Genomic DNA, 72,089 nt, shown 5'->3' on the forward strand with positions numbered 1-72,089 from the left:
CTGGTACTACTGGTACTACTGGCAGTACTGGTACTACTGGTACTACTGGTACACCTGGTACTAGTGTTACTACTCGCACTACTGGTCCACTCCCACGGCCTGGTGGATGTGTGGAGAAGGATGCACACAGACTGCAGGCAGTACACCTGGTACTACTAGTATTACTGGTATTAATGGTACTCCTGGTACTACTGGTCCACTCCCATGGCCTGGTGGATTTGTGGAGAAGGATGCACGCAGACTGCAGGCAGTACACCTGGTACAACTGGTATTACTGGTACTAATGGTACACCTGTTACTACTGGTACACCTTTTACTACTGCTACTACTGCTACTACTGGTTTTACTGGTACTAATGGTACTACTGGCACACCTGGTACTCCTGGTACTACTGGTACTACTAATACACTCCCACGGCTTGGTGGATGTGTGGAGGAGGATGCACGCAGATTGCAGGCAGTAAACCTGGTAAGACTGGTACTACTGGTACACCTGGTACTATTGGTACTCCTGGCATTACTGGTACTACTGGTACATCTGGTACTACTGGTACTACTGGTACACCAAGTACTACTGGTACTACTGGTACTACTGGTACTACTGGTACACCTGTTACTACTGGTACACCTGGTACTACTGGTACACCTGGTACACCTAGTACTACAGGTATTACTGGTACTACTGGTAAACATGGTACTATTGGTACTACTGGTACACCTGATACTACTGGTACACCTGGTACACCTGGTACTACTGGTATTACTGGTACTACTGGTACACCTGTTACTACTGGTACTACTGGTACACCTTGTACTACTGCTACTACTGCTACTACTGGTACTACTGGTACACCTGGTACTCCTGGTACTACTGGTACTACTGGTCCACTCCCACGGCCTTGTGGATGTGTGGAGAAGGATGCACGCAGACTGCAGGCAGTACACCTGGTACTACTGGTATTACCAGTACTAATGGTACACCTGGTACTACTGGTACACCTGGTACTATGCTACTACTGGTACTACTGGTCTACTCCCACGGCCTGGTGGATGTGTGGAGGAGGATCCATGCAGACTGCAGGCAGTACACTTGGTACTACTGGTACTACGGTTACACCTGGTACTACTGGTACTACTGGTACTACTGGCACTACTGGTACACCTGGTACTACTGGTACAACTGGTACTACTGGCACTACTGGTACACCTGGTACTACTGGTACTACTGGTACTACTGGCACTACTGGTACACCTGGTACTACTGGTACTACTGGTACACATGGTACTACTGGTACTACAGGTACTACTGGTACTACTGGTAAACATGGTACTATTGGTACTACTGGTACACCTGATACTACTGGTACACGTGGTACACCTGGTACTACTGGTATTACTGGTACTACTGGTACACCTGTTACTACTGGTACTACTGGTACACCTTGTACTACTGCTACTACTGCTACTACTGGTACTACTGGTACACCTGGTACTCCTGGTACTACTGGTACTACTGGTCCACTCCCACGGCCTTGTGGATGTGTGGAGAAGGATGCACGCAGACTGCAGGCAGTACACCTGGTACTACTGGTATTACCGGTACTAATGGTACACCTGGTACTACTGGTACACCTGGTACTATGCTACTACTGGTACTACTGGCACACCTGGTAGTCCTGGTACTACTAATCCACTCCCACGGCTTGGTGGATGTGTGGAGGAATACGCACGCAGATTGCAGGCAGTAAACCTGGTAATACTGGTACTACTGGTACACCTGGTACTACTGGTACTACTGGCACTACTGGTCTACTCCCACGGCCTGGTGGATGTGTGGAGGAGGATCCATGCAGACTGCAGGCAGTACACTTGGTACTACTGAAACTACGGTTACACCTGGTACTACTGGTACTACTGGTACTACTGGCACTACTGGTACACCTGGTACTACTGGTACTACTGGCACTACTGGTACACCTGGTACTACTGGTACTACTGGTACTACTGGTACTACTGGCACTACTGGTACACCTGGTACTACTGGTACTACTGGTACACATGGTACTACTGGTACTACTGGTACACTCCCACGACCTTATGGATGTGTGGAGAAGGATGCACGCAGACTGAATGCAGTACACCTGGTACTTCTTGTATTACTGGTACACCTGGTACTACTGGTACTACTGGTACTACTGGTACACCTGGTACTACTGCTACTACTGGTACTACTGGTACACCTGGTACTACCGGTACGACTGGTACACCTGCTACTACTGGTACTACTGGTACACCTGGTACAACTGGTATTACTGGTACTAATGGTACACCTGTTACTACTGGTACACCTTTTACTACTGCTACTACTTCTACTACTGGTACTACTGGTACACCTGGTACTCCTGGTACTACTGGTCCACTCCCACGGCCTGGTGTATGTGTGGAGAAGGATGCACGCAGACTGCAGGCGGTACACCTGGTACTACTGGTATTACTGCTACTAATGGTACTACTGCTACTACAGTTACTACTGGTACACCTGGTACTCCTGGTACTACTGGTACTACTAATCCACTCCCACGGCTTGGTGGATGTGTGGAGGAGGATGCACGCAGATTGCAGGCAGTAAACCTGGTAAGACTGGTACTACTGGTACACCTGGTACTATTGGTACTCCTGGCACTACTGGTACTACTGGTACATCTGGTACTACTGGTACTACTGGTACACCAAGTACTACTGGTACTACTGGTACTACTGGTACACCTGTTACTACTGGTACACCTGGTACTACTGGTACACCTGGTACACCTAGTACTACAGGTACTACTGGTACTACTGGTAAACATGGTACTATTGGTACTACTGGTACACCTGATACTACTGGTACACCTGGTACACCTGGTACTACTGGTATTACTGGTACTACTGGTACACCTGTTACTACTGGTACTACTGGTACACCTTGTACTACTGCTACTACTGCTACTACTGGTACTACTGGTACACCTGGTACTCCTGGTACTACTGGTACTACTGGTCCACTCCCACGGCCTTGTGGATGTGTGGAGAAGGATGCACGCAGACTGCAGGCAGTACACCTGGTACTACTGGTATTACCGGTACTAATGGTACACCTGGTACTACTGGTACACCTGGTACTATGCTACTACTGGTACTACTGGCACACCTGGTAGTCCTGGTACTACTAATCCACTCCCACGGCTTGGTGGATGTGTGGAGGAATATGCACGCAGATTGCAGGCAGTAAACCTGGTAATACTGGTACTACTGGTACACCTGGTACTACTGGTACTACTGGCACTACTGGTCTACTCCCACGGCCTGGTGGATGTGTGGAGGAGGATCCATGCAGACTGCAGGCAGTACACTTGGTACTACTGGTACTACGGTTACACCTGGTACTACTGGTACTACTGGTACTACTGGCACTACTGGTACACCTGGTACTACTGGTACTACTGGTACTACTGGTACTACTGGCACTACTGGTACACCTGGTACTACTGGTACTACTGGTACACATCGTACTACTGGTACTACTGGTACTACTGGTACTACTGGCAGTACTGGTACTACTGGTACACCTGGTACTACTGGTACTACTCACACTACTGGTCTACTCCCACGGCCTGGTGGATGTGTGGAGGAGGATGCACGCATACTGCAGGCAGTACACCTGGTACTACTGGTACAGCTGGTACTACTGCTACACCTGGTACTACTGGTACTACTGGTACTACTGGCATTACTGGTACACCTGGTACTACTGGTACTACTGGTACTACTGGTAATACTGGTACTACTGGTACTACTGGCACTACTGGTACACCTGGTACTACTGGTACTACTGGTACTACTGGTAATACTGGTACACCTGGTACTACTGGTACACATGGTACTACTGGTACTACTGGTACTACTGGCAGTACTGGTACTACTGGTACTACTGGTACACCTGGTACTAGTGTTACTACTCGCACTACTGGTCTACTCCCACGGCTTGGTGGATGTGTGGAGGAATATGCACGCAGATTGCAGGCAGTAAACCTGGTAATACTGGTACTACTGGTACACCTGGTACTACTGGTACTACTGGCACTACTGGTCTACTCCCACGGCCTGGTGGATGTGTGGAGGAGGATCCATGCAGACTGCAGGCAGTACACTTGGTACTACTGGTACTACGGTTACACCTGGTACTACTGGTACTACTGGTACTACTGGCACTACTGGTACACCTGGTACTACTGGTACTACTGGTACTACTGGTACTACTGGCACTACTGGTACACCTGGTACTACTGGTACTACTGGTACACATCGTACTACTGGTACTACTGGTACTACTGGTACTACTGGCAGTACTGGTACTACTGGTACACCTGGTACTACTGGTACTACTCACACTACTGGTCTACTCCCACGGCCTGGTGGATGTGTGGAGGAGGATGCACGCATACTGCAGGCAGTACACCTGGTACTACTGGTACAGCTGGTACTACTGCTACACCTGGTACTACTGGTACTACTGGTACTACTGGCATTACTGGTACACCTGGTACTACTGGTACTACTGGTACTACTGGTAATACTGGTACTACTGGTACTACTGGCACTACTGGTACACCTGGTACTACTGGTACTACTGGTACTACTGGTAATACTGGTACACCTGGTACTACTGGTACACATGGTACTACTGGTACTACTGGTACTACTGGCAGTACTGGTACTACTGGTACTACTGGTACACCTGGTACTAGTGTTACTACTCGCACTACTGGTCTACTCCCACGGCCTGGTGGATGTGTGGAGGAGGATGCACGCATACTGCAGGCAGTACACCTGGTACTACTGGTACAGCTGGTACTACTGCTACACCTGGTACTACTGGTACTACTGGCATTACTGGTACACCTGGTACTACTGGTACTACTGGTACTACTGGTAATACTGGTACTACTGGTACTACTGGCACTACTGGTACACCTGGTACTACTGGTACTACTGGTAATACTGGTACACCTGGTACTACTGGTACACATGGTACTACTGGTACTACTGGTACTACTGGCAGTACTGGTACTACTGGTACTACTGGTACACCTGGTACTAGTGTTACTACTCGCACTACTGGTCTACTCCCACGGCCTGGTGGATGTGTGGAGGAGGATGCACGTAGACTGCAGGCAGTACACCTGGTACTACTTTTACTACTGGTACACCTGGTACTACTGGTACTACTGGTACTTCTGGTAATACTGGTACACCTGTTACTACTGGTACACATGGTTCTACTGGTACTACTGGTACTAGTGGCAGTACTGGTACTACTGGTACTACTGGTACTACTGGTACACCTGGTACTACTGGTACTACGGCTATTACTGGTACTACTCGTACACCTGGTACTACTGGTACACCTGGTACTACTGGTACACATGGTTCTACTGGTACTACTGGTACTAGTGGCAGTACTGGTACTACTGGTACTACTGGTACTACTGGTACACCTGGTACTACTGGTACTACGGCTATTACTGGTACTACTCGTACACCTGGTACTACTGGTACACCTGGTACTACTGGTACTACTTGTACACCTGATACTACTGGTACACCTGGTACACCTGGTACTACTGGTACTACTGGTACTACTGGTACTACTGGTCTACTCCCACGGCCTGGTGGATGTGTGGCGAAGGATCCATGCAGACTGCAGGCAGTACACCTGGTACTACTGGTACTACTGGTACTACTGGTACACCTGGTACTACTGGTACTACTGGTACTACTGGTACTACTGGTACACCTGGTACTACTGGTACTACTTGTACACCTGACACTACTGGTACTACTGTTACTACTGGTACACCTGGTACTACTGGTACTACTGGTACTAATGGTACTACTGGTACTACTGCAAGACAAGACATGGAAAAACTTATTCATTCATTCATTTTCAGTAGGTACACTGGTACTACTGGTACTACTGGTACACCTGGTACTACTGGTACACATGGTACTACTGGTACTACTGGTACTACTGGTACTACTGGCAGTACTGTTACTACTGGTACTACTGGTACACCTGGTACTACTGGTACTACTCGCACTACTGGTCTACTCCCACGGCCTGGTGGATGTGTGGAGGAGGATCCATGCAGACTGCAGGCAGTACACCTGGTACTACTGGTACAGTTGGTACTACTGGTACACCTGGTACTACTGGTACTACTGGCATTACTGGTACACCTGGTACTACTGGTACTACTGGTACTACTGGTAATACTGGTACTACTGGTACTACTGGCACTACTGGTACACCTGGTACTACTGGTACTACTGGTAATACTGGTACTACTGGTACTACTGGCACTACTGGTAATACTGGTACTACTGGCAGTACTGGTACTACTGGTACTACTGGTACTACTGGTAATACTGGTACTACTGGCAGTACTGGTACTACTGGTACACCTGGTACTATTGGTACTACTGGTACTAATGGTACTATTGGTACTACTGCAAGACAAGACATGGAAAAACTTATTTATGCATTCATTTTCAGTAGGTTGGATTATTGCAATGGCATCTTTACAGGCCTTAACAAGAAATCAATCAGGCAGCTGCAGCTGATTCAGAACGCTGCCGCCAGAGTCCTTACAAACACCAGGAAACTGGACCATATTACACCGGTCATGAAATCACTACACTGGCTTCCAGTGAGTCAAAGGGTAGAGTTTAAAATCTTACTGCTGGTCTACAAAGCACTGAATTGTCTTGGACCAAAATACATGCTGGATCTGTTAGTTCCTATGAAGCTCCCAGACCCCTGAGGTTCATCTGGATCTGTTAGTTCCCTATGAAGCTCCTAGACCCCTTAGGTCTTCTGGATGTGGTTTGTTGTGTGTCCCAAGAACCAGAACCAAGCAAGGTGAGGCAGCGTTCAGTTATTCTGCTCCTCACCGGTGGAACAAACTTCCTGTAGACCTGAGGTCTGCTCCAACTGTCAGTTCCTTTAAATCAGGGTTAAAAACATTGCTGTTTACTCAAGCGTACCCCTAAATTAAACTTACCTGCTGTACTCTACTGCCCTTATTTTTAACAGATTGTGCTTTTTATTATTTTACTTCTTTTCTTATCATCTTATTCAATCTTATTTGTTATTTACTGTCTAATTATGTTGAATTATTTACTGTCTAATTATGTCTTGCCGCTTTTAATGTCAATGTAAAGCACTTTGAATTACCTTGTGTTGAATTGTGCTATATAAATAAATTTGCCTTGCCTTGCCTTGAATAGGCTCCAGCTTCGGGAGCTGCGTGCTGGCCTGCGGTCCCCACCCCTGGTCATCCCGTTGCTGCTTCCACCTGCCTGCTGTGCTGTTGCCGTCCCTGACCCACCAGTCTGGCCCTCGGCAGGAGGGTCCCCCCTTATGAGCCTGGTCCTGGTCCAGGTTTCTACCCCCCCATATGGTCCTGGTCCAGGTCCAGGTTTCTTCCTCCTAAAGGGGAGTTTTTCATTGCCACTGTTTGGTTTACGGTTTTTCTCCCACTAGGGGAGTTTTTACCTGCCATTGTTTATGTAATAATTGCTCGGGGGTCATGTTCTGGGTATGGGTCTCTGGAAAGCGTCTAGAGACAACTTTTGTTGTATTAGACGCTATATAAATAAAATTGAATTGAATTGAATTGAATCTGCTAATGGAGATAATAACGGTAAAGTTGTAGGTGCAGTATGATCATGAAGTCACACTGAAAAGTTCTCAGCTGAATAAATCCTGTTGGATTCAGTCATGAACTTTGTTTTCCCAGTAATGTGGACGGATGAGCAGATCTCAGATGAACAAAGCTTAACTAACGGGTCTAAGTGATCTTGAAGTCTGTTGTTAAGTGAGTCGCTCAACGTTATATAATCTGTGATTAAAGCTGGTAACATGAAGTAGTGGAGAAGGAGGTGATGCGCAGGTCACAGGTCAGGACTCAGGACTGATGTGCTGAAATGAGGATTTAATACTCTTTAAATCCTGCAAATGTTCAATAAGTTGAGCTGTGAGGCGTCACGGATGTGGATTAATTCTGAGAGATCCATGAAAGTGAAACACTGAGATTAAATGTTCAAATATGAGACACAGGATTTATTTTTAATGATGGCACAAAACACAAGTTAGACTGAAAGCATAAACCTTTATTAGTCACGTTACACACAAGTAAAGATGAACACTAACTAGTTATTTACTTCTGATGATTAGGTTTCCACATATACTGACAATAATTAACAGACATTTAGAAATCAGTTAGTGATTTTCTTTAACATTGTGACAAATCAAATAAGAGGAAAATATTCAGGAGTGAAAAGGTTTATTTTAAACACAAGTGATGAATGCTGTTTACAGTCATCATTGGTTACTCTTGAACGTTTTCTTTGATATTTCTCCAAAATACTGTAAAGTCCACTTAATAATGATGTACTTCAGCAAAGTAGTCGTTGTTCTTTGAAAGCAAAAAAAAAAAGAAAAGATAAAAAGAAAGCATATGCAATTATTTCAAAAAGTAAGTACAGTCATGATTGTAATGCTTTACATTCTGGAATGGACAATAATAAAAACAAAAAAAGAAAAAAATCCGACTCTTACCAAGTCTTACAATGCTCTAAATATAATTTAAACAGTTGCAAGTATTTCGCATCTGTGTTTTTTTAAAGTTCACTGATTGTTGTCTCATTGTAAATATATATTTATATTTTTTTTAAATTGAATCAGAAAAGTATTTGACTTATTTCATAATGTGAGATTTGTATTAAAACTAAAATTTCATTTCAGCGTAACAGAGTGAATATCATGTTTACTTTTAAAACCTCTGCTGCTCCCAAAGTGTTAAAAAATAAGAATAAACTCAATCACAAGAAAATGTTTTTAACAAAAAAAGTAAAAATAAAAATAAAATTCGTCATTCAACATTTTAGTAACTAAATAAAATCTTTAATTTGATTTGGTAAATATTGTAAGAATGTAAGAAATGATTTAATGACAAGAAATAGTTGCACAAAAAAGTAAATCGGATGACTTTTTATCGTTATAAGCAAGTGTAGATAAAAGTAAGACACATCCATCAGTTTTTCCATATCAGTATTTCTAAACCTTTTTGATTTCCTATCTATATGTGTTACCAAACTTGAAGTCGTTTATAAAGAAACTTTAAGAACATTAAAAGGACACGACATCCAGAGTGGAAGGTTCACTTTCACCCTCAAAGACTGAGGTTGAATATGATCAGTATCAGCTGAGGTTAAATGATTTTTGTAGGCTTGTTTCTGCCTGTTGTTTTGTAATTTTCTTCCAAGATCCAGGAATGTCAGCTGGCTGTTGTACTTCTTCATCACATATTTCCAGAAGTCTGATGCCTCAAGACTCCGATCAGGAGGGATGTGCCAGTCTGGGTAGATTTTCCTGTAAGTCTTGTAAGGATGCCATTCATTCTTGGTTTCGCTGCAGCGAAAGCGGCTCTTACTGATCACAGCAGATGTGCAAATGTCAGTTACAAGTTTTTCTGAACGGACCAACTTGTAGGTACCCAGACCTTGTGGTCGATGCAGGGAAGCAAAGTGTTCTTCATGTTTGCCTCCTCCTGCTTCACAGGGAACTTTACAGAACGGACACTGTTTCCCACAACCGACCACTCTGGTGAAAAGCTCAGCCTGAGGATTCACACGGAGATGTTCTAGTTATCTCTTAAAGCTTGTGTCTTCAAACTTCTTCTTAAGAGTTTCTTCCATCTTCTCCACAGACTGAGTTAACCAACCAGCAAACTGCTCCCGGTCAGCGTTGTTAAGGATCATGAAGGCACCAAGAGCATCCTGGGAAATGACCAGTTTATCACCGAGTTCTTTGCAGATGTGTTCAACAAATGTCTTCAGGTCAGCACTCTTCTCTGATTTGGCCTTTTTCATGGCATCCTTTATATTTTTGATGCTAGATTTGAGATGTTCTTCCTCAAAGCCAGATGTTTTAGAAGCACCTGAGAAGTGCTTCTTTATTTGTTCAAGTATCCATGTGTATACATAATATTCATAATTGCAAATGCAGCTCCGATAGCTGTCGAAGTCTTCCTTTGACAGCAAATCCATCAGAACTGAACCCTGGAAGGAGGTTCGTGTGCTGAACGCTTTACTTCTCATCATTTCTTCGGTGATATTCAGACCAAGAGAACGGTAGACAAAGTCTTCAACAGCAGGTTTCAGACATTGTTCTGTGAACTCTTCAGCCTTCTTCTGGCAATGGTCTCGTTCGTGGAAAACATCTTTGAAATCTGCACAGAACTTTATCTTGTTGTTATCCAGAAGGATGTTGGGGTCATTTGCTTGTATGAAGTCTTCTTGCATTGTCTTAAACTTTCTGGCTGCATCTGCACAGATGTGCTGCTTTAGAGAAACTTCAAACTCAATGTCAACATCAGCATTGCTCAGCTTTTCATCAATGATGCGAAGGATCTCCTGGATGTAAGTATTGTGGTAGTTGGTTTTTCTTTTCTTTTTTTCTGTTACAGCGTCTTGGCAAGCAGCTATGATGTTGTCAGCCACTTTTTGTCTGGCTTTTACACGATTCCACCAACCCTTGAATTTGTTTGTTAGTGTTTCACCCTTTGCTTCAGGTTTGTATTTGAAAGCTTCCAACCCACACTTTTCGAGGCTTTCTCCACTCAGCAGTTCAGATGCATGACTCCCCTTGTGTGAAACATTTCCTTTCAGATAGTGGCTCACGTCTGTGAAGACATCTGTGGGTTTTAGTCCAGAGAAAGACATCTTCCTCAGTGTTTCACTCCACATCTTATCAAACTCTTTTTCTAACTCTTCGTCTGTCATTTGGACCTTTTTCTTTCGACACTCTGTAATTAATTCACCTACTGCTTTTTCTATTTCTTTTGTATGATTCTCCTTTATTTTGTCGACTTCTTTCTGTCCCCATTTGATATCAGCTGCTGCTGTGAGCTGATTTAAGACAGAATTTTCCAATTCTCGGCGAATGTTTTTTGCACTGTTTTTATATTCCTCTTTGTATCCTTCAACCAGATAGACATGCCCATCTGTCTGCTTGAAGTATTCCTCCAGATTGTCAAGGAGCTTCTTCTCCCATTTAGACAGCTCTGTGGATGCTTCATGTTTTAACTGAGTAAGGAATTCTTCCATATCAGATGTTTGAGACTTTGCAGCAACTGTACCAAAGTTGGAAATCTTCGTTTCTGCGTTGTTAATCCAGCTGTACATTTCTTTCTTGAATTCCCACTCCCATCTGTTGAACTCTGTGCAGAGCTTCATGTATGCGTCAGCTACAAGGCTGTTCCTGAAGCTGAAGATGAAGTTTTCGTGCTTCACAGCATTCCACAGACTGTTCATCCACTCGTTAAACGCCAACAAATCATTAGCAGATACACACTCTCCCAGTTGTTGGATGATGTTCTTCTTGAGCTCGTATAAAGTCTGGCTGTATCCCACATTGACTGGTGCCATTGGTGGGTTTCCATTCCAGAGTCCAGGAACGTAGCAGTTCCCAGTGTCTGGACTGTACTCCATCACATCAGTGAAGCTTTTGTTCTCCTCTCACTTTTCCATTTTGGCTGCTGCTTGGGTCATCTCATTTAACTGTTCCAGGAGCAGGTTTCTGTCTCGTAGGTTCTTCTCATGAGCAGAAACATCAGAAACGTTTTGATGAACAAACTGACATTTTGGTTTTTGGCCCACCTCCTTCATCCGGAGGAACGCATGAACCACTATTTGCAGAATGTCCTTCATTTCAGTTGAATTCTCCATTGAAATATTGATAATGGTGATATCACTCAGCCCCACCACAAGCGTCGCAAGCTCATTGTCATGCTCATAGCTGTGTTCCAGCTGAGCAAGTTCTGGTGACTTTAAGCCCTCGGTGTCAATGATCACCATGAAGTCACAGCCAAATTTCCCTTTGACGTCTCCATTGAGTCTGATGAGCAGCATGAAGGCCCCCCGAGTACATCGACCACTGCTGACTGCAAACTGCACTCCAAACATGGTGTTCAGGAGAGTGGACTTTCCAGTGCCCTGAACTCCAAGAACTGTAACTACCCGTATCTTGTTCTTTGGGGACACCAAGTGATTCAGCTGAGTGAGAACGTCACTCACCCATCTCAGCGGTATGTTGGATGTATCTCCGTCAACAAGTTCAAGAGGAAACCCATCAAGCAGCAACTGTGCACAGAGTTTGGGCAGGTGTTGAAATTGTTGACGTGATGGGTCTGTTTCTGGAAGTGAGAGGGAAGCTTCATAGATCTGACCCATTTCACGGAAGAAATGTTCAGTCCCCAGAGAGCTGTTGGAAAGTTGTCTGTCAATGTCTTTCGCCTCCTGTTTGTTTGCAGAATCTTTGCACTTTTCTTTGTACCTCTCCCTTAGTGCGGAGAGTTTTGAACAAGAGATGTTATCAAGGTTCATTCGCATCCATTTCAGGAAATAACACCTTTTCTATTCCTGGGCTGGATATTGCAGTGATGAAGCACATCATTGCTGTTGACGTATCATAAGAGTTCTGCTTTTTCCGAAGTTCCTTCCCCTGCTCCCGAAGTCGACTTTTGTACATTTCTATGTTCTCAGATCCAAGTTTTTGAAGGCGAAATTCCTCTTTTTCTAAGTGAGTAAGTTCCTTCCATATTTGGCCTTGCAAAGGAAGTTGTTGTTCTTTGTACTGAAGGAGGTCTTGAATTTCTTCTGTAATGGCATCTGCGTTTTTCTTTCCAGCCTGACACTCTGGAGAGTTTTCATAAACCAGGATTCCCAGTTCATGAGCAATGTCAGCCATATTTGCTATTGGCATCTTCATCTGGGGGTTCTCAACTACATCATGGACTGTTTTCCTCAAATGTTTGATAAAATCTGCAATGTTTTGCTGTTTTGTCTTTAAAATGCAGTTGCTTTCAGTCATGTTTAAAGCAGTTGCTACGTTTTCCAGTGTTTCTAAGCTGAAGTTCTTGCTCTCACTGTCTCCCACCAAGAAGATTTGAGCCTTCTGGTTTTGGTTTGTTAGAATTTTGCACTCAGAGTCCAAATGGTCAAAGAACACAAAAACTCCTGCAGATGTCCGACACAGAAAGGAGTATTGTGTTTCAAATGAAGCAATGTCCCCATGAAGATTAGCAACAGCCACTGGTTGATTGAAAAGATCGATGTCTGTGTTCCCACCAGGAAGGTACCAGGTGATTTCTGTCAGTCCGTTTGATATTCTTTTTGAACTGTTACCTCCCTCCATGTTGTGGTGAACAAAGGGAGAATTGCTGAGAAGCTTATTGAGGATCTCTGACTTTGACAAGGAGCAGTTACCCAGTCTCACAAAAGAGATCATTGGAACTTGAGAATCAACTATTCTCTCTTCAATGAAACCCTTGGATTGTGAAAGAGCTGGAGGTCTGTACTTCTTGACAATGTCTCTCATGGCCCACAGCATGAGCGTACACTGTTCTGTATCACAGCTGGGAAGCAGCAGAGGCACAGAGAACTGACACATCGACATTTTTAGTGCCATTTCTTGTTGTACAAAAGCATCTGAACACAGAAAGAGGGCAGTGATTATGTCGAGAGGGTTTAGTGGTTCACCTGTGTTTGGACTGTCAAGTAGATGACGCAAATTTAACTTAGTCCCTGATGAATCATTACATTTTGACTCATAAGCTGATGTGCACTTCAAATTTCTAGCTGTCACATTAACCATCATCAGTTTCTTTAGAAAATACCATGGGAGATCTGATTTACTCTTGACAGGAGCATCAGTGATGGTCTTCTCATCAATCTCCAGGATCTTGCTGAGTGTTAGCTTCTCTCTGTAGAACGGAGTCAACCCCAGATCCTCCAGCAGGCTCTCCAGGTCGGTCTCTGTGGAGATACAGGAAATATTTATAAAATAATTGCCTCGTGCCCTTAAACTGCCGCAGATACAAGAGGAGCTTAGTGTTTAAAATCAAGCAGCTACCTCATAAATATTAAACACAACTGTTGATTATCTGAACCCATGAACCAAGTTCAATGAAGTTCAACAAAGCCAGGAGAGCTGGTTATCAACAAACAGAATGTGGGAACAGGGATGGGGAGGACTGCATTGATTATCATCAACTGGGTTGAATTAATTGATTAATTAATTAATGGTCGTGCTGCAGCTTTAAGGTAGTTCCCAAAGTTTTCAACTTTCAAAGTTTTCTGACAAAGTCAGTTATTAAAATATTTGTCAATGTCAATGTCCATTTTATTTATAAAGCACATTTAAAAAACGACGTGGTTGACCAAAGTGCTGTACAGTATACAATAACATGAAACAATACCACAAGAAAATACAGTACAAAATGTAGAAACAATAAAATCACTAACATGCTAGAATGATCAATGAAATAGTAATAAAAGATAGAAAGTAGAAAATAGGCGGCAAAGAACAGACACATAAAGTGCACAATCACTTCTCACAAAATGTAGGCAACTATTTATCGTACACCAAAAGCCAACGAAAATAAATAGGTTTTCAAAGAAGACTTAAAAACCTCTAGGTTCTGAGCAGACCTAATATTCAGTGGCAAACTATTCCACAGCTTAGGGCCGGCCACCGCAAAAGCTCGGTCACCTTTAGTTTTAAGCCTGGATTTAGGGACGTCCAAAAGCAACTGACTTGACGACCTCAGTGCTCTGGCTGGTGTACAGAGAGTTGCAGTAGTCTAGCCGTGATGTAATGAAAGCGTGAATGACCCTCTCCAAGTCTTTAGGAGATAGGTAGGGCTTTACTTTGGCCAGGAGCCTTAGCTGAAAAAATTCACCTTTTACTACAGACCCAATCTGTCTATCAAATTTAAAATCACTATCAAAAGTAACACCATGGCTTTTAATAAAATAATTCATTTTGGAACCAAGGGGGCCCAGGGCATCAACAGAGTCATTTAAAACAGCCGGATGTCCAAACACAATAACCTCTGTTTTATTTTCATTTAAATTCAAGAAATGTTGTTCCATCCAAACCTTAATGTCTTTAAGGCAAGCTAGTAGAGGCTGCAGAGAGTCCTTACACTTTAATTTTAAAGGAAGGTAGATTTGGACATCATCGGCAAAACAATGAAAAGAAACGTCATGCTTTCGGAGAACAGAGCCCAGAGGGAGCATATATAAAGAAAACAATAATGGACCCAAAATGGAGCCTTGGGGGACCCCACAAGTAAGAGGGGCCACACTGGAGGAGAAATCACCCAAGTGGACAGAAAAAGACCTGTCAGTCAAGTATGACTGAAGCAGCACAGATTTTTCCAGGCGTGGGCAAGGTCCTATGATCAACAGTATCAAAGGTGTAGTCTAAGGTCACCAGGATAGCAGCACAACCAGAATCAACAGTTAAAACTAGATCGTTGAACACTCTTAAAAGAGCAGTTTCAGTGCTATGACGAGTTTTAAAACCAGACTGAAACTTCTCATGAATACCATTATTTTCTAAAAATGAGTTTAACTGAATAAAAATTACTTTCTCCAACACTTTAGACAGAAACAGCAATTTAGAGATGGGCCTGAAGTTAGAAAGAATGGAGGGGTCCAGATTTGGCTTTTTCATTAATGGCTGCATGATAGCATGTTTAAAAGGAGCTGGAAAACACCCTGAGCTAAAACAGGCATGAATCAAAACAAGAATAAAAGAACCAACTGAATTCAGAATCCAATTAAAAATTGTATTACTTGCATATAAATCCCAAAACGGCTCAGCTCTGCAGTATTTGCAAGACCTGATAGTGCCTTATGTTCCTGGCAGAGCTCTCCGCTCTCAGAGTGCAGGTTTACTCGTAGTTCCTAGAGTATCCAAGTGTAGATTTGGAGGGCGGGCGTTCTGCTATCAGGCACCATTACTATGGAACCAACTTCCAATCTGGGTTAAGGAGGCTGACACCACCTCAACCTTTAAAACTAAACGTAAAACCTTTCTGTTGAGTAAAGCCTATAGTTAGTGTTTAGTAATCCTCTAGGTGGTGTTGGTAAATCTCTAGGTAGTGTAAACTCTAGTGTGTTAGAGTCAGTAGTGCCCCCCCATCCCCGGTCATCCCGTTGCTGCTTCCACCTGCCTGCGGTCCCCTCTGGTCATCCCGCTGCTGCTTCAACCTGCCTGCTGTGTGCTGCTGACGCCCCCCCCCCTCTGGTCATCCCGGTGCTGCTTCCACCTGCCTGCTGTGTGCTGCTGACGTCCCCGACTCCCCCAGTCTGGCCTTTGGCAGGAGGGTCCCCCCTTATGAGCCTGGTCCTGCTCAAGGTTTCTTCCCTCCTAAAGGGGAGTTCTTCTTGCCACTGTTTGGCTTAAGGTTTTTCTCCCATTATGGGAGTTTTTACCTGCCATTGTTTATGTAATAATTGCTCGGGGGTTTATGTTCTGGATCTCTGGAAAACGTATAGAGACAACATCTGTTGTATTAGACGCTATATAAATAAAATTGAAAATTGAATTGAATTGAATTAAAGTATTTTATGGTGAAATACGAGTGAAATTCCGTATATACTAGTCTGGGGCTAGTGATACAGGGTGTTGATCCACGGGTCTGGGACCCACTGTGAAAAAGTCTGGGACTTTAAAGCCGCTAATCTGGGGTTAGTGAAAACAGGATCAAACGCCCACGGGTCTGGGACCCATTGTGATGACATACAAGTGAGGGATTTTTAGAGTAATATTACAGAAAAACGTGAGGTGGTTTCTATTGGAATGTTTTTTTGATTTTTTTGTCTAATGTTCTTTTTTGTCTAATGTTTGTTTTTTGTCTAAAGTTTTTTGTTTAAATGTTCATGATTGAAACTGTCTATTGATAATATTGCGGTTTCTAAAAATATGAAGTAAAAGTTTCAATTGCTCACTAAATAAATCAGCGCTAAAACCAAATTATTAAAACAAAACTTATGAGCTGAAAGAAAGTTAAAGATATTAAAGATATTAAAGATAAAAAATACATTTAAGACTAAAAGCAAAACTGATTTGAAACAAAGTTCCAGCAAAAAAGTGCCGCCAGATACATGGTTTATGATGCAACGTTTTCCTGAAAGTTGCGAACCAGTGAAAAAATGGCATAAGAAACATGGTTTTGATGGTAAATTTGACACTTCTAATCTGCTTGAAATGAAAAGAACATTGCAGCATGAAGAGAGGGTAAAAATGGCAAAGCAGGTGATAAAATACGGAAACAGTTGAAGAATATTGAAGTGTGGATTGTACAAGCAAAACAGAGAGAGGCAGATCGTGAAGCAAAGAAAAAAAGAAAAATGTTGAAGAAGGAAAGCTACACTGCAGCCATGATGAAGGTCAGAGCAGATGAGGAGACAAGTGCACGCCCACGCACCGCTCAGCGAGCCAGGAGCCGCCCCACAACCAATCCCAGTGCTGGCTCCGCCTCCACAACCAATCCCAGTGCTGGCTCCACCTCCACAATTCAATTCAATTCAATTCAATTTTTATTTATATAGCGTCTAATACAACAGAGCTGTCTCTAGACGCTTTACAGAGACCCATACCCAGAACATGACCCCCGAGCAGTGATGAAGAATTTTGACAGCTTGGCCCCCTGCAGGGGGAGGTCGCCCCAGTCCTACCTCCTGCAGGGCTTTGAACTGGACTCAAGACCTTTTGAGGAAGCTCCAACTTGCTACTCAACTTCCTACCCCCCGGGCAGATCCCGACACCTGGAAGTTGGTTCAAACAGACAGGAATCAAGAGAGCACCCCATGGGGTGATTTGGAGGTCTGTGTCAGTCATGCCAAATGTCTGATAATGACATTTGGCCCGATTCACATCCGACTGTAAATTACTTTTTGTCTCTTGCCTGATTCGTGTATTCCTGCATTTGTTAAACTCCTTGTTGTATAAGAATCTGATTACAACCTCACTCGAGGTCAGCATTTCTACCAGACCTCTGGCCTGTGTAGACATGCTCACCGCCGGCTCAATAAAACCTCATAAAAACCACAAAGCGGACTTCTGAACTGGTTTGATAAATTCCACAACAGCAGTTATTACATAAACAATGGCAGGTAAAAACTCCCCTAGTGGGAGAAAAACCTTAAGCCAAACAGTGGCAAGGAAAAACTCCCCTTTAGGAGGGAAGAAACCTTGAGCAGGACCAGGCTCATCAGGGGGGACCCTCCTGCCGAGGGCCAGACTGGTGGGTCAGGGACGGCAACAGCACAGCAGGCAGGTGGAAGCAGCAACGGGATGACCGGGGGTGGGGACCGCAGGCCAGCACACAGCTCCCGAAGCTCCGGCCCAATCAGCAAGTCCCAGGTTGGGGTGCAGGGTCAGGAAAAGACTTGTGCTCCGTAATGCAAGCTACAAGCCACCCACGGCCACCTGCAGGACAAAAGAGAGAAAAGGGAGGAGAAGGGGGGGCCAGCAACGGGATGACCAGGGGTGGGGACCGCAGGCCAGCACGCAGCTCCCGAAGCTCCGGCCCAATCAGCAAGTCCCAGGTTGGGGTGCAGGGTCGGGGAAAGACTTGTGCTCCGTAATGCAAGCTACAAGCCACCCACGACCACCTGCAGGTTCCGGTGTCCGGCAAAGGATGCTGCAACATGGACAAAAGAGAGAAAAGGGAGGAGAAGGGGGGGCCAGCACAAGAAACCACAGGAGCGACTCTGACACACTAAAGTTTACACTACCTAGAGATTTACCAACACCAGCTAGAGGTTTACTAAACACTAACTATAGGCTTTACTAAACAGAAATGTTTTAAGTTTAGTTTTAAAGGTGGAGGTGGTGTCAGCCCCCTTAACCCAGATTGGAAGTTGGTTCCATAGTAGTGGCGCCTGATAGCAGAACGCCCGCCCTCCAAATCTACATTTAGATACTCTAGGAACTACAAGTAAACCTGCACTCTGAGAACGGAGAGCTCTGCCAGGAACATAAGGCACTATCAGGTCTTGCAAATAATGCGGAGCTAAGCCGTTTTGGGCTTTATACGCAAGTAATACAATTTTAAATTGGATTCTGAATTTTACGGGTAACCAATGGAGCGACGCTAACACTGGAGAGACGTGGTCTCTCCTGCTAATTCCTGTCAGTACTCGTGCTGCTGCATTTTGGATCAGCTGGAGCCTATTCAGCAAATTACTTGGACATCCTGCTAACAACACATTACAGTAATCTAGTCTAGAAGATACAAACGCATGAACTAGTGTTTCTGCATCACTCTGTGAGAGGATTTTCCTAATCTTTGCAATATTACGGAGATGGAAAAAGGCTATTTTACAAACCTGATTGACATATGGTTTAAACGACAAATCCTGATCGAAAATAACACCAAGATTTCTCACAGTTGCACTGGAAGCCATCGCAACACCATCTAATCCCTTCCTAAGATGCTCTGGACCAAGAATGATAACCTCTGTTTTATCTGAATTTAGAAGCAGGAAATTTCTGGACATCCAGTCCTTGATGTCCCTAAGACATGCCTGAAGTTTAACTAACGGTTCTGTTTCATCCGGCTTCATAGACAAATAGAGCTGCGTATCATCAGCATAACAGTGAAAGTGTATGCCGTGATTCTGGATTATACTTCCCAACGGCTGCATGTATAAACTGAACAAGATTGGCCCTAGCACTGAACCCTGCGGAACACCATAACAGACCCTTGACTGTTCTGAAGAAACCTCATGTACATGAACAAACTGGAACCTGTCAGATAGGTATGATTTAAACCAACATAGAGCTGTCCCTTTAATCCCAACAACATGCTCTAACCTGTGCAGTAAAATGCCATGATCTATAGTGTCAAAAGCAGCACTGAGGTCCAGTAGAACCAGTATGGACACTAATCCCTTATCTGAGGCCATAAGGAGGTCATTCGTGACTCGAACAAGTGCTGTCTCTGTGCTATGATGCATTCTGAACCCTGACTGAAAGACTTCAAACAGATCATTTCTATACAAATAGTCACATAACTGGCTTGAAACTGCCTTTTCCAGAATTTTAGACACAAATGGAAGGTTGGAAATTGGTCTATAATTAGCTAAGGTGTCTGGGTCAAGAGAAGGTTTTTTAAGTAAAGGTTTAATTACTGCGACTTTGAAAACCTGTGGTACATATCCTAAACTTAGGGATAAGTTAATTTGGTCCAGTATTGTCGTACCAATAAGAGAAAAAATATGTTTGAATAGTCGAGTCGGGATGGGGTCTAACATACATGTGGTTGACTTAGCTCTATTAACGAGTGAAGTCAGCTCAGGGAGGTCTATAGGATCAAAACAGTCTAGAGACAAGTCAGACAACATGACGCCTCACCTAGAGTTGTGGTCCACACACCAGAGGGAGCCACAGCTCATGGAAGAAACGAGGCTTTTTCACCAGTACAGACCAGAAATCAGCGAAAGAAAGAAAAAGACAGGCTCTACCCTCTACTCACCGTCTCAAGTGGTTATTAAGACCCACAACCATATCCACCCGCTCAACTTCAACCTGGGCCACCCCCATCCCAGCTCTACCCCTTAGTCCAGGTCGCCAACCCCGACTATGGTCTTGACGATGACCTGGACAAGACCCTGACAGTTTTTCGCTTGTGGACTGAGACCGAATGCAGAGATGCCTGCAATGGCCTCGGAGACCCCACTGCCACCCCCGGCAAATGGATCGAAAATTTCCATCTACTCTTTGATTCATAGGGTCTAAATGGGATCGAGGTAGAAAGAGCTTTCAGAACCAGCTTGGGCCACAACTGGACGAGGGTTAAAGGACATTTTAACCCAAGGGATAACCAGAACGACATTCTACAACCAGGAGATGCCCCTCAGAGGACAGGTGGATGAAGTGATGAGACGAGTCCGCGACGCCTGGACTGCTGCCCCAGATTACGGTAGAATCAATAACACCGCCCAAAGGGACGATGAAGATGTCCATGTGTTCAGAGGAAGAATGGAAGAGATCTTCAAAGCCCACAGTGGACTGGAGGAAAACCAGGATCCTGAAAGTGCTTACCAAAGACAACTACAGCATAGCATCATGGCAGACTTCCTCCCACGAATTTCAGGTTTAATCGCCAAACACTGCCTCACTTATCGCACCCAGAACATGGCACAAATGATGGAATGGGCTGCTCATGCTGAGTCAGTCCACAAGAAGAAAACCACCCCCACCACCCAAATCCACGCCCTGACCCAAGCTCCGGCAGCCCTGACCCATTCAGGGAAACATCAAGAAGAAGAAGAAGTTCTCTACCAAGAAGATAAAAGATCCCCCAGGAAGCACGACCACTCCGGAGAAGAACGCTCAAGAGGACCAAGACATTTTAATGGCAAATGCTACAACTGACACCGACCAGGCCACTACGCTAGAGACTGCCCTGAGCCTCCCAAAGGGAAGCGCCCACCACCACATAACCCGCATCCCGACGACCACCAAGAATGACGCCAAAAGGATCCAGTGGAGGAAGAAGAGGATGATGACAACGAGACCCCTACCCCCGTTGACATCCTCAACTTGACCCAATTGTGCTCTCTCAACTCATCAGATCCAAAGAAGCCATATCACACCCTAAGATTAGGCCCCTCAAGAAACGCCATAAGGTTTCTGTGTGACTCCGGTGCCGACAAATCAGTTCTGAAAGATAAAGCTCCAGGAGTAGAGCCAGGAAAGAAGCTGATCACAGTAGTCGCCACGGGGGGCCACACCTGTCTACTGAAGTGATCCAAACCAATTGATTTCGAAGACGGAGATGTTAGTACAACTGAGTTTGTGCTAAGTAAGCTAGGGAGAGATCTATTGAAATTGAAGATCAGTCTAATCCCGATTGACGATGGGATAGAAGTTAGGAAAGCCACTGATGATCCAGGTGATGAGACCAAAATCCATGTGATCCATGGGACCGGAAAACCAAAAAAGTTCTACTCCCTGGACCCCATACATGGGGGTCCCGGCTCAGTAGTAAGCGCCTTGGAAGACAAAATCAGTGAAGTAAAAGGTGAACATCAAACCGAGTGGCCCCTCCACGTCACCATGAGAGTTGGACCTGGAGACGAGCAGTACGACCACAAGTTTGAACACTTGGGCCCCCAAACGCTCACAGTTAACCACCTGTTCACCACCACCGGTGGAGATGCATGGGTTACAGTCAGTATGCCCACCAAAGCAAGAACCCTATGGTGTTTCTGGTCAAACACCACACCACACATCTCCCTCTCCAGAAAACTAGGAAGACGCTGGAAAGACCTAGGCCCAATAGCATTCACATTTAAGAGCATGCCAGAAAGGAAGTGGACACAAACACCAATAACTGCTGAATATGAGTCCAGAGAATATGGCCTAGTGAAGAGAACAGCCCTCAACTGGACCACCGTGGCACAGACGAAGACCCATTTGACAGAATGACAACATAACCTCATCTGCCACACTGCAGAAGATTTCCCTGGTGTCCCAGCCACCTTGTGGTCAGCATCAAAGACTGATGTAGGACTTATGACTACATCCAAGGAAGTAGTCATCACCCCTAAGACCTCCTATAGACCCAGAGTAAAACAATATCCATTAAAACCAGATGCAGTTGAAAGAATAAGACCAGTAATTGAAGACATGGTGAAAGCAGGTGTTCTAGTTGAAGATCCCACATGTGAGTGTAATACCCCCATCTTTCCGGTCAAGAAGGCTGAAACTGGAACATGGAGACTAGTCCATGACCTCAGACATGTCAACACTGCTGTCCAGTCAAGGGCCCCCTGTGTACCAGATCCATACACGTTGCTGAACGAGCTAAAACCCCAACAAGAGTATTTTACCGTGGTAGACCTCAGCAACGCCTTCTTCTCCATCCCGCTGAACCGACAGGCCCGCCACTGGTTCGGCTTCACGTTTGGAGGCCACAAGTACACATATACCCGTCTTCCCCAATATGCAGACTCGGTTCTCCATTTATTTTCCGCCCAATGGAACCGAGGAATGAAGACATCCACAGGGAAACCAGTGGAACATGCAGCCTTATTGAAAGAACTCCTCAAATCAGTACTGCTCCCCAAAGAAATAGCAGTATGCAAATGCAAGGCTCACGCCAAAGGAATCGACAGAATCACCAAAGGAAACACCAAAGCAGATGAAGCGGCCAAAGCAGCAGCTCAAAAAACCACAACTGACATCATGACAAGCACACAAATGGACACTATTCCAACTCAAATTTTAATTGACATGCAAAACAATGCTCCGCAAAGAGAAAAAGACATTTGGCGAAATGAAGGTGCTACTGTAACTCCAGAAGGCCTCTAAGTAGTGCAAGACAAACCAGTACTCTCAAAAAATCTGTTCCCCCTGGTAATCTGGTAAATTTAGCCATGGGAAGTCTCATGTCTCAACAGGAGGAATGCAGAGTATGGTACATGAAATATTCCATACATCACCAGGTCTAAATACCTACTTTAAAAATGTTTGTAGGAGCTGTCTAACATGTTGCAGACACAACACGCAAGGCAATATGAGTCCTAAAAGAGGTCAGTGTCCCCAAGGGACCTATCCATTTGAAGTGATCCATATGGATTTCATTGAGCTGTCCAGAAGTGGGCAAAAGTATTGCCTAGTGTTAATTGACTCCTTATCCAAGTGAGTTGAAATAGTCCCGGCATAAACAGCTGACGCACTCACAGTAGCTGTAGCCATTTGCAAACACATAATTCCAGAACATGGCATTCCAAGACTAATTTGGAGTGATAATGGTGCACATTTTGTGAACACTGTACTCCAAAACATGGCTAAACATCTAGGTATCAGCCTAAAGAACCACTGTGTCTATCACCCACAAAGTGCAGGCCTAGTGGAACAAACTAATGGCACTGTTAAGCTAAGGCTCAGGAAAACCATGGAAGAAATTGGAAAACCATGGCCTGAATGCCTGCCATTAGTCAAAATGTACATGAGAATCGTCCCAAACCCATCAGGCCTCACGCCCTTTGAGGTAGTGCATGGGCGCCCGTTCCAACTCCCTCTATGGGAAGGGGAACCATGGCAAGAGAAAACCGAAGAGGCAGATCCACTCTCAAAGTGGATGAGTAAATTCTTTGCTGAAAAAGATGTTCAAAGTTCTTGTAAGCTGCCGCTTTCTCCTCTCTCTCCTACACAGGAATTGCTGAAACCAGGTGACCAGATCCTGATTCGAGTGGTGAAACGAAAGACGTGGTCATCACCCCGTTGGGACGGCCCCTTCGTTGTCCAGATCACGACCCCGACATCAGTAAAGATTACTGAACGATCTACGTGGGTTCACCAGTCACACTGCAAACTAGTAAAACACTTTCCAGACCCTGAGTAGGCCGGAAGTCGGACGATATCAAAACCCTTGTCCACCGAAGAACTAACCTGACGCCTACTCACCAGCCACGGGTCGTGCCCCCTTTCACTGCCATCATGAGAGTTCCACTCATCATCATGGCCATTGTGGTCCTCTTGACCACAATCTGGATGAGAGAATGAATGGAGCCCTGAGAGAATAAATTAGTAGCGGCCATACCAATCCGCAAGTGGTATGAAGTCAAACAACCCAAGACTCGGTTTGAAATGAACATGTGGTACAATTTTTCTGTGTTTATAGCCAAGGAACAAAACATGTCTAACTGTTACTAAGGTAACTTACCAGGTTAGGTTCAGAGCGTCTGTTACTACGGTAACTGACCAGGTTAGGTTCAGAGAGTCTGTTACTACGGTAACTGACCAGGTTAGATTCAGAGAGTCTGTTACTACGGTAACTGACCAGGTTAGGTTCAGACAGTCTTGTTACTACGGTAACTGACCGAGAGCTTAAGTTCCCTCTCTTTGTGAAACAGGCTAGAGTTACCTCTCTTTCTATGGTTTGAGTTACCTCCCTTTGTGAAACGGAAAACTCAGAGTTTCCCTCATTTCAGGGTTAACAGACTCAGAGTTTTCACTAAACCTGCTTTGTGAAACGGACCCCTGGCCTAGTGTGGGTGAGTGTTTTTTGTTTACACATCTGTCACTCGGCCAATGGGGGAAGTTGTGGGTGTGTATGTGTGTGGAGGTGTGTCTGTGCATCTGTCACTGGGAGGGGTGAAGCAATCATGTTATCACCCACACCTGCTTGTCATTGCGGTTTTGTTTGTCAGAGAGAGAGGAGCTGATAATTTCTGTTGACCGCAATATAGGCTACGCAATATACGAAACATACGAAATATAAGCATTATATGCATATGCAATATAATTAAACATCCATTGAATGAAAGCCACCATCTGTCATTTGAAAGTAAAATATTTTAACTGCTGGTCCTTTTAACTGCGGGCCAACAAATACATAACCAAAGAATGCATCTACTGTTTCATGTCGGTTTCTTGGATTCAGCGTGTCGGACAGATCTCAGCCAGTACTCTCTCAGCGACTAATTGTTTTGGAAGATAGTCGCCTTACATTGTCAACAGAAATCCACGGATTTCCATGCCTGGAGCCTTTCAGTTTCTTCTGATGCCGAGCTGGATAAGACCACGCAAAAGTCTGAGCACGCAGCCACATTGGAATAACTCGTGAGTAAAAAAAAAAAATCGGAATGAATGAACGGACGGATCGCAACGCAGCAAAACACGGTATGTGTAACCAACGCAGTTTGTTCATGCTGTGAGCTGGTTCTTGTTTGGATGCAGTCTGAAACTTGCGCTGCAATATTGGATGGATATGGATGCTGTGATTCCTCATTGATGCCGCTGACCGTCTCTCACGTGTTGCATTTCTGCGGAGTGAACGTGGATTGTTGTGGACATTAAAGTGGCGGAGAAGGAAGTGGATAATTGACGCGTTTCAGTGATGTTCAACTGTCATGTGGAGACAATAGTGGATTGCTTGGTCTATGGAAATGAAAGTGGTGCAAAAAGTGGATGATTGACAAATTTCTATGACGTTGCTCAACTTTCATTTGGATGCAATATTGGATTGCTCTGTTTTGGATGAAAAGTTTCCATTTCAATGTTTTGATTGTTGAGGATCATAGAGGATTTTTAGGTCTAAGAAATGTATTTCAGATGGCGAGAAATCAAGACTAAGTTTTAAATTTCTGTTAGTGTTATTTAAATATGAATGAAATGAAAGAAGTTCAGTTTTTGAACCTGACCAGAGTAAAATGATATCATCAATATATCTTCCCCACCAAATGATTTTATCCAAAAAAACATTAATGTCAGAGTAAACAAACGTTTCTTCCCATACTCCCATAAACAGATTTGAATAATTCGGTGCAAAAGAGGCTCCCATTGCTGTACCTTTTCTTTGTTTAAAAAATTGATTCTGGAATAGAAACACATTGTTATGTAAAGTCCATTCAGCCAGTTGCAGGATAAAGGCAGCAGGGGGCATCTGTTCTGGATGCCTCTCTTCCAAATAATGTGATAAGGCATCTAGTCCTTCTGGTGTGTTCTGTTGTCCTTTAAGATTGACTCTGATGACGGTTCCTTAGTCTCTTGTTAGGCTCAATACTTATATTGTTGTATGCATTTTTGATTTGTTGAATTGACTAGGTAATGTCTAAATGTGCAATGTTGATGTATTGACTCTGTGATTTTGTATTTTTTTCTTTTTGTACAGAGTCTCTCACCCTCTGCTTGTCATTGGCAGGTCTTGCTGTTCAGGTCATGTGACCTCCTACCTGCTCACACTGAGCAGCTGTCTGCAATTATCTATTTAACTGTGAATTGAGCTGTCTGACAAACATTTCACTTTTGTCCTGACTAAGGCCAGTTTGGCTGAAACGCGTAGAGACGCTTTTAATAGATAAGCCATGCACCAATAAAGGTATTTTAATTAATCTTACCCTCACAAGTGCCTCAGTTCTCTGTCTACAACATTTTATGGATCTATCCAGGGCAACTTGTCCCAAAAAAATCCACTAAGACCCTTTGAACTTGTGACAAAAGAGAAGCCGGGGGATCAACACAGACCAACCGGTGCCAGAGAGCAGAAGAAACCAGATTATTAATCACAAGAACACGGCCTCTATAGGACATTTTAGGTAAAATCCATCTCCATTTTGTAGCCGACCTTTAACCTTTTCTACGACATTATCCCAATTTTTCTGCAGAAACACTTCATTGCCCAAAAAAACTCCCAAATATTTTAGTCCCCCTTTTTTCCAGACTAAACCACCAGGTAGCCTGAGCCGATCCCTAAGCCTGTCTCCTACCATTACAGCTTCACTTTTCCCCAATTTACCCTGGCAGAAGACATACACCCAAACAATTTCACAGCATTTACCGACACATTAATATCCTCCTGAGAATTTACCATGATAATGACATCATCAGCATATGCAGACATTTTAAAAGACCCATCACAGTCAGGAAAACAAACTCCATTTAATTCTCCTCTCACTTTATGAAGCAGGGGCTCTATGGCTAGCGAGTAGAGCATGCCGGAGAGAGCGCAGCCCTGTCTGACCCCCCTCTGAACACCGAAAGGGGCATTCAAACCTCTGTTAACCTTCAAAACACTTGCAATGTCACTATAGAGCACCTGGACCTTTGCTATAAAACCTGGGTTGAAACCAAAAGCACTTAAAGTGTGCCATAAAAACTGGTGTTCAACCCGGTCAAAAGCTTTTTCTTGGTCTATCGAAATCACACCAATATCGACAGCCAAAGAGCCAGAAACCTCCAAGACATCGCAAATTAAAGTGACATTATCACTTATAAGCCTGCCGGGCACACAGTATGTTTGGTCACTATGAATCACAGAAGCCATCACCTCTCTCCTTTCTTGAGCAGCAATGTGACAACAGCCCTCCTGCAGCTCAGAGGCAGCTGCCCACTCTCCAGGCTGCTGATGACAACTTCCAAGAGGTCCCCGCCCAGCACAGACCAAAAAGACTTGTAAAAGTCCACAGGGAGAACGTCAATGCCAGGAGTTCTCCCGCTCTGTAGGCTCATCAGGGCCTTATGCAGTTCTTCAAGAGACAACTTAGCCCCCAGTTTTTCATTGGCTCCAGCATCCACCTGAGGGAGACCATTAAAGAAACTGCTGCATTTATCAGAAAATTCTGTTGCTTCACTCTTGTACAGATCCTTGTAGTACCCGGCTGCAAACTGACGGATCTCAGAAGAATCCGAGATTGTAGCACCGCTGCCGGAACGCAGGGAGTGAATGATCTTGCTCTGTCCATTTTTCTTTTCTAAACCAAAAAAAACCGAGAGGGGGCATCCATCTGTGAGACATCAAGAAAGCGTGACCTGACCAAAGCTCCTTGTGCTGCAATGCCCAGCAGGTTGGCTAGAACTGACCTTTTGGACTTGAGGGAGTTCAAAAACCCTCCATTTCCTGTGGAATCAGCCATAGTCTGCAATTCCACCACCTCAGTCTCTAGGTCCCTCACAGATCTAGTTACATCCCTAGTGACATTGCGAGTAAATTGCTGACATAATTGTTTAGTCTGTGCTTTTCCGAAATCCCACCATTGCTGTACACTAGCAAAGTTAGACTTACATTGTCTGCGTGTAGCCCAAAAACACTCAAAGGCTGCTCTAAAAACTTTATCCCGGAGCAGTGCAGTATTAAAGTGCCAATAGGCGCTCCGTAAACGCACATTTTTAATAAAAACCGAACAAAAAACCAGACAGTGATCAGAAAAACCCACTGGATTGATGTAACAACTCTTAAAGATATTCACATGGTGTCTAAAGGAATACAGACCGTCTAACCTTGCCAAAGATAGCCTGTTGTCTTTTGAATGGCTCCAGGTGTACTGTCTGTGACTTCTATAGAAAGTCCTCCATATATCTGATAATTCATGCGTTTCAGTCAGCTGTCTAAACCTGCGTGATGAAGCAGGATGAGGCTCTTGGTGGTTCCTGTCTAATCTTGGATTTTTGGTACTGTTAAAATCTCCTCCTAAAAACAAATATTCATCACTACTACACATCCTTACAGTGTCACATAAAACATTCAATACTGCCATTCTCTTCACCCCACTAGTTGGTGCATAAACATTTATAAAATTTACAGTGACCTGCTCAAATTGAGCTTTAACTTTCAACATACAGCCCTTAATGACTTCCTCTACTTCACAAGAAGAGGGCAAAAAACTCCTGGAAAAAACAATCCCCACTCCTCCACTGCACCTAGACTTGTGACTCAAAAAGACATCCCCATTACATTCCTTCTTCCAATCACTTTCATTGTCTATCATACTGTGCGTTTCCTGTATCATCATTATGTCAATTTTCTTTATCTCCATCAGCTTCAAAAAAGAAGCTCTTTTAGTATCCTCCCTAGCTCCATACAAATTTAATGTTCCCACTTTAAATTCACACATAGAGAGAGAGAGGTTGAGAAGACAGACAAAAAAGAAAACCCACAGAAAAGAAAAAAAACAGGAGTTATTTGGTTTAAAAATCTTCATCATCTTCAACTAGTTGTGTTTTCACTTTGAGTATCAGTTTCTTCAAACGATACATTTCTTGGTCTGACTAAACATCATCTGCAAAGTTTCCTGATCTTTTCACCAAAGGCCTAGCTGACTCAACAAAACGTTTCAAATCTGGAAAGAAGTCCTCCACTTTTACCTGCCGGGCTCCCTTAGTCCCCTGCAGAAACTTTTGAATACTGACAGGAGAATACCGACCCTGCTCATCCTCCTGAGTCATTGAGAGAGCACTTTTATCTCTTAAAATGATCCTCAATGACTTTACTGACCTTCGAACTATTCAGGATACGTTCTGAGCGTTTCCTTTTTTTTTTTTTGCAACACTTCAAGAAAATCATCATCACACATATCCTCGTCTTCCAAATCTTCAGACAGTGCGATATCAATTTCATCCTGTTCAACCTCAGCTACCATAGCTTAATTTTTTGAACTGCCCTCATGCTCAGTCTGTTCATCTTTATTATTTTCTGGCTCTTTTTCCTCATCACCCTGTTCACTATCCTCTGTCTGTCGCTGCTCCTCCGTCCTCCCTGACACCTCAACGTCAGAGCGCCCATGGGGGGGCTGCGCAGGGGGGGACTCGCCCGCTCCCCCGGAGCCGAGGGCCCCTCACCAGGATCCGAACCCGACGCTCCTTTCACTGCAGCAGCAGGGGCAGTAGCCGGCTGCTCGCCCCTTTTCTCCGGACAGGAGCAAATTAAATGCCCCTCCACACCACAACCAAAACACTTCATGGTCTCCGACGTAGCAAAAATCATATAAATGAAACCATCCACATTAAAATTTAAAGACAGGTTCAGATCTTTCACGTTGTCCTTAAGAACCATAAATACCTGCCTGCGGTGACACACTACATGTTTCAGAAGGGGGGATTTACAGCCCAAAGATATCATTTTGATCGGGGACACAAGCTGTCCGTACCGTGACAGTTCTTTAGCCAACACTTAGAAAATAGAAATAGTTATCAGTTTTGCCGGACTAACCAGTGGGAGAACCGGAGTAAAAGTATCGCGAATAATTACACCTGCTTCAACCAAATCATTAACTTTAGTCGTACTGTCTAAAAAAATGACAATTGCTCCATTCATCCGGGACGCAGACTTCACACTGTCGTACCCCACCACCCCTCCAACTGCCAAACTGGCCTCCTCAACTGAACAGCTGACTGCGGGCACAAGCTTGACAGCATGTCGACGCGTCATCTTTTTCAAACTCCTCTCCGCCTTTTACAACAGGCATACCGCTCACCTGAGCCGGTAGCCCCGCTACCGCAACAAATTTCACCTGACCAAGTTATAAAACACTTAGGGCCTGATTTACTAAAGGTTTGCGTGTGTAAAAACGTGTGCAAACTTGACATCACCCGCAAACCAAAGTGCAAGCTGATCTACTAACAGCGTGCAAAGAGGACTGCGCCTCTCAAATGCGCAAAATAGCACAAGCTATTCATTTAGTACTTTTGCCCTGATGAATAATCAATATGGGGCGTACCCGCCAGAAATCCTAAATACTGGGAGGGGAAGATGCAAATTGGTCCATTTACCACGCGCAATGAGATTTACCAAGCCTGAAAGTTTTTGCGGGGATTGTGATTGCGTCTGTATTTAATACGTTCGAAAGGAAGGTGCTAATCTCATGCAAAAGGAGAAATATTTTATTTGAATGTTAAATCGAGTATTATTCAGCAAAAGGTTGCCACAGGAGGCACATTAATTTTTTATTTGTGATAATAAATAAATCGCGTGTTTTCATGGAGAAAAAAGTGTTTCTCATTGTGCGCCTATACTTGTTCTGCAGTTGTCATACCCCGGTGTTGTGCCGTATTCAGCAGCCCTGCCGTGAAAAGCACCCCCTCGTCTGACAAAAATGATATTCTCATTCCGTGTCATGTTCTGTTTAGCGTCCAGTTTTGTGTTAATGATTCATGTTTAAATGCGCTCATGGATTCCACAATAGTCATACTTTCCCGCAATCACAGTCACACATAACAAAAATCGGGTAAATGGTTATTGATGTGATTAATTAATAGCCTGCTTACTGTGTTGTCTTCCATAATATTTGTAAATATATATAATATAAACTCCTAAGTATGTGTTTGTTTGAGTGTGTATATATAAATATATTGAAGTGTCAGTGTGTTGTTTTTTTTCTTGGTCTACTTATCATTGAATATACGAGGGGGTGCTTTTCACGGCAGGGGTGCTGAATACGGCACAACAATTTGCCTCTTCCACTAATATCTCTAACTCCAACTCGTCAAATTTCATTTTGCGCTTGCGACTATATCCTGCTTTCCATCCAGACTCTCCATGGCGCAAAGTTTGCGCCGCAAACCGTAAGACGCGCAACACCTCATTTAAATACTGCTGTTTGCACCTGTTATCAATTGCGCACGCAATCTTAGTTGATCACCCGCAAAACACACAACAACAGCACGCGCAAACTTTTTCAGTGCACACGCAATTTAGTACTCTTTATTTAGGATCTTAGTAAATCGGGCCCTTAGAGAGAGAGAGAGAGAGAGAGAGAGAGAGAGAGTGAGAGAGAGAGAGAGAGAGAGTGAGAGAGAGAGAGAGAGAGAGAGAGAGAGAGAGAGAGCTTCACGTCTATTTTGGAGTTACAACGTGATTAAAGTATTGTGATTAGATTCATATAATTTTCATGAACTTTGATTAAAACTTTGTGCATTTTGTGCTTTTTGTTCTTATTGAAACAAAGCAAAGCACGTCTTTATTTCAATAGTGGAAAACTTTAATTTGCAAAAACTTAAGTTTTAGTTCATAACCATGCTCTTTTCTTCCTCTTAAAAAATATAAGGTGATTTATTTCCTCATATACATTTTGCTAAGAATTAAAAAGCTGCTTCCATTGTATAATCAAATTAATTACGTTTTTCTTACTTGTTTCGACTGTTGTTGAATCCGTGGTTTTTCTTGTTCGCGTTGTCTGTCCGGCATCTAACAGAGGAAAGAAAATATCTGTGTTGACGCTACAGCAGGATTTTAGTTGCAAATCTTTCTTGAATTTCTCCTTTTCTTCTTGCATCAGTCATACTTACTGTCTGGTTGCTGTAATAAACTTGATTCTTCTTCCTTCGTGGCATCTGGTGCATCCATGACCTCCTTCATAATTGAGAAACGTCTTCTAACATTTTTCTGGGTCCTATTTTAGTCTTTTGTTCTGTTTTCAAACCTTTCTCTAAGAAACAATTAAAAAAAAATATGAAATAATTATCAATAGTAATGTACATAGTTGTCAGTAATTAAGTCAATTAAACCTTTGTAAGATAAGATCAAACAAAGGAGAACATAAAAACTGAAAAATTATTTACCTTAAGAAACACCTTTCACATTGAAGATGTGTCGTTGCAAATAACTGAGGAATAAACAAAAACTTCTCAAAATATGTTCTCTTAAGTTGCGGGTGTAGCGAGGAAGAGAAGAAGAGAAGAAGAGAAGGGTGCAATCCTCCTGCTAATGCCAGCACAATATCGAGCCTCAGCTTTTATGCTCAAGAACAAAGTTACTTTCACTTCCATTTCCAAAGAAATGCCAATGAAGCAAAGTTCTGTTACAGGAAATCAAACCCAATTACTAATTTACAGATGCAAGTTAATATTACAATGTATATATCTAACTGCAGTATTAATCAGGACCAACTCAGTTTTCATACCTTGTTCTTTCTTTTGCATAACATGAGTGGTTTTTGTAGAAAGAGAAGTGAATTTTGGTGCTTGCAACATTATTTTGAATTAGCGCAGCCAATCCCCTCCGTCCATCGTCCATCGTGGCGGAGGGGATAAAAAGTTTTCCTTAAATATCTTTAAAGGGAAAACTATAATTCTTAGGTGTTTCCATCCAAGATTGTAACTCTGCTTCTATTTCTGTTCCTTTATCTGTTGATTATTACCTTCTATAGAAATAAAGGATAAAATGAATGTCAATGTACAAAAAACAAATAATAAAAAGAAGTGACACAAGGCCTATACTTTAATGTACTTTACTGGTTATATTCCATTTATCCATTTCATAAATCAGTATTTGTATTTTGCGGCTCTGCTGTTGCTTGCTTGCTGATTGGGTAACGTACTGCGCCACGCATCGCGTCACTTCCTGGTGTTGCAGTCTGTTGCTGCTGCACGGCGTGCAGGCTTAAATCTCTCCCGACTTTTTTGTCTAAAACTTGTTTTGTTTTCTGGTAAAATAGCACTATATCTGGTACATTACTGTCTTTATTTCAACACTCGCTCATTTTCTCTTCCGTAACTTTCACTGTCACCAATCACCGATACATTTTCTGTCCGTTAGCCTCTGTTAGCATCTTAGCATGGCCTCTCCGTCTCCCACCGTTTCACCTCTTTGCTGCTCAGTGTGTGAAATGTTTAGTTATTCCTCTGCCTCCTTTAGTGAAGACGGTAAGTGCTTAAAGTGTAGTTTATTTGCAGGACTGGAGGCGAGGCTCAGTCAGTTAGAGGTCCGGTTCGGCCAACTAAACCATAGTCCGATAGACTCGTCAGCTTACCAGGCTAAGAGTGGTGGACCGGCCTGTAGCAGCTGAGCGTAGCCGCTCCCCTGCAGCTCCCGAGCAGCCAGCCAGTCAGGGCCGGTGGGTGACGGTTCGGAGGAAGCGTAGTCCTAAAGGGCTCACGGAACACCACCACCCGCTTCATGTGTCTAACCATTTTTCCCCACTCAGCGACACACCCGTTGAGAAGCCGACCCTGGTGATTGGCGACTCCATAGTCAGGCATGTGAGGCCGACTCCAGAGACCATAGTTAGGTGCATCCCAGGGACCAGAGCGGGCAACATTGAAGGAAATTTGAAGCTACTGGCAAAGAGTAATCGTAAATTTGGTAAAGTTATCATCCATGTCGGAGCTAATGACTCCCGTCTTCGCCAGTCGGAAGTGACCAAAATTAATATTGTCTTGGTGTGTAACTACGCCAAAACCATGTCGGACTCCGTAGGTTTCTCTGGTCCCCTCCCAAATCTGACCAGCGATGACATGTTTAGTCGCATGCTCTCGCTCCGTTGCTGGATGTATCGGTGGTGTTCAGAAAATGACGTGGCCTTTATTGACAACTGGGAAACGTTCTGGGGAAAGCCTGGTCTGATTAGAAGAGACGGCATTCATCCGACCCGGGCTGGTGCTGCTCTTGTCTCTAGTAATTTGGCCTGTTTTATTAGACCCTCTCCCTGACATCGCAGGGTCCAGGCCACGATGCAGAGCTGCAGTTTAAGACACTTCTCTGCTGCTTCTCGAGGACCAACGCCTGCCAACAAAACTGTAGGATTGCATTATGTAATTAGCGACTCTAAAACTATAGGATTACATGATGTAATTAGCAACTCTAAAACTGTAGGATTACATGTTATTGGCGACTCTAACCAGGTGCCTAGCAAAATAGAAGTGGTTGCAGTTCCCCGCCCTCCACAAGTTCACCAGGTGCGGCGTTATAGAGGCATTAACCAAAATAACCTTGTAAAAATTAAAAACAAAGCACATTTGGTACTAATAAGAGACCAAAAAATTAGATGCGGACTACTAAATATACGATCGTTAAGCTCCAAGTCTCTGTTAATAAACAATATAATTACAGAGAGCATGTGAGTTTATGTATCAGTGTTTGTTGCCTAGCCTGGGTTGGGACTTGTTGCTGTGTGTGTATATATATATATATATATATATATAAATATATATATATATATATATATATATATATATATATATATATATATATATATATATATATATATATATATATATATATATATATACACCGTAGGCTCTGCATCGATTTAACGCGGAACCATAAATCAGGCTTTAGAGAGCGCCTTTACTTGTCTCCCTGTCTCGCACTCACTCCTCTCTCCGTCTTTCTTCTTGTCTCCGGCTCACTCCTCTCTCCGTGTCATCTCCCTCTATTGCTAACTTCCCTATCCACCTGTTACGCGCCTCTCATCTCTGTATATAGAGTCAAGCTAATTACACGAATCTGATTGGCTGAGCAGCATCATCATCAGCTTGGGAATGCTTAACTCATATGGAATTGGTCTGTAAGGTCTGCTAAACAAATGCCGTAAAGAACAGTAAAGCTGCGCTGGTTAAAATAGAAGTGCCCCGTCAAAATGTAGAATCCCTCGGTAATTTATTGATTACAGGTCTGGGTCCGTGCAGGACGGCGTCTGGACCCGGACCCGGACCGATGTCAGTTAGTGCCAGATAGTGACCTCTGCTATAGGGTCTTTGATATTCAGTTTTTTTTTTTAAAGGCACCCCCACCCCCCGTCCTCTGGCTCACATGACCTCTTCCGGTACGGGAGCCAGCCGTACTTTCAAATTCGGAAATGGGACGCGGGAAGTAGTGTTGTGCCACAAGGTAGATGCTGTTTCAGTTATCAAGAGAGTTATTAATAATTGTCCTTCAACAATTATTAATAATTAATAAGGTAGATTATTTATCAAATTGAATTATCAAAATGACTTAATGGAGACGGGGCACCACCTGGTTGTCCAGGAAAATGATAACTACATGCAAAATCAGTCTCAACATTAATTATTCTACAGAATAACAATTGAAGGAGGAAACCCGAATAGGGTTAGGGTTAGGGTTAGGGTTAACAGAGGCGGAGATTAAAATAATGTATATACGAGTTTTTTTTGTATACCAAAAAAGGACGAGTGAGAGAGAACAGGAAGTGGCAGCGACAGCCAGTTCTGGGAACCTGCACCGAAGCAAACAGTCACACGGTCACACCGGAAAAAACCTTGATGTTGCAACTCTGCAAGCAGGAAGTGGAGCTGGAAGAAGAGGAAGGCTAAAGAGGAACTGCCTCTTGTTAGTGAGAGAACACTGTGGGAGTTGCTAAGGGACTGCACTTTCTTTGCAGGGTGAGACTGTTTGGAGTAAAGCTCCACAATCATGATGACATTCTATAATGCTGTACTTGGCAGTCTAATCAGGTACGGTATGGCAGCATGGTATGGTGCACTTCCTGTTCAGCTCAAGAATAAAATCAACAGCTTAATTAAAGTGGCAATGAAGATAATTGGGCACAGCAGCTATCCACATCTTCATCTATCTATGAGGAGAGGGCAGTAGTTCTGGCCAGTAGTTCCTTCCAGACCCCTCCCATATCTTACATTCTGAGTACGAGCTTCTGCCATCCAGGAAACGGTTCAGAGCCAGTAAATGGAAGAGCAATCGGTACAAGCTCTCTTTTCACCCCACCTCCTTTATTAAATAAACTACCTGTCCTCCCTTTAGAGGGCAGAGTCCCTACCGGGACAGGTAGGGGACAGGTAGGGGACAGGAGCAGATCTGATCTGCTGTAACTAAGCTGCTGACTGATCCAGTAGTAGTCAGCCCTTGTTTTTATATTTACCACTACCATGCTGCTAATGAGGAAATTAGGAAAAAGCTTGTTTTTATTCTTTGTTCTTGCTTTTTTCCATACTGTACCAATAATGAAATGTAATTAAATGAGGTTCCGGGATAGATGCAATTTTTGCCTAGAATAAAGTCGAAATACAATTTGGTGAATTAAGTGTAAATGTCTCCTCCATCAAATCCAGGTAGCAGAGCGACTGACAGCTATGCAGCAGCAGCCGACGAATGAACGAAGTGTAATGTAATGTTAACGTTAAGTTTCTGAAGTTATGCAACTGCATATGTGTAATATGTTTCAAATCAATATCGTAAAGCCAATTCTTGTATTCTGAACCTTGTTGTTCAACTTTATTCACGAAATTTTGAGTTTTTTTCTCAACATTTTGACTTTTTTCTCGAAGTGCATAAGGAAAAATAAATCTTCCTCCTCTAAAATATTATTTTCATTTTTCTATTGCCCTGATTCTCTTCCCTACTTGAGTGTGTGGATTCAGACGTGAACGGATTGTCCTGACTTGGTGGTCGTGGGTCAGAGTTTTCTCTTTGGTTCCTCCTTCATGCAGTTTCCTTCTACTCTGTAGATAAAGACTCATGTGATTTCCTGTAAACGGAGCTGCTGTCTCTCACCCCGGATTAACCCTTTTACGGCTCCACCGCTTATTATAAGCTAAAGGAACAAACTCTGATTATATTGTTGTTTTTTAGCTCGCTGTCACACTTCTTCATTTGTTCATTCCAGGGATTGTTTTGCTGAGTTCATCCACGTCCAGCAGGAATAAATAAATAGGTAAAACCAGGAGAAAGTGAAGGGAGGAACTTGTGTGGAAACAGATCTAGATAGTGTCAGTCTGCGTTCAAGGCTCAGATGGAGCGTTTTTACTTCAGAAAACTCAAGTCGGTTTATTTTACACTTCCATCTATTGTGAAGCTGTTCAGTTGCTGTGAGCGACTGTAAAGGGTTTAATCAGGGCAGGAAACGGGTCTGTACCGGGTCTCAAGAGGATTCTGTTCACCAGCTGAAGGTAAGGTGTTTATCCCTCTAGAGCAGCTGTTTCCAGCTGTTTCCAGCTGTTTCCAACTGTTTCCAACTGTTTCCAGCTGTTTCCAGCTGTTGGAGACATTAAGGAGCTTCAGAGCGGGTAAAGCTGCGGGGGGGGGACTTTTACATGATGAAACGTATTAACATCTCCAATGCACCGAGAAAAACCTGCCTGAAGTCGGAAGTGTCAGCAGAGTCTCAGTCCCGTTTACACGGAGCAGAAACTGTGGTGTTTTCCTGCGTTTTGTTCGTTCGTTTACAGGAAAACGAAGCTCAAAGTCTCCAAAAACCATCATTTCTGAAAACTCCGGCCAAAGTGGAGATTTTTAAAACCTCTGTCTTCACGTTTGCTTGTAAACGGAGAGAAACAGACATTTAGGCTTCAGAACGTCACATTATGAGACAGAAACGTCACCAGCGTCATGAGTGACACCTGTGTTTACCATTTTTTTGGCCACTGCCGCTTGTATCCGCGATCTTATCCTTTCAATCATTACCCAAAGTTTATGACCATAGGTGAATAATAATAATAAACCGTGATATCTTAAAAACTAAAGCAGCACAAATGAAATGTCTTTCTGCACAAACCAGCACGAACGATTGAGAATATTTTCACTGAGTTTAGCGTGGGGTGGGGGTGCAGCTTCACGCAGGTCTGGCTGGCCATAACTTGCTTGTCAGAAAGACGTGGTTGGTGTAGACACCTGTCACTCAAACATGTCTGATCCTGGTCTGACCAATGGGGAAGCTCCGCCCACTGCGGGATGTTTGTGTCAAAATGATTCAATCAAAAAAAAAAGACTTCAAAACTTTTTTCACTTCAATCAAAAACAAAATCACTTCAAATCGAACAAAATATTTTCAATCAAAGAAAAAGTGTAAAACATGTAATTTTTTTGCATTCACAGACTTTTTTTCTTTGATTGAAAAAGTTTTTTTTATTGAAGTGATTTTTTGTTTTCATTGAAAATATTTTTTTCCTTTTTGAAGCAACTTCTTTTTTGATTAAATGATAGAGACACAAATGTCCATCCCATAATAATAACGGCCCAAACACAAAACAACACGACTTCAATCAAAAAAGTTGCTTCAAACGAAAACCTTCACTTCCATCAAAGAAAACATTTCCAATCAAAGAAAAAGTGTTCAAATGCATTTTTTTTAGTCTTAGATATTTTTTGCATTCAAACTATTTTTTTTCTTCGATTGAAATCATTTTTATTGATTGAAGTGATTTTTTTTAAATTGAAAATAAATTTTTTGATTGAAGCAATCTTTTTTTGATTGAATAATTAAGACAAAAAAATCTACCTCCATATTTTTCAGGACGCAGTTTCCTGATGCAGTGCTGCCAAACGTCCTGCAGAGGGCAGTATTAGTCGACTGGTTTTTGTACATGCAGTAATGCAGCTTTTTAAGCTTGGATTCTGGTTCTGCGTCGAATCCACGCCGAGCATGCGCCGCACGCGCACCCCGCGGTGCGCGTGCCTGACGCACCTCCCAAAAATTGTAACTACGCGTCAAGAGGTTGCAGACCCAACGCAGACCGAGTCGCTGTGATTGGTTCGCTTGGTAGCAACGCATTTCCGGTTCCGGTTCGTGAAGCAGTCGTGAACTTTCAGCTCTTTTGTTTGAAATGGAGTGATGGAGAAGTCAGAAAGTTCAAGACGGCGTCACGGTGACGGCGTCGCGGTGACGGCGTCGCGGCAACGGCGTCACGGTGACGGCGTCGCGTAGGCTCAATGTTGGTTTAACGCAGAACCATAATCCAGGCTTTACACCACATTTGTCCCGCTTGTATCATGTAAAGGTGAGTTGATGTTGTTTCCTCTGCAGATGAAGGCCGGAAGTGTGTGAAGGCAGCAGCATGTGGAAGTGGAAGTGGAACTGGAAGAGGAAGGATGAGACAGTTCCTCCGGAACAGAAGAGAGGACAAGGAGCTCAGAGGTGAGACAAGATCGCCTAAACCCAGACCAAGACCAGAGAGTAGGGATGACCAATACCATTTTATCACACCGCGTATGAGTATTTTAACTTACTAAAAATAACTAGGCTAAAAATGCAATGAAAAATGCAATGAATTGGAAGGCAGGTTTTATTTGCAACAGAAAAATGTAATACAATTAAATAAAATGAGTAGAATAACTATTATAAACAAAACTCAGCCGGCTGGGCTTTCCTCCAAGGCCCGGTGGCGCTGGGAGCGCTAGCAACGCTAGCCCCCTGGACAGCCCGCTGGGTCCCAACACCAGTCTCTCGCCATTGAACCTGAGCTAATGTTGGGTGTTATGGTCTTGCAGTAGCATTAGCAAACTCGGTATCTTCAGCTGAGGCTCAGAACAGAGCTAATTATTCAAAAATAATCCACTTCAGAAGTTTGTAATGATTTGTTCAGAACACAAACAATAGAGGAAGAGACAGAACGTGAATAAAGCGATTAAGGTGCAGCAGAGATCGTCTGTGATGCAGAGTTCAAGGTGAATAACACAAACCTTGACTGACGCGTTTGAGTGGATGACTGAAGCAGCCGTCTGTACATAGAGTGTTATCGCTTCACAACAAGACTTCAGAAGCTGTTACTTAGACCTGTCAACCAATCCCAGTCAAGCATCTGCAGACCAATCCTCTTTTCTCTCCATTTCTGCAGCATTCAGCCTCAAACACATGACGATGTGACGTCTGAGGACCAGGATGACTCCAGGGAAGTGATGACCTCCAGGAGTGACAGCTATACTGTAAGTCAAACTGCTTCCAGTCTTAAATCACAACCTCCTTTTTTCCTGAATGAGAAACTCAAGAGTTCCTTCAGCTTCTTCAGCTGATGGAAGCAGAGATCTCTCTCTTTCAGAGCAAATGATAGACAAACAACAAATACATCATCATTCCAACAGACCCGTCAGTCGACGCTAACGCAGAAGGGCCAACTTTTGAAATTCCTAATTTGACCACCAGAGGCTCCAGAAGAGAGGCAGCTAACGTCTGAGAGGCTGTTAGAAACGTCTACCGCCGGATGAGAAGGTAGCAGAGGTTGCTCAGTGTTCAGTGGTCCAGTTTCTGAACCTCAACCAGGTCCCCCCAAAGATCTCCGCTTAACCCTTTCATATTCAGGAGGTGGAGACGTGTGACAAAGAGCTGTTAGTGCAAGCGATGCATTTCCGGATCAGAGCTCTTGAAAAGAGTTGACCCGTGTCCATAGCTACATCACCTCAAAGTACACACGTTGACGCCAGTAAGCACACCACATTAGTTTCTTCGTTTCGGTCAGACGTTGACTCTGTTGAGGAATTTATCAAAAACCAGTTCAGAAGTCCGCTCGTGGTATAGAGAGTTTTTAATCAGTAAGCCGGCGGTGGGCATGACCAGCACAGATCAAGTCTGAAGTTGGTGTGCCGACCCCGAGAGATTTTACACAAGTTTTTATACAAGAAGCCTGTGATCTTCCAATTCGGGACTACCCCCTGGGTCAGGAAGTCCTTATATGGTATCGAGTCCTCGTCTCTGCAGGAGCTGGAAGTGTGAGCCACTCCCCTGGTGCCTGTTTCGGCAGGGATGCAAGACGTCGGAACTTGCGTGACAATGTCCCGGCAGGAACCTGCATGTCAATGTCTTAAGGGGGATATGAGGCTTGAGCAATCAGCAAGGCGTCGTTGTGTCCCTGCAGGGGTCATTTGCTGCTTCATCAACTCTTATTTTGGTGCCTATGAGCGCATGGCCTGCGATGGACTGGCGACCTGTCCAGGGTGTAACCCCTGCCTCTCGCATAAAAATAGCTGGGATAGACTCCAGCAGACCCCCGTGACCCTGGAAGGAAGGATAAAGCGGGTAAAGATAATGGATGGATGGATGGATGGATGGATGGATGGATGGATGGATGGATGGATGGATGGATGGATGAGCGCATGGCTACTGCACTAAATTAGTGTTGGTATCTGTCGTTGCAGTGCTAACTTGAAAAGAACGGTGTTGCGCGCCTATGAACTTGTCCCTGCAAATGGACAAGGTTTTAGAAACGTGATTCTAACATATAAAAATGTGTTTCCTCTAAAAGTTACACTATCCCCAACTGCTGAACGGAGACGCACGTCGAAATTGGTTTGTAAAAATGTATGTTCTGTCATTGGTGACCGTGAGTGTTTTCATTGCCATAAGCAAAGACACCTGATTGCAGCAAACCTTGTTCTGATAATAAAAGAGAAAAGACCTACGATCCCTGGTGGTGTGGGATCTGTTTGTTTCAGACATGCTCACATCAGACCAGTGATGGTCAAGTTACTTTGAAAAAGTAATTAGTTACTGATTACTGAACCAAAAAAGTAATCCTGTTACTTTACTGATTACTTATTTTCAAAAGTAATTAGTTACATTACTAGTTACTTTACTTAGTTACTTTTCAAAAACATGATGCACAACCTGAATACACTTTACTGGAACAATATAAAACAATATGGACCAAATCCACAAAAGGATTGCGCGGCTTTTGCGGCCGCTAAACCGGTGCAAATGAGACAAAAAGTGAGCGTCTAATTCACAAAGCACCCGCAAAGGGCGAATTGCTCCACAAACTGCGCTGCCAAGCAAATAGTGGCAGTCTGCGCCGGTGCCATTTGCATGCATGCAAATTAGGTAATATTGATATTACGGCGCAAAATTGCCCCCTTTCTATGCAAATAAGCCTCATTGCAAAAAGCGTCTAATTCACAAAGGCCAGGGCTATTTGCCACATGCAAAAATAGTGGAGCAAATACCGTCTTTCAGAAGCATGTATTAAACTGCGCGCAAACTCACTGTGTGATACTGAATGATATTAAGGGTGAAATCTATAGTCAGACATGACTTGAAAGTACGGCTGGCTCCCGTACCGGAATGCCCATACAAGTATGTGAAAATGAAAATTCAAATTGAATTATTGCATTTTAATTTCATTTTTGTCCCAAATAACTCATGCATATGTGGAAAATTATAATGCTATTGTGGAATTACATTTGCATTTGAATAAAGTCCCCTATGGGCTTCCATAGCAACCCTTGAGGGCCAGAGTTGGGAAACACTCGTCTTTAACCCATTTTCAGATTTCTGGATGTTCCTGAGTTTGTTCAAGTCCATCTGATTCTCTGTCAAGAATTCAGATTTTAAAACTTTATTCATGATGATTTCTTTCTTTAAGGTAAAAATGTGGTTGAAGGACACTTTGAAGAATTTGGACTCCAGTGGGCTGAAGGAATTCCAGTGGTACCTGAATAATGCAGAAGAATCAAAGGATGGTTTCAAACCGATCGAACTGTGTTATCTGGAGAATGCGGACAGATTGGACACAGTAAATCTGATGATGCAGAGGTTCTCCTCAAAGACCAGAGAGGTGGCCGAGACGATTTTAAAGAAGTTAAAAGGTGATAAAGGGCTTTTGTAGAGAAGGAAAAAACACCAAAACCATCTTACTATGAAGATTTTATCTTGTTTAAAAAAATAACTGATAATAATGTGTTTCATTGACCTCCAACAGAAAAACCTGATGTGCAGGACGATCCAGTTTCTCCAGCTGGTGCAACAGGTAAATGGTTCCAGTCAGTCGCATTGATTCCCTTCACAAATACTTTCCTGTGAAAGTCAGGATGCTCTCGATGGAGCCTCTGTAGAAGCTGCTCCTGATGGGGCTCTGGCTTTCCTCAGTTTCAGGAGGAAGTAGAGGCGCTCTTGAGCCTTCTTGGCCAGTGATGCCGTGTTGGTGTCCCAGGAGAGGTGACAGAGCTCCAGAGCTGTCAGGGATGTTCATATGTTATTTGGGTAGCAACACCTGAAACAGCGATGCTGAGACAGATTTGAGCAGTTTTTATACACATTTATCTTAGCACCCACCTAAACATTTCTGCAGACAAGTCTCTGGTCACACATTGCTTAGGAAGGTGTCTAAGAACACAATTAAGGATCTGAGGTGTTCATCCATCTTCCAGACATCTGAGATACCAACCTTATGTGCTCTGATAGCAACTGTGGGGACCAATTCCACTCCAAGTCTTAAACCTGGACTTTCCACTTCAACCCACAACCCCTCAGGGCTGTACTGCTAACATCCTGGTACTAGAAAACCCAGATGTTTTTGTCACTTCCACGTCCTGAATGTTCAGAGGTGTTTTAAAAGCCAGACTCCAGACTTTCTGGCTTTAATTTCTCTGATAATGTCATTACATGGATTAAATCTTATTTATCAAACAGGAAAAATTCTGTAAGAGTGGGTGAGCACAAATCACCCTACCTGCATTGTCCAGTAGGGGTCCCTCAGGGATCTGTGCTTGGGCCTCTTCTGTTCTCCTTATATGTTAATGAACTGCCAAATGTCTGCACAGATATCGACACCCTTATGTATGCTGATGATACAGTGATCTTTACTTTTGCTAAAAATCCCCAAGATGCAGCTAATAAATTAACCACTGCCCTAATCCACATTCAGCAGTGGCTGATTAATTCATGCCTCTCACTAAATGCTAAAAAAACAGTCTGTATGACCTTCAGTAAACCAACAACTAAACTGTCCCCCTGTAAAATTTATCTGAGGGGAGAGGAACTCCAGAACGTGAGTGAGTTTAAATATCTTGGTGTCACGTTGGATTCAACGTTGTCCTTTAAGAATCACATTAAAAGTGTCGTAAGAACTGTTAACTTTAATATCCGCAATTTCAAACAGATCAGATCATTCCTATCTGACAGTGCGGCCCTAACATTTCTACATTCTATGATTCTATCGCATATTGATTACTGTATCACCAGCTGGTCTTACACCTGTGAATCATTTCTTAGCCCTATTGAGTCCTGTTTTAAAAAGGCGCTAAAAGTCTTGGATAAGAAGCCCTTGTCTTATCACCATTGTAGAATCCTAGACAAATATAATTTTCTGAATTTTACTAACTTAAGAAATTTTAAATCTGCTGGTCTTATCTATAAAACATTACATGGTTTGGCTCCTCTGCCACTGAAAATGTTTATTAAAAAGAGATCTACCCGTGGCCCTACTCTGCGTGCGACGAGAGCCACTGATAGAGGGGATTGTGACCTAAGTTTCAGGCGGACAACTTTTGCCCAAAATACCCTATCTTATAAAGGGTGTGCACTTTGGAATAGCATCCCACCCTCGGTAAGGGAGTGCTCTAATTTCACCACATTTAAGAAACACTTGAAGATGTGGTTAAGAGGCAACCAAACCTGTGATCATGCATAATTCAGATTGGGCTTGTCTGGGGTATGTAGACATGGGTATGGATATGTGTGTGTAGGTGTATGTATATATATGTGTGTATATGTGTGTGTGTACGTACTGTACATGCGTATGTGTGTATATATATGTGTATATATACATATGTATATATTAAATACAATTAGTGGAGATACGGTAGAGCAATGTGCAATTTGATTATGCACTTTATATTAACGACGGGTTTTGTGCAATATGTATACTCCATTTTGGTTCCCGTGCAATATAATTTATCTCCTCGCACTAAGCACTTTAAAATATAAACACAACATATATCCACTATAACTGTACTCTACTGTTTAGACTCGTTTACACACTGGTCGTTGGTCTCCTGTTTTTATTCTTTGTACTAAGTTTCGTGTTGTGTTGTGGTATTATGTGTTTCTGTCTTTGTTTTTTCTTATTCCTTGTACTGATTTTCGTGTTGTGTTGTGGTATTATGTGTTTCTGTCTTTGTTTTTTCTGATTCGTTTATGTTCATGTTACCATCAACCTGCCAGGGGACTACAGATGGAAATTAGCCTTAGGCTATAATCTGGCATATTTACATGTGAATGTTCATTAATATGCACTGTCCCATTTTAAATAAATAAATAAATAAAAAAAAAAAATAAAAGCGATTTACTCAATATTGGACTGCTCGTCGTAAAGTTACAGCTGATCAGCGGATGTTCAGATCTTGATTGTTTTTAGAATTAAGTTGTTGAGTGAACTTCATAAAACACTAAATCTCTGTCTTTATGTTCTTTCATTAAGGTACGGTAGTTGAAGTTTGTAAAAAGTTGAAGTCTAAGCTGCAGAAGAAGTACCAGTGTGTGTCTGAGGGGGTCACGAAAGCAGGAAAGAAAACCCTTCTGGAGCAGATCTACACGGAGCTCTACATCACAGAGGGAGGGACCGGAGAGGTCAACAAAGAACATGAAGTCAGACAGATTGAAGCAGCTTCCAGGAAACCAGACGGAGCAGAAACAACCATCAGACAGGAAGACATCTTTAAACCCCCACCTGGAAGAGGAGGACCAATCAGAACGGTGATGACGAAGGGAGTGGCCGGCATCTGGAAAACAGTCCTAACTCAGAAGTTCAGTCTGGACTGGGCTGAAGGCAGAACCAACCAGGACATCCAGTTCCTGCTCCCATTCACCTTCAGAGAGCTGAATGTGCTGAGAGAGGAGAAGTTCAGCTTGGTGGAACTAGTTCATGGATTCTTCTCTGAAACCAGAGGAATCTGCAGCTTTGAAGAGTTCCAGGTCGTGTTCATCTTTGACGGTCTGGATGAGAGTCGACTTCCTCTGGACTTCCACAACAATGAGGACCTGACTGATGTTACAGAGTCCACCTCAGTGGATGTGCTGCTGACAAACCTCATCAGGGGGAACCTGCTTCCTTCTGCTCGTCTCTGGATCACCACACGACCCGCAGCAGCCAATCAGATCCCTCCTGAGTGTGTTGACATGGTGACAGAAGTCAGAGTATTCTCTGGGATCCCAGAAAAACCTGATGAAGATCCGGAAGCAGCTGTTCATGATTTCATCCGCAACCACCTGAAGCTTCCCGAAGACATGGCGAATTCCATCACGTTTCACCGCGTCCATCGCCTTGGAGGAAGAAGATCGGAAGCCCAGAGACCCAGACCCATTGTTGCCAAGTTTGAACACTTTAAGCAGAAAGAGCTGGTGAGAAGACGGGGGCCACAGCTGCGCGGACTGCCGTTCTCCGTGAACGACCAGTTCCCCCGGGAGATCCTGGACCGTCGTCGAGTCCTCTTCCCGGTCCGGAGGAGGCTCATTTCGGAGGGATGTCGGGCTGTCATCACCGTGGACCGGCTGTACGTGAACGGGGAGCTTTACCGGAACCCCAACATCACGCCGTGGCTCTTCTGAGAGATAAGTACAATTTGCCTTTTTTTCCTTTCTCTTTCTCTCTCACTAAATGGTGACTAGATCAGATATAGCTTTATAAACATTTGATAATTAGTTAGAGAGATAGCTTTATAAACACTGGGTGATTAGATCAGATAAAGTTTCATAAAAATTTTCGGCACATATTAAGGTATTTATAATTTTTGATCTGCTAGTCTCAATGAGTTACAGTCACACATCGGTGATCGTTTCTTTTTTTTCTTTTCTTTTCCCCCTCTTCTCTATCTCTTTTTCTGTTTTCTTTTTTCTTTTAATTATGGTTAGAATTATTTCCCTCCCCCTCACCCCACCCCAATTGTCACACTCCTTTTTTCCTCTTTCCCTCCATGTCTCACTCTGCTGCACTTTCCGGTTGGTTAATTGGTACAAACATACATTTAGATTAACATGGCACACACACATCCAACTCCTGCAACATTACCATTTACATATAATGTTATTTTCAGTGATTGGATTATGGATAAATTAAAGTTCGTCACCTGGAACGTAAACGGGGCCGGGAACACAGTAAAGAGATTAAAACTTCTTAATCAAATTCAAACTCTGCAAGCAGACATTGTTTTACTACAAGAAACACACTTAGTTAAAGCTTCAGCAGATGCATTGGCCACGCCAGAATTTCCGCACGCTTATTCCGCCTGTTACAACTCCAGACAAAGAGGGGTAGCAATTCTCATTAATAAAAGAGTAAATTTCACTGTAAAAGACACACACATTGACTCAGAGGGTAGATATTTAATTTTAGTCTTGCAAATTCAAAGCTTGAATTTATGTATTTCTAATGTATATGGTCCAAATGTTGATGACTCCTCGTTTTTTCACTCTTTTTTCACCTCACTTTCTGCTCACCTAGACAACACAGTCATCATCGGAGGAGACTTCAACATGGTTTTGGACCCTGGAGTGGACAGGCTCAGTAATGCAGGCGGACACAGGAGTTGGCAGTCAGCAAGTATTGTTAAGCAATACATGAATGATCTGGGTCTTTGCGATACATGGCGCTCTTTACACCCAACCCTTAGGAACTACACTTTTTTCTCAGCCGTTCATCACTCATACTCTAGGTTAGATTATTTTCTAGTCAGTAGCTCTCTGATGAGAGATATCTCAGAATCACAAATACACCCAATCAATATTAGCGATCACGCACCTGTTTCTTTCACTCTGGGGAAGAGGGGGAGCGTATCATCCTCCAAAGTTTGGAGATTCAATACATCATTACTCAAAGACCCCGACTTTACTAACTTTTTTAAGAAAGAATGGGACATTTTTTTGCAAATTAACGACCAGCCGGAAATATCAGCAAGCGTTCTATGGGAAGCTGGGAAAGCAGTAATGCGAGGCAAAATAATTTCCTTTTCGTCAAATAAAAAAAGAAAAGACAACTTAAAAACAAAAGAATTAGAAGGTGAAATAAAGACGCTAGAGGAGGCCTTCCAGACTTCTGCAGATGAACGTATCCTTAGCAAAATAAGGAAAACTAAAATAGAATTAAATAAAATAATTGACGCAAAAACGCAGTTTCTAGTACAAAGGCTTCGCCTGGAAAACTTTGCACATGCTAACAGATCAGGAAAATATTTAGCCAATCAATTAAAAATAAACAAAGAAAAAACAACCATAACATCTATTAAGGACCAGTCAGGGGAAGTTACACATGATCCCTGTTTAATAAATTCAATCTTTAGAGACTTTTACTACAAATTATACTCGTCACAAATTGAACCATCTGATCAATCCATTAATGAGTTTCTTGGAGAAATTAACCTGCCAAAGTTACATCAGGAACAGGTTACGAATTTAGATTCACCACTCTCAATAGGAGAACTCCATGAAGCTCTTCAACATATGCCCAATAATAAAGCTCCGGGCCCAGATGGTTTCCCAGCTGAATTTTATAAGGAATTCTGGAGCATATTAGCACCAACATTTTATAAAATGATTCTAAATATTAGGGAAAATAAAAGCTTACCCTTAAATATGAACTCTGCTAATATTAGTCTTTTATTAAAACCGGATAAAGATCCCTTGCTCCCATCGAGCTACCGCCCAATTTCATTAATAAATGTAGACCTTAAAATAATTAGCAAGGCCCTTACTGAACGTCTGAAAAGAGTCACCCCTTCTATTATACATCCGGATCAAACAGGCTTTATTAAAGGTAGACATTCCTCTACTAATATTCGCAGATTATTAAATATTATAGATTATTCCAGTATCAATAAACAGGAAACTACTATTATATCCTTAGACGCGGAAAAAGCATTCGATAAGGTAAATTGGAAGTTTCTATTGGCAACCTTACATAAATTTGGATTTGGTGAATCTTTCATTGACTGGGTAAAAATATTATACAGCTCTCCCAAGGCACGTGTAAGGACAAATGATCAAATCTCTACAAGCTTTACCTTGCAAAGAGGCACTAGACAGGGTTGCCCTCTATCTCCCTCATTATTTGCAATATTTATCGAACCTTTAGCAGCAGCTATTAGACAAAATCAAAATATTAAAGGTATACAATGCAAAATAGTAGAGCACAAAATAAGTCTTTATGCGGATGACGTACTCCTCTTCCTCCAGAACTCACGATCTTCACTATCACAGACAATCGCACTTATAGAGGGATTTTCATCTCTGTCTGATTATTCTATTAATTGGTCTAAATCCACCGTTTTGTGCGTGAACTGCAATTTTAGGAATATATCCAATACTCAATTACAATCAGGGAACATTAGATATTTAGGCATAAACATCTCCCCTAGGCTGTCAGAGTTAATAAAATTAAATTATGTTCAGCTTATAAAGAAAATAGAAGATGATCTTGCTAGATGGAGCTCTCTCCCCATTTCACTCATGGGTAGAATAGCCACCATTAAAATGATGGTTTTACCAAAAGTAAATTATTTTTTCTCAATGATACCATGCAAACCCCCTATTTCCTGGTTTAAATCGCTGGACTCAGGTGTTTCAAAATTTCTGTGGAAAAATAAAACTCCACGCATTAGTTTAAAGACATTGCAGAAATCTAAAGAATATGGAGGTTTAGAGCTACCTAACTTTCAGTATTACTTCCTTGCCAATAAATTACAGTATATTGTAAAATGGTCAAAGGATCATCCTTTAGATAGTCAATGGCTGGACTCAGAGCAAGTGTTTTGCAACGAACTAGAAATCTCAGAGTTACCATTTATTAGTCAAAGTATCAAACGTCATCAATGTTTCAAAAGCATTAATATTAGCACAACTTTATCAGCTTGGTGGGAATTTCTTAAAGTAGCTAAAATTTCACTTTTTCCATGTGACCGTACACCCATATGGAACAACCCAGACATCGTGAAAAATGATAAAAAGATGGTTAACTTCGTTCAATGGAGAGATCAAGGAATACGGTATTTACAGCACGTAATTGTAGGAGGACAGTTTGTACCTTTCAATACACTTATTGTTCAATACGGAGTTAGCAGGAATAAATTTTTAGAGTATCAACAACTTAAGGCAATAATAAATAAAACATACAAAATTAGCCAATTAGACTTACAACTTCCCGCTAAGATAATAGATTTATTAAATCTAAGCAATTTAAAGTTGTTATCAAAACTTTACAGGTTAGTGTCTAAACTGGACGAGTCAGTCTCTCTCCCGATCTCCAAGTGGGAGGCGGATCTCTCTCTGAATACCGACCAGCTTTCTTGGTCACAAATATGCTTAAATACGTTTACTATGACTAAAAACCCAAACTTACAACTTATACAGTATAAAGTTCTTCATAGAATACATTATACTGGACAAAGGATGTTCCAGATGGGCTTTGTCACCTCTAATATCTGTTCACAGTGCACAGAGAACACCCCAGATAATTATATGCATGCTTTATGGTTCTGTACACCGGTACAGAGGTTCTGGAAGGAGATTTGTGAGGATTTATCCACATGGATCGACCACAGAATCCCAGTGTGCCCCACGGTGTGTATATTAGGTCACCTGGGAGACACTCAAATAGATCCTAATTGGACACACCGGGTTCTTACTGCCTTATGTATCGCAAAGAAAACCATTCTAGTAAATTGGAAACAAAAATCCAGTTTATGTATTAACCATTTTAGGAATCTTTTATCAGATCATATTAGTAGTGAGATAATGTCTGCCTCCACTGAACAACACTCGGCTGAATTGCACTCTCTGTGGTCCCCGATTTTTGGCCTCGTTACCTAGTGGGGGCGGGGGGGGGGTGATCTCGTAGCCCTTGGGGTTGGGGGTCGGCTTGGGGGGTCTGGGGCGCGGGCCTCTGGTGGCCCCTGGGGGGCGGTGGGTGGGGCCGCGGGGTCCTGTCCCTGGCCGGTGGGGGCCTTGGGGGCCTGTGGGGGGGGGTACCTCATGGCGGTGGGGGGGGTGGCTGGGGAGGGCTCGGGCGGGGGGCGGTGGCTTGGGCGTCTCCGGGCCTCCTGGGGGGGGCTGGGCCGTGGACATGGGGGTCCCACCCGGAGGGCCCGGTCCTGCCTGGGTGGGGGGTGGCTGTCTGCGCTGGGGGGGCATTGCTGCCTTGGTCCTCCGTCGCTGGGCGGGGGCCAAGTGCCCCTGCGGATGTGGGGACTCCGTGACCCTTGGGGTGTCCGCCGGGGTGGCCTCGGGGGGGGGGTGGGGCCGGGTCCGGAGATCGGGCCTCCCCTGACCGGGGGGTGCACGGGCGGGCGCGGCGGCGGGGTGGCGCCATTCCCAGGTATCTATGTCTTATGTTGTCAGTATGAATGGGAGGATGTTGGACCGTTTCCCCCTCCGTCTGGGGGCTCCGGCGGCTCCGGGGGCGCCCGTGGAGGTACGGTGGGGCCCTGGCCCGGCTCGGGGGGCCGGCCCCCGTCTACTGGATGGCCGGTGGGGGGACGCGGGTGTCTTATCAGGGCCAGCTTTGCTGGTCCTGCCTCCTGGCTTCGGCCTCCGCTCCCCCTCTTGCCCCCCCTACACGATTCATACGCACATAGGCGAAAGGCGGGGGGTCCGGGTCGTGGGGGGCACTGTCCCGCGTGGCCCGGCACTCCCCGCCTCACGGTTTTAACAGCAAATTAGACACTGCACATTCAACACTTTATAAATACACTTGACAAGGACACGTAGTTCGGGAGGGGGGGGGGTCGGTGTCAATCGATACTTGGCCCTCCCTCCTCCCTGTTTTTATGGCATTAATCACATGCACTCAACACAAGGGGCGGGAGGGGGTCCCACATCACCCGCGTTCCCTCACCGGCCTGGGCCTCGGACGGGTGGGTCGGGTTACCCGGGCCTGGCGGGGCCCGCCGTGCAGCCTGGGGTGCCTTCTGGCGGTGCTGGACCCCCCCGGGGAGGGGGAAACGGTGCGTGATTGTATGTCTGTGTCGGTGAGAATGCGGTATGGAAGGGTCCTGCCATGGAGGATTTGAGCCTCCATTGGCAGGACATCAAAAACTTAATAATTTATCAATATTATATTATACAAAGATGGTTATTATTATTATTATTATTATTAGTATTATTATTATTATTATTATTATGTATAGTATATTATATTATTATTAGTATAGGTATCGGATAGGTGAATGGATGAATGAATGGGATGCCTGGGTCTGGGGCCCTCCGTTGTCGGGCCTGCGCGGGTGTCGCCTTGTTGGGGGGTTCCCTGTCTCCGGGCCCGTCTCCGGTCCCCCCCGCTGCCTCTGCGGCGGGGCGCCCCTCTGGTCTTGGAGGGCCACTTTCGTGGGGGACGGGTGCGCCTGCCCGCGTCGGCGGCCGGGGCGGCTCTGTCTCTCCGGGCAGGCTGGCCCTCTGCCGGGTGGGGGTCGTTGGCCTGAAGGGTGAGGGCCTCCTGGCCGCGTGTCCGGCCCGGACCGGGTGGCCGGGGATTGCCTGGGTCGCGGTCCGCCGCGATCCCTGGCTGCTTCTTTCCGCGCCGTGGGGGCCCCGCCCGCGGGCCCCCTCGGCCGCCGCCGGGCGGGGGGGGGGCCTCGCAGGCGGTGGGTTGCCTCCCTCCTACTTCTCCCCTCTGTGGGGTTTGCCGGTGGCCTGGGTTCCGGGCTCTTCCTTGTCGGCCTCTGGTCTCGCGGGTGGCGGGGTCGCTCCCCCCCCTCCCCCACTATAGATACACTTCAGGTGGAGCTTTGTTTGGTTTATTTCACACACACACACACACACACACACATACACACATACACACATATAGTCATTTAGTCACATGCACACACACACACACACACACACACACACACACACACACACACACGCATGATCATATACATACACACACACACACATAGACATACACACTGGCTTGTTCACCTGCATGCTGGCTCTCTAGTTTTTGGGTTTAGGTAGCGGTAGCGATAGCTTAGCTCAGACTGCGATCAGATCTCAAGATTTAGGTCGATTGCTGTTCGTGTTTTGGTTGGCTCCGTGCCGGTTTCGTGCTTTGTTTGTGGTTTTTTTTGTTGCAGATTTCCAGTGCTTGACGTGTGTCTCCGTGTGTTCCTGCTTCCTGGATTGGCAGCGGATGTCGTCACCCCCCCCCCCACCCCCTCCCCCCCCCCAAAAAAAAAAAAAAAAAAAAAAAAAAAAAAAAACACTGGGTTTGTATGTGTATATTTATGTATGTGTACGCATATGTGTGCGTATATATATATGTATATATTACATATAGTAATAATGCACATATATACACTTTTGGTTTCTACCGTCATGGTATAATTCAATAATATGTGTGCAGACAAGGTAAAAAAAAAAAAAAAAAAAAAAAAAGAAGTCAGAGGGTTCACTGACCCACAGAAGGAGGAATACTTCAGGAAGAGGTTCAGAGATGAGGAGCAGACCACGATCATCTCCCACGTAAAGACATCACGGAGCCTCCACATCATGTGCCACATCCCAGTCTTCTGCTGGATCACTGTTACGGTCCTGGAGAACGTCCTGGAGAACGTCCTGGGAACCAGAGAGGGAGGGGAGCTGCCCAAGACCCTGACTGAGATGTACATCCACTTCCTGGTGGTCCAGGCCAAACTGAAGAAGGTCAAGTATGACAGAGGAGCTGGGACGGATCCACACTGGAGTCCAGAGAGCAGGAAGATGGTGGAGTCTCTGGGAAAACTGGCTTTTGAGCAGCTGCAGAAAGGAAAGCTGATCTTCTATGAACGAGACCTGAGAGAGTGTGGCATCGATGTCAGAGAGGCTTCAGTGTACTCAGGAGTGTTCACCCAGATCTTTAGAGAGGAGAGAGGCCTGTACCAGGACCAGGTCTTCTGCTTCATCCATCTGAGTGTCCAGGAGTTTTTGTCTGCTCTTCATGTCCATCAGACCTTCATCAGCTCTGAAGTCAACCTGCTGGGAGATCAACTAACAACTCACCGTTCTTCAACTGGTTTCTATCAGACAGCTGTGGACAAGGCCTTACAGAGTCCCAACGGACACCTGGACTTGTTCCTGCGCTTCCTCCTGGGTCTTTCACTGGAGACCAATCAGAACCTCCTACGAGGTCTGTTGGAACCAAAACAAAGAAGTTCACAGAACGATCAGGAAACAGTTGAATACATCAAGAAGAGGATCAGTAAGTATCTGTCTACAGAGAGAAGCATCAACCTGTTACACTGTCTGAATGAACTGAAGGATGGTTCTCTGGTGGAGGAGGTCCAACAGTCCCTGAGATCAGGAACTCTCTCCACAGATAAACTGTCTCCTGCTCAGTAGTCGGCTCTGGTCTTCATCTTACTGTCATCAGAAGAAGATCTGGAGGTGTTTGACCTGAAGAAGTTCTCAGCTTCAGAGAAGGTTCTACTGAGGCTGCTGCCGGTGGTCAAAGTCTCCAAGAAAGTTCTGTAAGTACCAACAGACACATGTTGGACCTCTGCAGTGGAGTTTAGTTTCTGACTACGTCTGGTTTTACCTCCACATTTCATGTTTTCTTCACTTGTTTGGGTCTTTTTTTCAGCACAACCTCACATGATTCTTTCATTTCCAGAGACTTTAATGACACATTGGACTTAAAATCACACACAAGCATGAACTCTGACAAGGAAACACTTTCATTTCTGTTTGTACTGGGGGGCAGGACGAGCTGAAGACCAGCAGAACAGTTGGAGACACAACTACATTTTCTTCCATCACAGTCAAATAACCTGGTTGTTGTTCTTTTCTTCCGTCTGCAGACTGAGTGACTGTAACCTCTCAAAGAACATATGTGAAGATCTGTCCTCAGTTCTCAGCTCTGAGTCCTCCAGTCTGACAGAACTGGACCTGAGTGGCAACGACCTGCAGGATTCTGGACTGGGGCAGCTGTGTCCTAGACTGGAGAGTCCACACTGTCACGTGGAGTCTCTCAGGTCAGAATCCACCAAGTGTTCAATTGGTGACCGTTACACCTGTTTGTTTGGTTGTTTTATTAGATCCCCGTTAGCTGCTGACCTTTCACAGCAGTTTCTCTGGGGTCTGATCAGAATCATCAGCTTAATTACAACATTATCATTAATTAAAATACATAAACAAAATGCTCACAACTCAGAGACAACAGACACTAGGACACCTCCTAAAAGTAAAAAACAACATTATAATCAGCACAATGGCATTATGACTCTACATTTTCTCTTTTTAAAGTCAGGATTTACATTTTCTCATCACACTCTCAAACACAATATTAAGAAAAATCCAATCAATAGCTCAATTTAAAAAGAATAAAAAAATATTTTCCAGTTTTTCAATAACACAACAACTTTCTGGACTGTGTGAGATAGAACAAACAATCATGTGCTGTTCACATTTTAACAACCCTGTGGCAGGGTGGAGGAGCAGCCACTCAGTTGATTGGGCACACCTGTGCCCAATCAACCTCTCCACCCTGCCTGCATTCATAAGAAGTGGCTGCACACCAGCCAGGGTTCTCGGCTGAGGGTGACTGCACATGTGTCTGGGGAAATAAAGAGTTCCTGCACTAAACCCTGTGTCCTCTGTCCTGTCGGTCAGCCCCAGTGGCAACGAGCTTGCTACAAACCCCTTTCAGCAAAACTACACACACAAACACAAAATAAATAGAAAAGGAAACAGTGTCAACACAATAAACAGATTAATAGCTCAATTCTTAACAGTCCATTTCATTCTCCTGAGTAAACAAACATAACTTGAGCTTCTTTTTAAAGCTTATCGTATTATCTAAAGTCCAAAAGTCTGGTAATTAACTCCACACCAACTTCGCTCTGTGATTCTTCTGTTTTAAGTTACTTCTTTACTTCTTTAAGTTACTTCTCCATAGAGGCAACAGAAACAGACCTGATTCTTTCTTTCTTTCTTTCTTTCTTTCTTTCTTTCTTTCTTTCTTTCTTTCTTTCTTTCTTTCTTTCTTTCTTTCTTTCTTTCTTTCTTTCTTTCTTTCTTTCTTTCTTTCTTTCTTTCTTTCTTTCTTTCTTTCTTTCTTTCTTTCTTTCTTTCTTTCTTTCTTCTGACAAAAGGAAGGTCTTTTTTCCCCCTAAACGTGCCCAAAAAGTCACCAAATTTTGCACCAAGCCAGGCCTGGCGAAAAATTTGATATTTCATGGTTTGCATTAATGGGCGTGGCCTAACGGCTCAACAGCGCCCCCTAGAATACTTTTCTCTGCAATAACTTTTGAATGGTTTGACATAAAGAGTCGTGGGTGGTGTCATCGGACTCGGTATTGAGTCCTTGACCATAATTGGGGAAAATTAGCCCCGCCCCTTCTTCTGATTGGTTGTCCCTATTTCCTGCTATAACATTTGAATGGTTTGACACAGAAAAAACTTTGTGCCTCAAGCCCCATAATACGGTTTGACGTACATGCACGAAAATCGGTACACACCTGTATCATGTTGCAGCTTAAAGAAAAATCTCTTGGCGCCATGGCCGAAACCGAACAGGAAGTCGGCCATTTGGAACATTCTGAATTAATCGCGTAATTTTGGAGCAATTTATGCCATTCCTTCGGCAATTAATACGGCATGAACCGTAACGTGCACCCAGGTGTGTTATACATCAAAATGTGCGTTTCCGTCCTGCGACACCACGCATTACTTTTCTCTTTCAAAAGCGTTACCCCCCCCCCCCCTCCCTTCATCTGATTGGTCCATATTTGATAGTTCCCCAAAAGGCACCAAATTTTGCATGCAAGCCAGACCTGGTGATAAATTTGATATTCCATGGTTTGCATTAATGGGTGTGGCCTAACGGCTCAACAGCGCCCCCTAGAAAACTTTTCTCTGCCATAACTTTTGAAAGGTTTGACATAAAGAGTCGTGGGTGGTGTCATCGGACTCGGTATTGAGTCCTTGACCATAATTGGGGAAAATTTGCCCCGCCCCTTCTTCTGATTGGTTGTCCCTATTTCTTGCTATAACATTTGAATGGTTTGACATAGGAAGTCGTGGGTGGTGTCATCGGACTCTGTATTGAGTCCTTGAGCTTCATTGACCTGAATTAGCCCCGCCCCTTCTTCTGATTGGTTGTCACTATTTTCTGACTATAACTTTTGAATGTTTTGACATAGAGAGTCGTGGGTGGTGTAATTTCTGATATGTTTATGGGGGCGGTGGACGTGAGTGCGAGGGCCTGTTCATCGCTGCTTGCAGCTTTAATTATTGACTTATGTCTGTCTGTCTTTAATTACTGCTTTTAAGTTCTTATATTTTCAAGTCATTTTTTAAATGATTTTATTTTAAGCCCTTTGAGTTGTCTTGTACATGAAATGTTATACACAAACTTTCCTAAATGACTTCATGACCTCTCTTTAATCTCCTCTGCAGACTGAATGGCTGTCGCCTCTCAGAGGACATCTGTCCACTTCTGTCCTCAGTTCTCAGCTCTCAGTCCTCCAGTCTGACAGAACTGGACCTGAGCAACAACGACCTGCAGGATTCAGGACTGAAGAAGCTGTGTCCTGGACTGGAGAGTCCACACTGTCACCTGGAGTCTCTCAGGTTAGAATCCACCAAGTGTTCAACTGGTGACCGTTACAACTGTTTGTTTTATTAGATCCCCGTTAGCTGCTGACCTTTCACAGCAGTTTCTCTGGGGTCTCATCAGAATCATCAGATTAATTACATTATCATTAATTAAAATACATAAACAAAATGCTCACAACTCAGAGACAACAGACACTAGGACACCTCCTAAAAGTAAAAAACAACATTAAAGCTGCAAGCAGCGATGAACGGGCCCTCGCACTCACGGCCACCGCCCCCATAAGCATATCAGAAATGACACCACCCACGACTTCCTATGTCAAACCATTCAAAAGTTATAGCAGGAAATAGGGACAAACAATCAAAAGAAGGGGCGGGGCTAATTTTCACTAATTATGGTCAAGGACTCAATACCGAGTCCCATGACACCACCCACGGCTCTTTATGTCAAACCATTCAAAAGTTACGGCAGATAAAAGTTTTCTAGGGGGCGCTGTTGAGCCGTTAGGCCACGCCCATTAATGCAAACCATGAAATATCAAATTTTTCGCCAGGCCTGGCTTGGTGCCAAATTTGGTGACTTTTGGAGAATTATCAAATATGAACCAATCAGATGAAGGGGGGGCGCTTTTTGGCGTCTAGCGTCAACACGGTTACACTTTTGAAAGAGAAAAGTAATGCGTGTAGTCGCAGGATGGAGACGCACATTTTGATGTATAACACACCTGGGTGCACGTTACGGTTTGGGCGGTATTAATTGCCGAAGGAATGGCATAAATTGCGCCAAAATTACACAATTAATTCAAAATGGCCGACATCCTGTTCGGTTTCGGCCATGGCTCCAAGAGACTTTTCTTGAAGTTGTGCCATGATACAGGTGTGTACCGATTTTCGTGCATGTACGTCAAACCGTATCGTGGGGCTTGAGGCACAAAGTTTTCCAGGGGGCGTTGTTGAGCCATTTTGCCACGCCCATTAATGCAAACCATGAAATATCAAATTTATCGCCAGGCCCGCCTGCATGCCAAATTTGGTGCCTTTTGGGGAACTATCAAATATGGACAAATCAGATGAAGGGGGGGCGCGCTTTTTGGCGTCTAGCGTCGCCACGGTAACACTTTTGAAAGAGAAAAGTAATGCGTGGTGTCGCAGGATGTAGACGCACATTTTGATGTATAACATACGTGTGTGCACGTTACGGTTTGGGCCGTATTAACTGTCGAAGGAATGGCATAAATTGCTCCAAAATTACACGATTAATTCAGAATGTTCAAAATGGCCAACTTCCTGTTCGGTTTCGGCCATGGCGCCAAGAGACTTTTCTTTTAGTTGCAACATGATACAGGTGTGTACGTCAAAAACCGTATTGTGGGGCTTGAGGCACAAAGTTTTCTGTCTGAACCAATCAACTGAAGGGTGGGCGCGCTTTTTGGCATCTAGCGTCGCCACGGTAACACTTTTGAAAGAGAAAAGTAATGCGCGTAGTCACAGGATGGAGACGCATATTTTGATGTATAACACACCTGGGTGCACGTTACGGTTCGGGCTGTATTAACTGTCAAAGGAATGGCATAAATTGCTCCAAAATTACACGATTAATTCAGAATGTTCAAAATGGCCGACTTCCTGTTCGGTATCAGCCATGGCGCCAAGAGACTTTTCTTTAAGTTGCGCCATGATACAGGTGTGTACCGATTTTCGTGCATGTACGTCAAACCGTATTGTGGGACTTGAGGCACAAAGTTTTCCGGGGGGCGCTGTTGAGCCATTTTGCCACGCCCATTAATACAAACCATGAAATATCAAATTTATCGCCAGGCCTGCCATGCATTCAAAATATGGTGACTTTTGGGGAACTATCAAATATCGACCAATCAGATGAAGAGGGGCGCGCTTTTTGGCGTCTAGCGTCGCCACGGTAACACTTTTGAAAGAGAAAAGTAATGCACGTAGTCGCAGGATAGAGTCGCACATTTTGATGTATAACACACCTGGGTGCACGTTACGGTTCGGACCCTATTAATTCTCGAAGGAATGGCATATATTGCTCCAAAATTACGCGATTAATTCAGAATGTTCAAAATGGCCGACTTCTTGTTTGGTTTCGGCCATGGCGCCAAGAGACTTTTCTTTAAGTTGCAACATGATACAGGTGTGTACCGATTTTCGTTCATGTACGTCAAACCGTATTATGGGGCTTGAGGCGCAACGTTTTTTCTGTCTGAACCAACCAGATGAAGGGTGGGCGTGCTTTTTGGCGTCTAGCGTCGCCACGGTAACGCTTTTGAAAGAGAAAAGTAATGCGTGTTGTCGCAGGATGGAGACGCACATTTTGATGTATAACACACCTGGGTGCACATTACGGTTCGGGCCGTATTAACTGCCGAAGGAATGGCATAAATTGCGCCAAAGTGACACGATTAATTCAAAACGGCCGACATCCTGTTCGGTTTCGGCCATGGCACCAAGAGACTTTTCTTTAAGTTGTGTACTGATACAGGTGTGTAGCGATTCTCGTGCATGTACGTCAAACCGTATTGTGGGGCTTGAGGCACAAAGTTTTCCGGGGGGCGCTGTTGAGCCATTTTGCCACGCCCATTAATGTAAACCATTAAATATCAAATTTATCGCCAGGCCTGACTTGCATGCAAAATTTGGTGACTTTTTGGGGACGTTTAGGGGGGCCAAAAGGCCCTCCTTTCGTCAGAAGAAAAAAGTATTTTTAAAGTCAGGATTTACATTTTCTCATCACACTCTCAAACACAACAACAACAACTTTGTGGACAGTGTGAGATAGAACAAACAATCATGTGTTGTTCACATTTTAACACTCCCTTCAGCAAAACTACACACACAAACACAAAAGAAATAGCGGAAAAGGAAACAGTGTCAACACAATAAACAGATTAATAGCTCAATTCTTAACAGTCAATTTCATTCTCCTGAGTACACAAAAATAACTTGAGCTTCTTTTTAAAGCTTATCGTATTATCTAAAGTCCAAAAGTCTGGTAATTAACTCCACACCACCATCGCTCTGTGCCATTCCTTTGGCAATTAATACGGCCCGAACCGTAACGTGCACCCAAGTGTGTTATACATCAAAATGTGCGTCTCCATCTTGCGACTACGCGCATTACTTTTCTCTTTCAAAAATGTTACCGTGGCGACGCTAGACACCAAAAAGCGTGCCCACCCTTCATCTGATTGGTTCAGACAGAAAAAACTTTGTGCCTCAAGCCCCATAATACGGTTTGACGTACATGCACGAAAATCGGTACACACCTGTATCATGTTGCAGCTTAAAGAAAAATCTCTTGGCGCCATGGCCGAAACCGAACAGGAAGTCGGCCATTTGGAACATTCTGAATTAATCGCGTAATTTTGGAGCAATTTATGCCATTCCTTCGGCAATTAATACGGCATGAACCGTAACGTGCACCCAGGTGTGTTATACATCAAAATGTGCGTTTCCGTCCTGCGACACCACGCATTACTTTTCTCTTTCAAAAGCGTTACCCCCCCCCCCCCCCCCTCCCTTCATCTGATTGGTCCATATTTGATAGTTCCCCAAAAGGCACCAAATTTTGCATGCAAGCCAGACCTGGTGATAAATTTGATATTCCATGGTTTGCATTAATGGGTGTGGCCTAACGGCTCAACAGCGCCCCCTAGAAAACTTTTCTCTGCCATAACTTTTGAAAGGTTTGACATAAAGAGTCGTGGGTGGTGTCATCGGACTCGGTATTGAGTCCTTAACCATAATTGGGGAAAATTAGCCCCGCCCCTTCTTCTGATTGGTTGTCCCTATTTTCTGACTATATCTTCTGAATGTTTTCAACATAGAGAGTCGTGGGTGGTGTAATTTCTGATATGCTTATGGGAGCGGTGACCGTGAGTGCGAAGGCCCGTTCATCACTGATTGCAGCTTTAATTATTGACTTATGTCTGTCTGTCTTTAATTACTGCTTTTAAGTTCTTATATTTTCAAGCCCTTTGAGTTGTCTTGTACATGAAATGTTATACACAAACTTTCCTAAATGACTTCATGACCTCTCTTTAATCTCCTCTGCAGACTGAGTGGTTGTCACCTCTCAGAGGACATCTGTCCACTTCTTTCCTCAGTTCTCAGCTCTCAGTCCTCCAGTCTGACAGAACTGGACCTGAGTCACAACCACCTGCAGGATTCTGGACTGAAGCAGCTGTGTCCTGGACTGGAGAGTCCACACTGTCACCTGGAGTCTCTCAGGTCATATATATATATATATATGTATATATATATATATATATATATATATATATATATATATATATATATATATATATATATATATATATATATATATATATATATATATATATATATATATATATATATATATACGCATATACATACGCATAAACATACATATATATACACATACAAACCCAGTGAGTTTTGGGGGGGGGGGATGGCAGGGATACCATGCTATAAAAACCTAAGGCATAGATATATATGTGCATTGTTACTATATTTAAAATATATATACGCATACACATACATATATATATATATATATATATATATATATATATATATATATATATATATATATATATATATATATATATATATATATATATATATACACATACAAACCCAGTGTTATGCTTTTAAATTCTTACATTTTCAAGTCATTTTTTAAAATGTTTTTATTTTAAGCCCTTTGAGTTGTCTTGTACATTAAATGCTTTACACAAACTTTCCTAAATGACCTCATGATTCGACTGCACGGACTGGAGTGTCTTTGAAGTTGCGGCCTCAGATCTCCATGAACTGACTGACACTGTGACATCCTACGTCAGTTTTTGCGAGGACATGTGTGTGCAGACCAAGACCTTCTGCACATACAATAACAACAAGCCCTGGTTCTCTTCGAACCTCCGGAAGCTGCGCCGAGACAAGGAGGATGCCTACAGGAGCGGCGACCGAGCCCTGTTCAGGCAGGCCAAAAACACGCTGACAAGGGAGAGGAAAACGAAGCGATCCTACGGCGAACGGCTGCAGAATCGCCTCTCTGCCAACCCTGACCCCTCTTCTGTGTGGAGACACACCATCATCATCACCATCATCATCATCATCACCCGCTCAAGACTGTGGAGATGACAGTGGACTTCAGGAAAAACCCACCGCCACTCCCCCCCCTCACCATCCTCAACAGCACTGTCTCCACCTCAGACTCCTTCAGGTTCCTGGATCCACCTCAGACTCCTTCAGGTTCCTGGATCCACCACAGACTCTTTCAGGTTCCTGGATCCACCACAGACTCCTTCAGGTTCCTGGGATCCACAATCTCCCGGGACCTGAAGTGGACCACCCACATCAACTCCGTCAGAAAGAAGGCGAAGCAGAGGTTGTACTTCCTGCGGCAGCTCAGGAAGTTTAACCTGCCACAGCAGCTGCTGATCACCTTCTACTCTGCCATAATATAGTCTGTTCTCTGCTCCTCCATCACTGTCTGGTTTGGATCAGCCACCAAACTGGACAGGCACAGACTGCAACGGACTATCAGGACTGCAGAGAGGATAGTTGGGACTAACCTCCCATCTATCGACGACCTGTACCGGTCCAGGACCAGGAAACGGGCGGGTCGAATCTCTGCTGACCCCTCACACCCGGGACACCGCCTGTTCCAACTCCTCCCTCTGGACGGCACTACAGAGCTCTGTACGCCAGAACCTCCAGACACAGAGACAGTTTCTTCCCGCAAGCGGTTGCTCTGATGAACTCTCACAAATAACAGTCTCAGAGTAACCAAACACGTGCAAAAAAATAAATAAATCATCTAGCACCCTCTTTAATAATCATGTCTGCCTCACTCTGCTGCACCTCTCACTTTTGTATTTCTTTTGTATATTTTTTTTCTTGTATTTTTTGTATAATTTGTCTGTTAAAATTGTAAATAGGTTATACTTATTCTTATTTTTATTCAGAACTTTCCTTCTCACTACCTCAAACTGCTGCACCTTTAAAATGTTTATACTGTACATATAAATACCACATTTGTTTATTGTTTATTTGTTTATTGTTTATTTTTAATACCAAAGAGCAAAATAACCGGAGTCAAATTCCTTGTTGGACAATGTTCGAACCTGGCCAATAAAGCTGTTCGAACCTGGCCAATAAAGCTGATTCTGATTCTGATTCTGATGATCTCTCTTTAATCTCCTCTGCAGACTGAATGGCTGTCACCTCTCAGGGAACATCTGTCCAATTCTGTCCTCAGTTCTCAGCTCTCAGTCCTCCAGTCTGACAGAAATGGACCTGAGCAACAACGACCTGCAGGATTCTGGACTGGAGCAGCTGTGTCCTGGACTGGAGAGTCCACACTGTAAACTGGAGTCTCTCAGGTCAGGATTCATTCAAGTCTTCTCCAGGTCGAGTGAACATGCTGCTAAACGTGTCTGCAGCAGGACACTTGAGCAGAGGACATGCAGCAGACCTGTGTTGTGTGTCTGCAGCAGGACACTTGAGCAGAGGACATGCAGACCTGTGTTGTGTGTCTGCAGCAGGACACTTGAGCAGAGAACATGCATAGACCTGTGTTGTGTGTCTGCAGGCTGTCAGGCTGTCTGATCTCAGAGGAAGGAAGTTCTTCTCTGGTCTCAGCTCTGACCTCCAACCCCTCCCACCTGAGAGAGCTGGACCTGAGCTACAACCATCCAGGGGAGTCAGCAGGGAAGCTTCTGTCTAGACTGGAGGATCCCCGCTGGAGACTGGAGACTCTCAGGTAGGACACACTCAGGTAGGACACTCTCAGGTAGGACACACTCAGGTAGGACACTCTCAGGTAGGACATTCTCAGGTAGGACACTCTCAGGTAGGACACTCTCAGGTAGGACACTCTCAGGTAGGACACACTCAGGTAGGACACTCTCAGGTAAGACACTCTCAGGTAGGACACTCTCAGGTAGGACACTCTCAGGTAGGACACTCTCAGGTAGGACACACCCAGGTAGGACACACTCAGGTGGGACACTCTCAGGTAGGACACACTCAGGTAGGACAAACCCAGGTAGGACACACCCAGGTAGGACACACTCAGGTGGGACACTCTCAGGTAGGACACACTGAGGTAGGACACACTCAGGTAGGACACTCTCAGGTAGGACACTCTCAGGTAGGACACACTCAGGTAGGACACACTCAGGTAGGACACTCTCAGGTAGGACACACTCAGGTAGGACACACTCAGGTAGGACACACTCAGGTAGGACACTCTCAGGTAGGACACACTCAGGTAGGACACACTCAGGTAGGACACACTCAGGTAGGACACACTCAGGTGGGACACTCTCAGGTAGGACACACTCAGGTAGGACACACTCAGGTAGGACACACCCAGGTAGGACACACTCAGGTGGGACACTCTCAGGTAGGACACTCTCAGGTAGGACACTCTCAGGTAGGACACACCCAGGTAGGACACACTCAGGTGGGACACTCTCAGGTAGGACACTCCCAGGTAGGACACACTCAGGTAGGACACTCTCAGGTAGGACACTCCCAGGTAGGACACACTCAGGTAGGACACTCTCAGGTAGGACACACTGCTGGGTGGGGGGGGGGGGGGTTATTATGGTAGTGGTCATGGTGGGGGTTTTCCTCCACCTCAGGTGATGGGGGGGGGGGGTGTAATGGACAGTGTTGGGGGTAACGCGTTACAAAAGTAACGCAATTACAGTAATGTATTACTATTTGCTGTAACGCAGTAATATAACGCATTACTAATACATTTTCGGTAATATTTTACTCCTTACAATCTAAGTAACGCGCGTTACAACGCATTTTAACCCGTTTAGCTGTTGTTTTTTAAAGAATTCACCAACACCGCGTCCGCGAGACATCCCGACAAAAGAAAAAAGCGTTGGGAACGCGGCGCGGCGGAATGTAGCGGCGCTGGACACTGTTTGTGTGGGGACTGTTCAGTGAGCAGAGCCGGCAGGGAAAAGTCAACAGTGCGGCGTGTCCGCGTGTAACTTAAATCTACCATGGTCTCAGCGTTAGGGCTCGGCCAAGTGAGGCTTTATTAATATATGGGCTTTATACATTTATTAAATATATATGAGCGCGGAGTCGGCGAGTCAGTCGCGCTGTGAGAGCGGATTTATGGTTCCGCGTTAAATCGACGCAGAGCTTTCGCCGTAGGGTACGCAGTAGTTTGCGTAACCCACGGCGCAGGGCCTGCGTTGGTGTAACGCGGAACCATAAATCAGCCTTAAACCACACCTGCAGCCCATCAGGAGGAGAGGTTAAAACAGCTGCGAGTTGTTGATTGCTGGTTCGTGTCGTTAACTCTGAGAGCTTTATTGGTTTGTTTGTTAGTTTGCTGGTGTTTTTTTTCTCTCTGGGAGTTATTTATGAAGAAGTTCTGAGTTCCGTGTGAGCAGTATTCGAGTTGAGGGGGGATGAGGGGTGATGTGATGGCACCCCCCCTGAAATTAAAACGGTCCAAATCACCCCCCCCAGAAATAAAAACGGTCCAAATCACCCCCCCCTGAAATAAAAACGGTCCAAATCATCCCCCCCTGAAATAAAAACGGTCCAAATCATCCCCCCCTGAAATAAAAACGGTCCAAATCATCCCCCCTGAAATAAAAACAGTCCAAATCATCCCCCCTGAAATAAAAACGGTCCAAATCATCCCCCCTGAAATAAAAACGGTCCAAATCATCCCCCCTGAAATAAAAACGGTCCAAATCATCCCCCCTGAAATAAAAACGGTCCAAATCATCCCCCCTGAAATAAAAACGGTCCAAATCATCCCCCCTGAAATAAAAACGGTCCAAATCATCCCCCCCTGAAATAAAAACGGTCCAAATCATCCCCCCTGTAAAACTGCCATCCCTCCTTTCCATCCCTTATGTCATTTCATCAATGAATGTGGTTTTACTGATATTTCAACATTTAGAGTCATCACCAGAAAAATAACACCAGAAAAATAACTTATTTGACAATTTTCACCTGTTTCAAGTACATTTTCACTTGAAATAAGTAGAAAAATATGCCAGTGGAACAAGATTTATCTTTTTTTGCTATTTTGTTGAAAGTAACTCAAAAGTAATACACAAGTAGTGTAACGCATTACAATTCAGATATAGTAATATTGTAATGTAACTAATTACTTTCAAATGACAGTAACTAGTAATATATAATGTATTATATTTTGGATGTAACTTGCCCAACACTGGTAGTGGATACGGGAGTGTCCAACAGGTGATGGGGGTGTAGTGGATACGGGAGTGTCCAACAGGTGATGGGGGGGTTCTGACTTCTCTTCTTCCTCTGAGAGAGACTGAGCTGGTCTGACCCTCCTCCTCCTTCCAGGGTGGAGCCTGCTGGACAACGGTGGATGACACCAGGTCCGAGGATGTGTAAGTGTGTTTTTATTCAACCATCTTCACTCGTTCATGAGTCCATCAGTGATCAATAACTGATCAATAATAACTGCAGCTGCTTGTTTGTTTTCCATCAGATTCCTGTCAACTCACCGTCGACACAAACACAGTCCACGAACGCATCAAACTGTCTGACGACAACAGGAAGATGACACTTGTGAAGGAGGGTCAGCCATATCCTGATCATCCAGAGAGGTTTCATTCCTGGCCTCAGCTGCTGTGTAGAGAAGTTCTGACGGGTCGCTGTTACTGGGAGGTCCAGTGGAGGGGACATGTTTCTGTATCAGTGAGTTACAGAAGAATCAGGAGGAAAGAATGCTATGATAACTGTAGGTTTGGAGGAAACGATCATTCCTGGAGTCTGGACTGTTATCCAGGTGGTCCGTACCGTGTCCGTCACAATAACAGAGACACATCCGTCACCTCCTCATCTCCATCTTCAGACTCTAACAGAGCAGCAGTGTACGTGGACGTTCCTGCTGGAACTCTGTCCTTCTATGAAGTCGTCTCTGACAGACTGATCCACCTCCACACCGTCAACACCAGCTTCACTGAACCTCTCTATGCTGGATTTAACTTCTCGTCCTTGTCTGCATACTGTTACTATGGCTGGTCTGGTTCAGTGTCTCTGTGTCCAGTTTAGTCTCAAGAGTCTCCTGTCAGAGAAACTGTCTCTGTTGGATCCTGGACTTGGACTCTGGTTCTGGTTCCTCAGTGTCTCCATGATGATGATGATGATGATGATGATGATGATGATGATGATGATGATGATCCCCATTTATCTTTGTTTTTTTTGTTTATTGTATTTTTATTTGATCTTTTTCCACATTTAAACATAAATCATTTACTGGATTGTTGATGTTTGATCATGAATTAGATTTTTTTATGTCGTTATTCTTGTTTTATTCTTGATTCTGTCTCTAAATGTTTTCATGTTTGACTTCAGGTTGAGATTCTTAAAGTCTTGTTTCTTCCCTGAAAGAAAGTTTGAGCTTCAAATCTAAACATTTTCATTTTAGATTCAACTTTTCCAGTTTGTATAATATTTGATTGATTTATCTGATTGTTTTAATTTGATTCCTTCAGTTTTCAAATTTGTTGATGTAAAAATGAAGTGAGGAGATGGAAATATTCCTGTAACATCCAACATGTAAAAACATCAGCAACATGTGTAAAAGTATTCAAGTACTTTTGAAATAAACCGAAGATGAAGTGATGACTCCTCTTCCTCTCTGACCTCCAACTCCATCGGTGTTAGAAACAGAGTGAAGATGAAGTGGTGACTCCTCTTCCTCTCTGACCTCCAACTCCATCGGTGTTAGAAACAGAGTGAAGATGAAGTGGTGACTCCTCTTCCTCTCTGACCTCCAACTCCTGGGTGGAGGTCACATGATCTCCTGCTGCTGGTGAGGGAGACGATGTGTAAAATTCCTGCAGATAATGATCAGGATCATAATCTGACGTCTCGCTGACGCTCCGTCTGCAACGTCTCTCTCTCCACTGGTCATGTAATAATAATTGTTGTGACCCAATTAGCCACGGTGGTGAATGGAACCATAGATGAAACTTCTTTACACGCACCGTATGGTTTGTTTGTTGTTGCTTCGCCGATCCTCTCTCTCTCTCTCTCTCTCTCTCTCTCTCTCTCTCTCTCTCTCTCTCGGTGCATGCTGGGAGTGTGAGCTGTGAGCAGGTGGAGGTGCGAGTGTTTGAGTGACTTTTTTTTCGTTTTTTCTTATGGTGATGGGTTTTGATTTAACATAGTTTATTTGTATAGTTTCACACCGTTTCACACTTAGTTTCTTTTGAGGGGTTTGGGGGTTTTCTTTTCTTTTTTTGATCCCTTGTTTCGGCGTCTCGCTGCCGGCCTGGCTGACGCCATGGCCGGCACGGATTTTAAATCCCTGACGCGGAAACATGGGATTAAGATCAGCACTGGGTTCCCCTGCAGCGTGGAGGAGATCGGTTTGGCTGTAGGGGAGAAAGTCGGACACAGCGGTGTGAGATCGGCTGCTCGGATGAACAGCGCGGTGGTCATCTTCCTGGACCAGGTGGAGAAGGTGAACCAAGTCGTTGAGACAGGAATCACGGTGTGTGGGAGTTTGGTGCTCCCGCTGTCGCTCCCCGCAACTAGGGTGGTCCTGAGTAACATCCCACCATTCATTACTGACGAATTCATAATTCGAGAGCTTTCTAGACACGGCAGAAAGATCCTGTCTGGATGTAAGTCTCCGTTGCTGAAACACGTTGTGTCGCACCGTCGACAGCTTTATATGATACTTCACAACAGAAGCGAGGAGTTAAACCTTCGTTTCTTTTTTTTAAATATTTTTATCCCAGTTTTTTCCCATTTTTACCACCCCGTGCTCCTACCTAAGTGACAGTCCTGGGCATTTCCATCCTCTACCAACCCCGGGAGGGCCCTGCACTGAGCTCAGGTCTCCTCCTTAACCTGAGGAGTGAGCAGCATCTTTTCACCAGACAGGGTGGGGTTTCTCCGGCCGGACGTAGCGCGTGGAAGGATCACGTTATTCTGGCCGGATCCTCCCCACCCCATCTGTTCCCCGGTTGGCCAGAGGGGGCATGTATAGCCCAGGACTGTGTGCATGTTTTTGTGCGGGTAGCTCCCATTAGCTACCCAAGGGAACACGGGGAGAACATGCAAACTCCACACAGAAAGATCCTTTCGCCAACCCCACCCATGGTGTGGGCGCTGAAGTCATGGGGGAACTAACACGCACTTCAGCGCCCACAGCGTCCCCCGGCGGGAATCGAACCCAGGACCTTCTTGCTGTGAGACCGCTGCAATACCTGCTGCACCACCGTGCCCCAAAAACCTACGTTTCCAAGTGAAAGTAGATGATTATGAATACGTGATTTTTGCCACCACGTCAGTAATGAAGTGCTTCGGCTGCGGCAAAGAAGGACACACCGTGCGTTCCTGTCCAGACAAGGGTGATCCGACTCCGCTTGGCCCGGGAGAGACTCCCGCTGCTCGGCCGGGGCCGGAGCGGCGGGGAGCCGCTGCCTGGGGGGCGGCCCCCGTGGCGGCGGACCCCGCGGGGGGGGTTCTGTTACACCGGGTGTTTGTGTGAATGATGTGAGTGAGTGTGGAGCACAAGGTGAGAGGGAGACAGCAAAAAAGGTGGAGGAAGCAGGAGGACAGAGTATGGGTGAAATAGGAGGAGAGGTGGAGGAGATGTCCCACAGCTGACTCTCTGCACTGGTTGCTGAGAGAACCACTGATCCATGGAGCCAGACTGGCAGTCACACTCTGGGGCAGCTGGTGGATGCAGTGGGGCCGGCGCTGAGCGATGCCCGAGCCCTGGGCTCTTTGCTGGGGCTGCAGTCCGGTCAGGTGGTGTAATGGAAAATTTTGGTATAACACTGTCTGTTGCCTGTTTTCATTCCTATGCCAAGGTCATGTTCCTTTGACACAGAGCATGGCACGGTTGCCTGGGTGATGGGTGATGTTTTGTCTTTTCCAGCTCCAAACTATAAAATAACCTGTCCCTAATCTTCTTCAGCGCACTCAGGACTGACGGTTTATGTGACCGGTTGGACTGTGTGGCTCCGTTCAATTGAATGTTTGTCCTCTTTTCATTAAATCTTCCGAAAGACAGCTGAGATGTCCTGACATTCTTTTTGAACAACAATTTTTGCCACCACAATTTGGCGACCACGAAGGGACTCCATCTGTGCCGGATTTTTTCCTTCTCTCCTCCGGAATCGAAGGTGTTTTAAGCATGCAACAACCTCGTACTCCCCCATCAAGTGAAGGTCGAGGAGAGGGCCTCTCGTCCGGAGGGGGGTTGGGAAGGTCCCCGCACCGACTGGGGTCGAACGAACCCGGTGGCTTCAGAAACGCCTCGCTGTTCTTTTGGGTGAGTTTTGGAAAGAAAACGGCCGAAATAAGGTGCGCGCTAACGTCTCCTCTCTGCCTATTCAGCTGATGTTGCCGGTAGTCCAAGTATTTGGAACCGGGGAGGGCTGGTCCAGCCAGGGTCTGAGGACCTTGGGCTGTTTTATTACTGACCTAGGAGTTAGTGATCGAGGGGCCAGACTAGGTCTGGGGGCGTCGTAGAATGCCTTTCAATTCTAGGTGATGAAGGAATTTTGTTTGTTACTAACCTAGGAGTTAGTGATCGAGGGGCCAGATTTGTCTGGGGGCGTCGTAGAATGCCTTTCAATTCTAGTGGATGAGGGAATTTTGTTTAAGAGAAAAAGACTCGCCTTTCGGTACGACATCAGCTGTGGGTCGCCAGACGTGACGGATCACGAGTGCTTCTGTAGCCGTGGTTTGAGAGTGGAAGACTACTTCAAGTCGGGAACTTGAGGGCTCTGGATTCGGGGAATCCGAGTGTGCCAGACGGGGTCTGGGGGCGGCCTGGGATGCCTCATCCAATCCTAGGAGGAGTCGGAGGATTTGTGTTTGTGCTCTGAGCTGTCTGTTAATGTCTGGCTAACAATCTTGACTGTCTGGAGGATAACAAATAATTTTGAGAAATAATTGGAGTTGGAATGTTTTCCTGTTGATTATGTCGTGGGCTTCTGCGTCTAGAATCCGGTTTGAGTTAAGTGGGTAATCCGAAGTATACCTGGTAGGATTTAAAAGATGCAGCATTTGGAAGCAAACGGGTAATCCGAAGTACTACCTGCTTCTGTAGGATTTAAAAGATGCAGGACTCCAGTCAAATCTGAACCGTGACTTTTTCTAATATAT

At 44.2% G+C, this 72,089-nt stretch overlaps 1 protein-coding gene and 2 pseudogenes across 1 annotated transcript; 2 read left to right on the forward strand and 1 right to left on the reverse strand.

Annotated features, from left to right (window-relative positions):
* Nucleotides 1-9,013: 9,013 nt before the first annotated feature.
* Nucleotides 9,014-32,609, reverse strand: LOC133452305 (up-regulator of cell proliferation-like; annotated as a pseudogene).
* A 4,834-nt stretch (nucleotides 32,610-37,443) lies between these two features.
* LOC133452306 (NACHT, LRR and PYD domains-containing protein 3-like) lies at nucleotides 37,444-46,973 on the forward strand. The gene is made up of 6 exons (XM_061731543.1): nucleotides 37,444-37,830; nucleotides 39,684-39,794; nucleotides 40,495-40,582; nucleotides 43,012-43,234; nucleotides 43,348-43,395; nucleotides 45,847-46,973. Exons 2-6 carry the CDS (start codon nucleotides 39,715-39,717, stop codon nucleotides 46,971-46,973), a joined length of 1,566 nt encoding a protein of 521 aa, XP_061587527.1. The 5' UTR covers nucleotides 37,444-37,830; nucleotides 39,684-39,714.
* A 6,833-nt stretch (nucleotides 46,974-53,806) lies between these two features.
* Nucleotides 53,807-68,577, forward strand: LOC133451738 (NACHT, LRR and PYD domains-containing protein 12-like; annotated as a pseudogene).
* The last annotated feature ends 3,512 nt before the right edge of the window (nucleotides 68,578-72,089 follow it).

The sequence above is a fragment of the Cololabis saira genome, chromosome 10 (genome assembly GCF_033807715.1).
Source record: "Cololabis saira isolate AMF1-May2022 chromosome 10, fColSai1.1, whole genome shotgun sequence".
Taxonomy (NCBI): domain Eukaryota; kingdom Metazoa; phylum Chordata; class Actinopteri; order Beloniformes; family Belonidae; genus Cololabis; species Cololabis saira.

Coding starts and splice junctions, on each gene's coding strand:
- LOC133452306 (XM_061731543.1), top strand. CDS start 39,715: ATGTGGAAGTGGAAGTGGAACTGGAAGAGGAAGGATGAGACAGTTCCT. Junction 39,795..40,494: donor AGAGGACAAGGAGCTCAGAG/GTGAGACAAGAT, acceptor CCATTTCTGCAG/CATTCAGCCTCAAACACATG. Junction 43,396..45,846: donor TTCTCCAGCTGGTGCAACAG/GTAAATGGTTCC, acceptor TCTTTCATTAAG/GTACGGTAGTTGAAGTTTGT.